The sequence below is a fragment of the Cervus canadensis genome, chromosome 25, assembly GCF_019320065.1.
Source record: "Cervus canadensis isolate Bull #8, Minnesota chromosome 25, ASM1932006v1, whole genome shotgun sequence".
Classification (NCBI taxonomy): domain Eukaryota; kingdom Metazoa; phylum Chordata; class Mammalia; order Artiodactyla; family Cervidae; genus Cervus; species Cervus canadensis.
Window position 1 is genome coordinate 48,729,622 of NC_057410.1, and position 70,903 is coordinate 48,800,524.

The 70,903-nt window shown below is 40.8% G+C and overlaps 3 protein-coding genes and 1 pseudogene across 10 annotated transcripts; 2 read left to right on the forward strand and 2 right to left on the reverse strand.

The window, feature by feature from the left end:
- Positions 1–3,802: 3,802 nt before the first annotated feature.
- Positions 3,803–40,652, forward strand: NAP1L1 (nucleosome assembly protein 1 like 1). 7 transcript variants are annotated; one of them, XM_043446367.1, is made up of 17 exons: positions 3,804–3,941; positions 5,310–5,348; positions 17,323–17,359; positions 21,365–21,450; positions 23,009–23,111; positions 30,387–30,528; positions 30,766–30,846; positions 31,533–31,661; positions 32,828–32,899; positions 33,694–33,833; positions 34,268–34,413; positions 34,508–34,527; positions 35,836–35,958; positions 36,709–36,738; positions 37,250–37,300; positions 38,308–38,379; positions 39,065–40,652. In XM_043446367.1, the coding sequence occupies exons 3-16, from the start codon at positions 17,343–17,345 to the stop codon at positions 38,341–38,343; spliced, it is 1,176 nt and encodes a 391-aa protein (XP_043302302.1). In that variant the 5' UTR covers positions 3,804–3,941; positions 5,310–5,348; positions 17,323–17,342; the 3' UTR covers positions 38,344–38,379; positions 39,065–40,652. The 7 variants fall into 7 exon arrangements, with proteins under 7 accessions (XP_043302303.1, XP_043302309.1, XP_043302307.1 ...); XM_043446370.1 differs by having other exon boundaries at positions 38,308–38,351; XM_043446368.1 differs by lacking the exon at positions 5,310–5,348 and having other exon boundaries at positions 3,803–3,941.
- On the reverse strand, positions 13,918–14,858 carry LOC122427195 (annotated as a pseudogene).
- An 11,602-nt stretch (positions 40,653–52,254) lies between the features above and the next one.
- Positions 52,255–55,162, reverse strand: LOC122427196 (actin, alpha skeletal muscle-like). The gene is made up of 3 exons (XM_043446478.1): positions 55,133–55,162; positions 54,845–54,849; positions 52,255–53,169 (listed from the first exon to the last, which is right to left on the reverse strand). Exons 1-3 carry the CDS (start codon positions 55,160–55,162, stop codon positions 52,875–52,877), a joined length of 330 nt encoding a protein of 109 aa, XP_043302413.1. The 3' UTR covers positions 52,255–52,874.
- A 1,223-nt stretch (positions 55,163–56,385) lies between these two features.
- PHLDA1 (pleckstrin homology like domain family A member 1) lies at positions 56,386–58,542 on the forward strand. Of its 2 annotated transcripts, none has more exons than XM_043446915.1 (2): positions 56,386–57,602; positions 58,024–58,542. In XM_043446915.1, the coding sequence occupies exon 1, from the start codon at positions 56,417–56,419 to the stop codon at positions 57,569–57,571; it is 1,155 nt and encodes a 384-aa protein (XP_043302850.1). In that variant the 5' UTR covers positions 56,386–56,416; the 3' UTR covers positions 57,572–57,602; positions 58,024–58,542. The 2 variants fall into 2 exon arrangements, with proteins under 2 accessions (XP_043302850.1, XP_043302849.1); XM_043446914.1 differs by having other exon boundaries at positions 56,391–57,597.
- The last annotated feature ends 12,361 nt before the right edge of the window (positions 58,543–70,903 follow it).

Here is a 70,903-nt window from a genome sequence, read left to right on the forward strand (position 1 = left end):
AAAGAGTCAAAGAACAACATAAGGTATCCTTGTGGTGAAGGAATTGTTCTGTATCTTGCCTGATGTGATACAGAAACTTACACATAACAACATTGTGTACAACTAAATACACACAAGTGGATTGAAGTAAAACTGGGGAAATCTGAATAAGATTGTGGATTGTTGCTACCATTGTGGTAAACTGGGTAAAGTTTACATGGATTATTTTATACAAGCGTGAGTTAATCTACAACTACTTCAATGGTTAAGACTCTGAGCTTCCAATGCAGGGGGCTGGGTTTGATCCCTGGTTGGGGAACTGAAAATCCCATATGTCACCTGGTGCAGCCAAAAAAAACTGCAAAATAAAGATAACCTCTTTTGGATGTAGAGGGGAGATTTAAGGCAACTTTTCCACAATTCCTCACTGAAAGTTTGGTTGATTTTATGTTGCAGTTATATAATTTGGAAAAAAAGAAAACCAACCAGATTCAAAATTAGGATACGGTACTAAAATGTGCAGTTTTTAAATGATAATTATGATTGGTGCCATTACATATTTTACATATTGATTGTGTGGAGAGAAAATAAACATTTGAGTGCTTAAATGCAATCACTGCTCTGGGGTGGGGGCTTACATATAGTTGCTATTTGATGCTGTCAAAGTGGCACATTTTATTGGAATTATTCATACACTTTTCAGATGGGGAAGCCTAAGGGTCAGAATGTATAAGTACTTTTGCGAGATCACAGTGTTAGGATGAAGCTAAGCCTGTCTTTCAAACCTTTGTACTGTCCTATGACTTAGGGACAGTTCCAGACACAAGCACATTTAAGACAGCATCTCTGTCACTGATTTGTCTGGTTGAGCTCTACAGTCTCTATATCCAATATTTAGAAATGTGGAATATTGTACTGTTCTGGTGTGGATTATTTCAGCTCAGGAAAATATGTTTTCAAATTTGTGACAAGATAGCTTTGATAAAATATTCAGCAATAAGATGGAGTTAGATATGATTCGACTTCAGGATAGTTCCTTCAACCTTTAAATAAAACAAAACCTCAGTAAGAAGTTTATAATGTTTACTTTTATGGAATGTTTACTATCCGTCAGGTGCCAGGTCAAGCAACTTACACGCTGTTTAACATTTCACAATAAAATAGGGATAAAATGGGCTATGTGACTTCAAAGTCACACCTCCAAACCACTGGGCTACAATGCTGTAAGCATCCATCAAATGAAAATAATGGGGAATGAAGAAAAAAGAAACTCTAATAAAAAGTTTTGCATGATCCAAGATCAGTGACCAGAACCACCATTTATTGTAAATAAATTACATGAGTTAACTACGTTGTGTGATTCCAGGGCCTAAGGGGATCAAAGCCACGTGAAAAGCTCAGTGGTTTATCAGATTTCAAAGAGTTGGATAAGACTGAGCGACTGAACTGAACTGATGCTCAGATCAGTCACCTTCTACCCCTTCATGTCTTTTTATTTTCTCCACAGCTCTTTCACTTACTAATACGTAAAATTATTTCATTACTTGTCTATCACTTGCCCCATCTCACCAGAACACAAGTTCAATAAAATTAAGAATCATGTCTTTCTTGTTCAGTGCTGTATTTCCAGTGTCTCAAATTGTTCCTGACAAATATTTGCTGAATGACTGCCTAAATGATTGCCCTTCTCTGGGCTTAAATGGTAGAGGTTTAGATTTACAAACTGTGGTTCAAAAGGTCACTTTAGCGATCTATTAACATTTCATTTCTTTTGACTGGCTAGGATAACTGAAAGAAAGGGGAGGGGGAAACTGGAGGAAGGAGCTGGAGAAAAGGGAAAGGAGAGAACATAAACTGGTAATGATAATCCTATGAATAGGGGGTGGGAGTTGAAGTGTCAGAAATTACGAGCCTTAGTTCAGTGGCTGAAATTGGTGGGGTTCCCAAAAGTGGGATGGAAGCCATCACAAAGGCTAACTTCATTTTGGTCTCAGATGGTCAAACCACAAAAGGTTATGGAAAGGAGGTACAAGTTATTTAGCTTTGATTAGACTGCATTGGGGCTTCCCTCGTGGCTCAGACAGTAAAGAATCTGTCTGCAATGCGGGAGACCTGGGTTCGATCCCTGGGTTGGGAAGATCCCCTGGCGAAGGGAATGGCTACCCACTCCAGTACTCATGGGATTGCAAAGAGTCGGACATGACTGAACAAATTTCACTTCAGACTGCATTGCTCTTGAGGTCGCCATAGAAATCAGTGCCAAGGGTACTGACATACTGCCCACTGGTCTACCTATCTTGTATATTGTAGATTCTTCTTGAGGAGTCATTACTGTTATTATAATCCTTATGAATTTTACATCACTGTCGAGTAGAATGTCAATGAAGACAGATGGTTGAGAAGCCAAAAGAATCACACGTGAAGAACCAAAATGAATGGATAAACCGAGGCATCTGTAGCATAGAGGGGGAAAGGCAACTAGTTTCAGTGAGGTTGGGAGCGCTGAGGAAAAACCCTGTATCCTCTAAAGTGGAATTGGGTTAGTTACAATAGATGACTCTAAGTAGCTCGAAGTTTCAAGGACAACAGAGAAGCGTTGTTAAAGTTTTTAATCTCAAGGACCTCTTTATATTCTTAAAAATTTAGGACTCCAAAGAAGTTTTATGTGCATTAAAGATAACTACATCATATTTGAAATTAAGAAATGAGTAGTTATTATTTCATTTTAAACAACAAACCGATTAAATGTTAACAGAGAATAAATTTTTATATGAAAAGTAACTACTTTCCAAAATGAAAAAATTGAGCAGAGTGGTTTTATGTTTTTGCAAATCTCTTTAACGTCTGGTTGAGCAGCAGATGACTGGATTCTAATATCTGCTTCTGTTTTCAGTGTTTCCATATCTCATGTCATGTAGCCTCTGGAAAACACTGTATAATTATGGCAGAATGAGTGTCAAAGCAAATAACATTTTAGAATTATGGAAATACTTTTGACTTCCCCGTTGAAAGAGTACTGGAACCCTCCGACCACACTTTAAGAACCACTGTCTTAAGAGTTAGTATTAGTTAGTCCAGCTTCAACTGAAAATAGCCATGAGGTTGGATTTACTTTTTCAAAATGAGGAAACAACACTGTCCTCATAAAGCGTCCAGAGCATACACGAACATGCCGTTTTCATCCCTCAAACATACGAAAGCAGACATGAGGGATCGCGAGTCAGGTAAAAGGATGGAGAAGCTGGAATGAAGAGCATCCCCGGAAGCCACGGGGACCCACTGAGTTAGCAGAAGCAAAACCGGCAAAAGACGCCGACCAGGCGGTTAGGAGGAAAGAACTGTTGTTCTCACGGTGAAAAATGGGCGGGGAGAGGAAACGGTTACCCGGGATGGGAGAGTTTGTAGGAATTAGGCCCCGACACGGTAGGGAACTAAGGAGCGCTCGCCGTCAGGATGCGGCTAGGCAGGACCCGGAGGTTGGCCTCCCGCCCTCATCCTTCCCGGTACTAGGCGGGGGTGCGGGGTGAGGGGGCGGGGGCCGAGGTGGGCCGTGAGCGAGGCTAGGGTCAGGGCCCTAGCCCGGAACGGAAGGGGCGGCGAGTTCCTCTCTAGCTAAGAGCGTAGAAAAGAGATGGCTGGAGGCGTCGTAGGGGGCGGAGGCGGGAACCCAAGTCTGGCGCTGCGAGTTTGGAGGTCGCCGGGGGAAAGGAGGAAGGTTCCGTTGCTAGGCGACCGGCCCTGGCCCCGCCTCCCAGTCGCGTCGCTAGGAGACGGGGAGGCCGGGGGGCGGGCGGCGGAGCGGGCCCTGCGTGCTGACGCTGATTGTATATGAGCGCGAGCGGCGGGCTCTCGGGTCTTTTTTAGCGCCATCTGCTCGCGGCGCCGCCTCCTGCTCCTCCCGCCGCCGCCCTGAGTCACTGCCTGCGCAGCTCGGGCCGCCCGGCTCCCCGCGCTCGCCACCGGTAACGGGCTGGGGCCCGACGGGGAAGGGAGGGACGTGGAGGTCCCGGGCGGCCCGCGTGAGCGGAGGGGTGAGGGGGCTGGGGACGGCGAGCTGGGCCTCCGGGGCCGTCCGCGGAGGCCGGAGCCCGAACCGCTGTGGGAGCCGCGACCCCGCCGGCGGAGAGGGCCCGCGGCTCGGCCGCCGCTCTCCGAGGGAGCCGACCGGGAGGCGCGTGGGGCGGAGGAGCGTCGGCGCGGCCCGGGAGGGTCCGCTCCGGGGCCCTCTGAGCCCCGCCGGCCTCTCTGCGCGGGCGAGGGCGCGGCCCTGGCGAAGCCCGGGCGCCCGGAGCGGGGAGGCGGCCGCGCCGCTGGGAGCCGGGAGGCGCCCGGGCCCGAGTCGGGGTCTGCAGCCCGCCGTCGCCGCGACGCCCACTCCCCGGAGGCCGCGGGGGGAGGGAAGGAGCCGCGGAGGCTGCGAATTCCGACGGGAGGGAGGGGCTGCGCGGGGACCAGGCCCCGGGGCGGGGAGGGGCGGGGAAGCGGTGAGGATCCGGGCTGCCCGCCCCCGGGAGGCGGCGACCCGGCAGGGAGGGGAACCCCCGCAGCTTCCCTCTGCACGTGGCCGCGGCCCGGGCGCAGACCCCCTTCTGGTAACCCTCCACTGAAAGTTGAGGAGGTGGTGGGATGCGAGGGTGAGCAGGGAGCCTATCAGTCCAGCTCTTGGGTTTCCAACTCTTCCCTGGTTCTCTTTGATCTTAATCTTTTTAGGTACCGCAAGAAAGCGTGAATGTTAGTTGATGGATGAAGGAGCGGGGCCTTCACTGCTAGAATTTTAAGAATTATCGCGTGTAAAGCACTTAGGTTAGCTGTTATTAACAAGAGATTCTTTTGTGTCCTCTCAACTACAAATTAGAATTAGGATGGGTATCTTCTTCAGGGTTTTGTAATTTGGGAAGCATTGATCGTAATTAGTCGACTCCTGAACAGTGGAGGTGAAGGATTTGGCCTTCAGTGTCTTTAATAAGTCGAAGGCTTCTATTGCTTTCTTACTAGTTCCTCTATTCACGTTCCCACTATAAGATACTTAACTAGCTGTTTGGTTTTTAACGTTATGGTGGAGGAGGTGTGGGGTGAAATGAGACGCACAATTAAACGTACCCTGCTGCCTCATCACTGCTTCATGCTTTGCCCTCAAAAGAAAAAAAAAAAAAAAGGCCGGGAAAGGAGGCGGGGAATGAAGGCCTGTAGGGGAGGGCTGGGTTTTTGGAGGAAGAAAGAGCCGGGCACGTGATGTCCACAAGGAGCCCCAATTTTATTCTCTTTGATTGTGGGTTCCGTAAGGACTGCATTTTAAAAGCTCACAACTTACACTGCTTATCTGATTTCAGGAGAGCTGAGCTGGAAAACGAAATCTGTCATTTTTGAAAGTAGGTGGCATCAAAAATACTTCAAATTAGTATTTTGGGTCCTGTTGTTAGCTTTAATAACTACTTCTATACTTATTTTCCTTAGGAGGTAATACACCTTACCTTTGATTGGATAAAGGAAAAGCCTTATATTTAAAATAACTTATTTAAAGCTGACAGGAGGTAAATGAGGTTTACGGTGACCTTTTGGGACTGATGTCTCAGGCTTATTTCGAAGTTGTCTGGGTTCAGATTAATGGCCCAGATCTAAAATGGGCCTTTTACTTTATAAGAAGATTCGCCCTTTCATACCAGTCTGAAAATTTTTATAAGTTTTATCTGTTGTAAAGTACCTGTTTTTGATCCTGGACCTATTGACAGGGAAAATTGTTAAATTGATACTAAATGTGACACGATTGTCCTTGTCATCTAGCGATTAAAAAAACAAAACCCCCCCCACACGTGTACCAGAACTAACTTAATCACAATACTATTGCTTGTTTTATTACTTACTCAACTTGCCCATATTGCCTTGAGATGACCGATTCTGAACTCTACCAGATGTATTCAGAACAAAATCCTTTTGTAGGAAAAGTGGCTAAAAAAGGTAGAATCTGTTTGACTTAAAGGTATGAAGATGTCAAAATTAAAAATTGCTTTGCTTACTTTGTTTTCTGCTTGATAATTTGAAGTATTAATGAAAGAGGCAATGAATCCGGATCAGTTTAGGAAATAATGATCAATCTATCCATATCCTCAAGTCTAATCAAATCTGTAATTGCTTATGTTCTTAGTTGGTGCTTTGAGGAAAATTTTAGCTCCTATTTGAACATATATCTTATTATCATGAGCCAAACAGGCAAATTGGTTATTTGATATAAATTGTTGAGTTGTTATGAGTGTTCTGAAGAAAAAGAGAGCTGGAAAGTGGGAGATAGAAGAGTGTCTATAACCTCTTTACCTGAAGAAATTTGTTAAAATTATGCTAATACTAAGTCCCATTTCATACTAATTCCATCTGAATAAGTTGAGCAGAGTAGGGGTTAGAACCTGAGCACTGCTGTTTTCACTCTTTTAAGTTACTTAGTACTTTAGCTGCAGACCAGTAGATCACATTGCTGGACTTGCCAAGTGGTCTCAACCCAAAGTTAGTTCTGGTTACCAACTCTGCTTTCTACTGCTACATAGTTTGATATATTTTTACTTGTTCAGAAGTTTTATACATTTTGATTTTTATTGGAAGAGGGGGTCATAATTTTGAAGAGTTTATTAATTACTTTGAAAATATTGTCTCAAGAGGGTACAGACGAGTACAACAAGCATAAAATAATAGGATTTCTTGCATGATTATTCAGGCAATGTTTTAAATTATTCTACATAAATATAACTCATTTAATGCTAGAGATAAGTAGTATCAACATTTAAATGAGGAAACTGAGGTACAGAGCATTTAAAGAACTTACTATCCAAGGTTATATAACTGAGAAATGATGATTTATAATATGGACTTTATATTTGTTTAAAGGAAGTTACCTTGACTTAATTGTTATACCATACAGTATATAGGGCTTTTCTCATAGCTTAGCTAGTAAAGAATCCGCCTGCAATGCAGGAGACCTTGGTTCAATTTCTGGGTCGGGAAGATACCTTGGAGAAGGGATAGGTTACCCACTCCAGTATTCTTGAGCATCCCTTGTGGCTCAGCTGGTAAAAAGTCCACCTGCAATGTGGGAGACCTGGGTTCGATCCCTGGGTTGGCAAAATCCCCTGAAGAAGGGAACGACTACGCACTCCAGTATTCTGGCCTGGAGAACTCCATGGACTGTGTATAGTCCATGGGGTCGCAAAGAGTTGGATACGACTGAGGAACTTTCACTTCACTGTACAGTTTATATCTGCTTAGAATTTAAAAGCTGTCTCTCTTGGGTTCCACTGGGCTTCAGAGGACAGTTAAAGCACTTAGAGTCATGAAGATGTCTTCCGATATATGTCTGATATGTGAATACATTGTTGTAGTTTTGTTAATGCTGAGTGCATTTTCACCAGATGATCAGTCCATGTATGTTTCTGTGCTGTTTGGTCAGATGGTACTATAGATAATGCAATTACTTGAACAGAAGATAGTGTTCTCAAATAGGAGTGTATTTGGCTTGGGACCCATATAAAAGTCAGTTCTAGATTGATTTGGTATCTCCGAAGTGAAAAAGTGAGCATAAAGAATGAGGTGTTCTAACTAGGAGGTTGTGTTGGAATCAAGTGCTGAGCCCCTGGCCCACCGAAATTGTTGGTCGAACAGCAGTGTCCAAAATACAGATTTGTTTAAAATGCGTTCAGCTTGAGATAGGAGGTCTCAGGTAAAGGGAACTTCTCTTTTGGGGGTTTTACTGGCTCACTTGAACCTTTCTGCTTTAAAACGTGTGTGTGTGTGTGTTGGGGGTTTTACTGGCTCACTTGAACCTTTCTGCTTTAAAACGTGTGTGTGTGTGTGTGTGTCCGTCCGTGCACACATGGTATCCCGCTAGGTTCCTCTGTCTGGAATTGTGTGTGTGTGTGTGTGTGTCCGTGCACACATGGTATCCCGCTAGGTTCCTCTGTCTGGAATTGTGTGTGTGTGTGTGTGTGTGTGTGTCCGTGCACACATGGTATCCCGCTAGGTTCCTCTGTCTGGAATTTTCCATGGTATCCCGCTAGGTTCCTCTGTCTGGAATTTTCCAAGGTATCCCGCTAGGTTCCTCTGTCTGGAATTTTCCAAGCAGGAATACTGGAGTGGGTTGCTATTTCCTCCTCGAAGGGATCTTCCCCACCCAGGGATTGAACCCAAGTCTCTTCTGTCTCCTCCGTTGGCAGGTGGATCGGTTACCACTGCGGGCTTCCCTGGTCGCTCAGACAGTAAAGAATCTACCTGCAATGCAGGAGACCTGGGTTTGATCCCTGGGTCGGGAAGATCCCCTGGAGAAGGGAAAGGCTACCCACTCCAGTACTTTAGACTGGAGAATTCCATGGACAGAAGCACGCTACAGTCCATGGGGTTGCAGAGTTGGACACAGCTGAACAACTAACATTTGTAGTAGTTTCCTTTTTGTTATCCTTTAAAACTTTTAAAACTTTACTTTAAATTTTTGATTGTGCTGCAAGGCTTGTGGGATCTTAGTTTTTCAACCAGAGGTGGAACCCAAGCCCTCACAGTGAAAGTGTAGTGTTCTAACCATTGGATTGCCAGAGAATACCCCAAATGTGTAGTTTTTAATGATTGGCTATGTAAAGGAATATATAGGTTATATAATCTGTGTAGTAGGTAATAGGGGAAGCACTTTGGCTTTTGGAATAGTGGACTTGGCATGGGTATTGGAAGTCAGGTTTTAATTCCTAGTTTTTTCATTTGTGTGTTGCTGAGCAAGTTGCTTACTATTTCATCTGCAAATAAGAGGAAAGCCTGTAATAGTCTTACAGAGTAAGCTCTGTAAATGTTATTTTTCTTTCCTTCTCTTTGGAAGTAAGAACAGAATCAAGTATACTGGAATGGTAGATCATTTGATTTCTGGACATATAGCTTTTACACAACCACAAAATAACCAGATAATGATCTGATTGAATCACTCATTTTCCTCTCTTTCTCCATTGGAAGATTTTCTTCATGTTCAGGTTTTCTGGTTAAGATTTGCCTTCAGTCTTGTTATGAACCGTGTCTTTACATTGAGATCTGTAACACTGAGTACTGGGTTGAACCTTTTATTGTAAACGTTAATCCTTAGGAATGTTTCTCCTTTAAATCTCTTTTTTCCGGTGTTAGTACAATGATACCACCTTTTGGTTAAGGATTGTATTTTATCTTGAAGCTCTTCGTATTCTTGTTACAGATGTGTTTTTTAGAAGTGGGTTGCAGTTGAATTTTCTTTAATCCGATAGTTCTAAAAGGGAACCTTTAGTTGATTTATGTAATCACTATGATTAGGTTTAATTTTAATTTGTGTGTGTGCTTTTTATTTGTCCAACCTGTCTTTCTTTTAGATTGATGTAAAAATAAGTATAGCTTCCCCAGTGGCTTAGTGGTAAAGAATCTGCTTGCAGTGCAGAAGTTTTCAGGTTCGATCCCTGAGTCAGGAACTCACTCCAGTATTCTTGCCTGGAAAATCCCATGGACAGGATCCTGGTGGGCTCCAGTCCATGGGATCACAAGAGTCGGACATGACTCACCGACTAGACAACAAAAATAAGTATTTTATTTGATGTTTCTTGTACTTTGGAAGTTATATGTTCTGTTTCTGAACTTTTGGGGTCACCCTAGAAATTACAGCGTGTTTATTTAAGAACAGTAGAGTAAGCCATTTCCTCCCCACTTATTCTCACTGCTGACTTAATATTATGGTAGCTTAAATTTGGCACATTACACAGTGGTACTATTTCTTTTAAAATATTTATTTTGATAGTATGCTAATATCGTTATTGCCTCTCATTTCTTCTTGTGTCTTTAGACCTTCTCTTTGGGATCACTTGACTTCTGCCTGAAGAATATACTTACAGAATTTATTAATGAGAGTGCTGGAGATATTTTTGCCTGAAAGTACCTGTTTTACCTGTTTCAGTTGGGTGTAACAGTCTAAGATCTTTAGTTATTTTCAGCACATTGAGCACACAGACCATTCCATCGTATTTTGGTGTCTGTTGAGAAAGCAACTGTCAGTCTTTTATGCATTTGACGTTAATCTGAGTCTTTTCTGAATGCTTTTGAGGTGACTTCTGTCTCTCGTCTTGCATTTTCACTTGTATCTAAGTGTGGGTTTTTTATTTTGCTGACTGGGATTTGTAGGACTTGTCATACATTAGTTCTGGAAAATAACTTGGCTACTTATATCTTCAAATATTCTGCCCATTCTCTCCTCTACTCCTAGAACTTCTATTAAATCTTTGTTAGACTTTTTGTATCCTAAAATGTCTTTTCCGTATTTTTTATCCTCTAGTCACTGCCATACTTTGGAAGATTTCTTCTAAGCTCACTTTCAAATCACTTTATTCTCTCTCCAGCTGTGTTTGGTTTACTGTTAAACCTGCCCATTTAATGTTATTTTTATTTCTGGAAATTCTGTTTAGTTCTTTGCCAGATTTGCTCTTTCCACCTTTAGTAAATGACTTTCTTATAGATACTGCTGCAGACATATATTTTCAAACTTAAAAAGCATGATTGTTTTTTCTATGTTTGTGGTCTTTTACGCAATATTTAAGTCTTTCATCGGATTGACTTCTGTTGTTCTCTGTTGCCCTTGTTCTTGAAGATTACTTTATGAATTATTTAAGGTCTAGAATGGTGCTTTTATTTACATTTGGTTATGCAGGTGCCTAGGAATGCTGATAATGACTTTAAGCTCATAGCTTGAAGTTTGGGGGACAAGGCTGATGAGGTAAATTGGGGCTTTATCCTGGAGAACTCTATTATCTCTGAGAATATAGCGTTTTGAGGTTTCTGCTTAATTTGGGAAGGTTGCTATAAAGATTCCCTACCTTGGTAAGTCCAGGGCTTTTGGTTTCTGCAGATCATATCTGAGGTTGGCAGGTTCCTTTTACTTATCCTTTTCCTTCCTGTTATGCCTTCAGTTTGGGGTTAGTAATTTCTTATTATCTTACTTTTTTTTTTTTTTTAACAAATATTTGATTCTGTACTTTTAATTAGTTTTCATTAGTAGAGTTGGTCTGCATAATCTAGCTTGTCACTTCTAGGAATGGAAAGTCTTCAGATCTCTTAGAAAGCAAATTCATGTCTGATAAGAAAATCTCACTGATTTTACTTAAAGTTGTTGACTTGCAGTTAAAAAAAAATCAGTGTAGATATTAAACTAAACTTGTGTTTTTTGATGTGATCTGATTGCCTGAGACCACCTGTATCAGAAGCTGGGTTTCTTATTTAGAATTTTTAATTTTTTTGCATCTACTCTCTCAGACGTGTTAGTTTTGAATCAGGGTGTGGGAATTGGTCCTTTATTTTTAGTTTTTTAAATTTATTTGTAATTTTAGATTATGGGAAAGTTGTAGAGATAATTCAGAGTTCCCATTTGCCCTTTACCCAATTTCCCCTAATGTTAATATCTTAGATTACCAGGGTGCGTTTACTGGTCAGTCTGTATATATATCAGAACTGAAAGAATCTGTTTTTAGCCATCATGCCAGCTAATTGCTTTGCAAAAAGATGGTTCAAAATGGGCAGAATGAAAGAAACTGTGTTTATTGAGTGTTAATTAGATATTAAACAGATCTTTTACATGAATTTGCTTCTTAATAAGAGAAATCAATGAAGGAGCCATTTTCTCCTGTTTTGAAGATGAAATAAGGCCAGAAGTTGTTTGCCTGAGCTAAATTCCTGCAAAGCTGGTGTTAACCCAAATGGTCTGACTACAAAATTAGGCTGTGTGTGTGTGTGTGTGTGTGCGCGCGCGCACGCTCAGTTGTGTCTGGCTCTTTGTGACCCTGTGGCAGTCTACAGCCAGGCTTTTCTGTCCATGGGATTCTCCAGGCAAGAATTCTGGAGTGGGTTGCCATCTCCTCCAGGAGATCCTATGACCCAGGGATCGAGCTCATGTCTTCTACATTGCAGACAGATTCTTTACCACTGAGCCATCAGAGAAGCATACTTTAAAAAATAGAAGTGTATATGACCAAGAAATCTATTATTTTAGCTGGAATGGGCAGGTTGGAGAAGGCATCTCTGAGGAAATGAATTGCCCTCCTGTTCTATCTTGAATCTCTGTAATCATCAAAACTATAAGATTTTGAATTCTAAATGTAATGGCAGCAAAGTGGACACAGAAGGTAACAATGTAGCAATTCTGTGAACATGTTAAAATGTTATAAAATTTTGAATTTAGAAGTTTTGGGTGTTTCTTTTTTGTTTCATACTTTTGATAATTGCTGGATTTAGTAGACTATATATATATTCAAGGGAGCAGATTCTAAACTGTTACTAAACAGTATCTGGATAGGAAAACCTAATAATGCAGTATGAAATGTAAGCTCTCATTTACTTGCAGTCTTTGCTCTCCCATAGACAACTGCTGTTAGGTTTCTGGTGTATTTTTCTAGAAAGGTCTTATTCATAAGAAAGTATGTATGTGTGTGAGAATGCATATTCACATATACTCAGGTTGGATTTTGCCATACATTCTTTACCCCTGCTTTGTTGCTTTTTCCATATCAGCTCAGATCTGCGTGGTTTTTTTTTTCCTTTTTAAAAGATTATTTTATTTTTGGCTCTGCTGGCCTCTGCTTGCTGTGCCGGCTTTTCTTGTGTGGGCTTCCCAGCGCCGTGGCTTTGGTTGTAGAGCATGGGCACTGTGGTGTGCGGGCTTCAGTAGCTGCAGCTCACGGGCTCAACAGCTGTGGCACTTGAGCTTAGTCGCTCCTCAGCTTGTGGGATCTTCCCGCATCAGGGCTCGAACCCGTGTCTCCTGAGTTGGCAGGTGGACTCCTCACCACTGAGCCTCAAGGGAGGTCTTGGCTGCTGCTGCTTCTGTGTGTGTGTGTTTTTTTAATTGCAAAGCATTCCATTGTATGCACATTCCACACTAAGTTTAATTTTGCTAAGTAATTGTAGCTGCCATTTATGTGTGTCTCTCTGTATGTTTTTTTATCATTCAAGGAAAGAAAATCGTTTATATAAACAATAGCCATATCTGAGAATGCATATTCACCATACTTTTCCCTGCATTAAAAGAAAACCCTTGCAGATCTGATAGATCTGAAGCCCACTTGTGTTTGATTCATTATTTTTGAATAGCATATTCGTAGTTTTTTGCTATGTGTTTTGTTAATGCTGACTTAACTAACCAGCATCACTAGAGAAATACATCAGTGCTGTTAGAGATTATTTACAGTAAATAGAAAATATTTAAAATTAGAGTAGGCTACAGTAGGAAGAATTATTTCCTTTATAATTGTCTAAAGGGTTGATGTTGTATTAGTAATAATGCTCCAAAGAGTAGCATTTGACTGCTAAAATCAGTAACTCAGTTTTTTAAAGTAAAAAGCGTATTAAGCATATTGATACGAGGAATCAAATCTTGTCACTTTTTGTGAGTGAAAGACTAAGGTTTTGGGACTTCCCTGGTGGTCCAGTGGTTTAGAACCCACTTTGCAATACAAGGGATGTGGGTTTGATCCCTGGTTGTGGAACTAAGACGCCGCATGCGGCGGAGCGCAGACGCCTGTGGGCCTCGGCTGCCGAGCCTGCGCTCTGGAGGCCCTGCCACAGCCGGGGGTCCCCGCGCGCCGCATGGCCAGCAAAGGTCTGCACGCCTCGACTGAGACCCGGTGCAGCCAGATTAATAAATAAAACGCTTTTTAAAAGATTAAGGTTTTAATTCTCCAGACATTAAAAACTGATTCCAATGTGGGAGTCTAAGCCTTTTTTTTTGTTTTGTTCCTCATTAAACTTTTATAATGGGTCTCAAATTCTGTGACAGATTTTTGGTCATTTCCATTAAAAAGTACTGACTTTAAAAGCTAATAACGTAAAACTGCCACACACAAAACTAATGGTTCACAAAACACTCTTCTGAAGGTTTTGCTATGCAGTTACCATTAACCAGACTTTTACTGTAAAAACTTAAATGGCCAGTTGAGACAAACACCACTGACTAAGACTGGGGTGGCACGTATTGGGGGTAATACTCATGTAGCCTTGAGCTTTCTGGGCAGACTTGGTGACCTTGCCAGCTCCAGGTGCCTTCTCTGTCCACTGCTTTGATAATACCGACAGCAACTGCTTGTCTCCTGTCACGAACAGCAAAACAGCCAAGAGTCAGATAGATAGTCCAAGAAACTCTTAACACACGTGGCCTTGCCAGGAATCATATCAATGATGGCAGCATCACCAGATTTCAAGAATTCGGGGCCACCTTCTAGCTTTTTCCCAGAACGCCCAGTCTTCAGCACGCTTGCAGTAGAGCTGTGGCACAGTCCAGCCCTGATTTTGGCCTGGATGGTTCAAGATTGTCACCTGAGCTGTGAAGCCAGCTGCTTCCATTGGTGGGTAATTTTTGCTGTCACCAGCCACATTGTCACGAAGAACATCTTTGACAGACATGTTCTTGAAGGTCACATTGTCCCCAAGAGGGCCATTACTCAAAGCATCATGGTGCATTTCAAAAGACTTAAGTTGTTTGCTTGACTGGAGCAAGGTGACCACATTGCCAGGTTTGAGAACACCAGTCTGTTTGACCCACAGGGACAGTGCCAGTACCACCAATTTTGTAGACATCTTGGAAGAGCAAAGACAAGGGCTTATCAGTTGGGCAAGTTGGTGGCAGGGTGCAGTCTAGAGCTTCAGGCAGTGTGGTTCAATGGGCATTGCCATCTTTATGGGTGACTTGGCATCCCTTGAACCAAGGCATGGTAGCACTTGATTCCAGCAATGTTGTCACCATGACAACCAGAAATTGGCACAGATGCTTCTGTGTTGGGAATGTAGCCAGGTTTTTTTAATGGAGGTGCTGACGACTTTGGCGGTTATCTCTTCTGGGTGTAGGGTGGCACAGTGCAGTCCATTTTGTTACCTCCAGTGTAACGAAGGTTCCACACCCAGAGAGGAAGCCAGGAGGGCCTGCTCGTGGTCTGCCCTTTCTTGGAAAGACCAGCTTCAAATTCACCAGCACAGGCACCGGAGCGTGCCTGTAGTTGTTCTGATGAACTCTCTGTGCTGGGGGGCTTTCTTGGTGGCTCAGTGATAAAGAATATGCTTGCCAGTCGGGGAGCTGTGGGTCTGATTCCTGGGTTGGAAAGATCCCCTGGAGGAAATGGCCACCTACTCCAGTCTTCTTGCTTGGGCAATCCCATGAAAAGCAAAATCCCATGAACAGAGGAGCCCGGTGGGCTGTAGTCTATGGCGTCGCAAGAGAGTCTGACACAGCTTAGTGGCTAATCAACCACTGTGTCCTGGGGCGTCAGATATGGTCACAGAGTACTTGCTGATCTTAAATGGACACAGGGAGATAATCATTGATTATAATCACTCAGTGTTGAGCGTTCAGTTTGTCCTAGACCCGGGCGTACTTGAAAGAGTCCTTTCCCATGTTGGCAGCCTCCTTTCTGAACTTTTCAGTGGTTCCCTGGTGAATCCCATGAGGTTTGTAGATCAGGTGGCCAGTAGTGGTAGACTTCTCTGCATCTCCATGTCCGGTGACAGCAGTGTTGACTTGGGTTGTCTTCCCCATTTTTGCTCAGGCTTAGTGGTGGTCTTTACCACACCTGTGTCCTGGTGGCAAACCTGCTGTGAAAAAACCAAGTTTATTAAAGAAGTAAATCTGCATTACCCATGGTTTTTCTGGATGAATGTAACACATTTTGTCCTGAGGTTTGTTTTTTTCAAAGCAGTCTTCTCTGAGTTAACCTAATCCTATAGTGTGAACGAATCTAGGATATGCTCTGGCCAGTCCTAACTGCTTAGTCGCTCAGTCGTGTCCCACTCTTCGGACCCCGTGGATGGTAGCCCACCAGGCTCCTCTGTCCATGGGGATTCTCTAGGCAGGAACACTGGAGTGGGTTGCTATGCCCTCCCCCAGGGATCTTCCCAATCCAGGGGTCAAACGCAGGTCTCCCACGTTGCAGGTGGATTATCTGATGTCTGAGCCATCAGGGAAGCCCTAATAACCAAGAACTTTATGGACAATGCTGACATACTCAGGGTAGGCTGGAAGCATGGTAGTCTTCAGTGGTGTGACATTAAGTACATTTGAAGGGATGGAGAATGTTTACTTGGCGGATCTGGACCAGAGCTTTATAGCCCGTTATTGAATAGTTTAAAGGGCTGACATTTAATAACAGGAATTATTAAACTTAGGGGGAAAAAACATCTCCGGGGAATCATGAGTGCAGTATGTGGCAGATTTTGGCTTTTAACATGAATTTGATAAAAATTAATACAGTTAAAAAATCGAGTGGGTTTGAGAGAAGTAAAGCATTTTGTTCGTGAAAGAAAGAAAGTAAAAGTGAAGTTGTTCAGTCATGTTGGACTCTTTGCAACCCCATGGACGGCAGTCCACTGGGCTCCTCCGTCCATGGAAGTTTTCAGGCAAGAATACTGGATTGGGTTGCCATTGCCTTCTCCAGGAGATCTTCCCGACCCAGGGATTGAAGGCTGGGTCTCCCGCATTGCAGGCAGACGCCTTATCGTCTGAGCCACCAGGGAAGTCCGTTTGTCCGTACAAAGACGCAAATGCTTATAGCAGCTCTATTGGGAATACCCCCCACAAAGAAAACCCAAATGTCCATCAACAGCTGAAAACTTAAACATAACAACAGAATGTATGTTTTTAATGGAATACCACTATACAATAAGAAGTAATGAACTATGTGGTAAGTACTACAACATAGATAATCTCATTCTGGATGAAAGAAGCCAGACCAGGGGGGAAAGTACATACTCTATGATGCCATTTGTATAAAATTCCAGAAAATACAAGCTATAGTGACGGAAGGCCGAGCAACACTTGCTTGGGATGGGAGGCAGGAAGGGGAGGAGGGAGGTATTCTATCAAGGCAGGGATATATTCCTTACCTTGACTTTGGTGGTTTCATGGATATCTATATCTATATCATCAAACTCTTCAGAGTACTGTGGGGTACTAAGCAGCCCCAACGTTGGCCGATCGTGGTTAAAGGAGTTTGAATAAAGACTCTGTATTACTCTTTTCCTGTGATTCTAGCATACCTCAGATTCTTTTAGCCAACAGTGCTATTGTAAAAATCCTTGCCCAAAGAGATTCTGAACGCCAAGTAGTACCTTGTTTTAAGTAGCATCCTCTGAAGAATCACTTCAGTGACTTGTGTCAGTGTTCCAACCTCCCTGCCCCTGTTTTTTTAAACACTTACTTTTTTAATGGGAGTGTGTATATATATATATGTATTAAATAGCTTTAGCATGGTATCAAGTTAAAGAGTTTTGGTTTCAGAGGTTTTTATTGGTTTTAAATGAATTGTATTTTTTTTTTAACATTGATATTTCTCTCCATAGATATTTGGCATTTGTGCAACATGGCAGACATCGACAAGTAAGTGACAGAAAGTTGGTTCTTTTTTCAGAGATTTGGCTTCATTCTGTACTGTGTGATTTAATTAACAGCAGTACTAATTATGTATTATGAAAATGTATGGTAATGACTAATGCTTAGTACCTACTATTTTAAAAGTTGGGTACAGTGTATTCAAGACAATCACTGTCATAAATATAGTAAACCATTTGTCAGTGTTTATTCTTAGGAAAGTGCTGAGCACAATAATGAGTCATAAATATTTGGAGAATTTGTTTTTTACCATTTCTCAAAGGTTTTACTACTAGCATTGTAAAGTATTATATATAAAGATAAGTTTATAAAACTTAATGTGTAGAGTTGAAAGAACAGCAGGACACTAGTGTACAAGTTTTTAAAAATTGCAGCGTTCCTCTTAGATGCCCTGTGTGACCCTTCTCAATTGCATCCTCCTTTTCTCTCCACATGTGTCAGTACTATCCTGGCTTTGTCTAGTTCACTTCTATGTTTTTCTGTAGAGTTTTAGCACCTACAAATTCTTAATCAGTATTTACTTTTGAAACACTAAATAGCAGTCACAGACTTAGCTGTGTAAAGAAAAAATGCAATATAACTGAGGAGTCAAAAGTAGGAAAATAAAAAGTAGAAAGACTGCCTTCAGCTTTTCTGAGTCTTTACAAAGGCTTATTTTGAAGAAGTCACTGGGCAAGGTCATACATCCTGGAAACATAGGTGTGTTGATGTCAGCGTCTGGCAGGCTTCTAGTGTGGATGGACGTCTTGCGGAAGTATGTTCAGGGAGAATGGGATGAGCTGCACTGTTTGTTACTGTTTGTAATTCCATGGGAGTCTGCCAACTCAAAGGAATAGGTAAAACAACCTTTCAGGATGAAGGGGTTATAATGCGATCACCCGCAGCTGTTGTAGGCAGCAGAGCATGGAGGTGGGAGGGCGGAAGCTTCATTACAAGGGCAGCACGTGAAGCGCTGCTAAGAATCTGGCCAGTCCCCTGTGCACACTGTCCTCATCACGAAGGAGCGTGGCGGCGTGGGTGTCAGTGACGGCCTCCCGAGTCACACTGCCCCGTGTGGGTTGCTTGACCTTGGCTTCACAGTTGTCGTCGTGGATTTATTTTGTCTTCCTGGGGTTTCTTTTTCTCCTCTCTGGAGTCTGCTATATCCCATGTTTTCTTTTTTTGTACTTTTGGTCTAGCACCTTCTTAGGAGAGTACAAGGAAGTGGATTGTTTTGAGATGGCATGCCTGAAAACAACTGTTAGCCCTTCTGCTGGATAGTCTGGACAGAGCATTCTGATTTGGGAGTCACTTCCCTTTAGGATTTTGACGGCATTCCTCCATCGTCGGCTTGCTTCTCTTGTTGAATTTCAAAGTTGTCACAGTTCTTACTCACTTGTATGTGACACTTAAAAAACCAGACATATATATCTATTTCTGGAAGCTACTCAGGCTTCAGAGTTCAGATATTTTACATTGTTAGGTTTCTGTGTTTATCTCTTGTGTTAGGCATACAGTGGTGGACCCTTTCAGTCTTGCAATGGGATATCTGTCAGTTCTGGGGAATATTCTTGACTGACTTTGTTGAATGCCGCCTTCCTGTTTTCTATTTCTAGAGCTTCTGTTATGTGTTGGATTGCTGCTTTTTGCTCTAGTTTCTGTCTTTGTCTCTTTGCTCTTTTTGAGCAAAGCAGAAGAAACTATCTTTTAACTCTTGTTGAGTTTCTAAATTTCTATTATTTTAATTTTCAAACATTCCTTTACTCTCTGTTCCTGTTTTTATAGCATCTTGTTCCTATTTCATTGATTATATCTTTTCTCTGGATATTCATTCCCTTGTGTTGTCTGTTTGGTCTTAAATTTTTCTTTCCTCTGTTTTGGTCTCAGTATAGGAGGCTTTCCTGGATAGGAAGTAATACTTGTTTGCTCATTAAGACTTGGGTGAGGGGAATGCATAGTTGAAGGATGTTTTTTTTTTTTTTTAAAGTTAGAGAGTTTGAGTGTTGGGGAGGGAAGGACTTAGCAATTTAGTATTAATCAATTTAATACCCATCAGGGTGGGTATTTGTTGTGAGAATCCCTGGTGTTAGAATGGTGCTTTATTCCTGGGCTGGTCACACGTGCCAATAAAGAGTGTTTGGGGGGCTAACCTGGGAGAGGGCAGCTGGGGAGGAAAGTCTGTATCCAGCATTCTAGTATGCTTCTCTCTGTGGTCCTCTCCTCTGAGCTCGTCTGAGCTCTCAGTCCCCTTCTGCTAGAGAGAGAGATCATCCTAAGATTTAACTGTTTGTCAGCTTTTGCTTATCCTCCCTATTTTACCCACCTTCACCACCAAGCCCTAGTTCTAGTTGTATCTTTTTAAAGACCCTTTAGGCTGGTTCTCAGCTCTACCACTACAGACTTAGATTTCAGTTCTCAGTGAATTTGTTGGCTCTTATTTCCCTGTCCTTCAGTATTTGTTTAAAAACTTCTTTATCATAATCTTAGTGGAGATTTTAGAAGGATTAAGATCAGATGAATATGTGCAATCTGCCATCTACCTTCATTTTGTTTTAATGAAAAAAGAAAGAAATTGGTTGTGATAGCTTGATTCTGCCCTACCCCCTCCCCCTCCATCATTTACTGTTGGGTGCCTGTGAGCTCTTAGCAGGGTAGGAGGAAGAGAGGGGATCCTTGTTCTTCAAAGCAGGAGTCAGCAGACTCTGTGAAGGATCTGACCATAAATATTTTAGGCATTTTGGGCCGTGTGGTCTGTGTTGCAGCTGTTACAGTACCACCAGGGAAGTTCTGCTGTGTGAAAGAAACCATAGACAGTAAAGAAATCAGTGTGGCTGCGTTCCAGTAAAACTTTATTTAAAGAATAGAAATGGGCTGGATTTGGCCATGTGACAGTTTGTGGACTCTTGTTTGAAAGCTTTAAAGTTTAGATGTTCAATAAGTGATTGAATGAGGTGACACCTGGGGGAAGAGCTGTTCCATATTATCTTCAGTTAGTGACCTTAGCTCTAAATATGCTTAATTTTATAATAAAAGATACTCCCAAAATAATCTGTGTTGCTTCTGATGGGAAGGCTGCTTTTTTCACCCTTAGTTGACAGAAACAAATTTGTGTAGAATACAGTTGACCTTTTCTGTAGTTGTCACTGTATGAAAATTAGGTCGTATTTATTCCTAGATGAAAATTAATTTTTCAAATGCCTTTTTAAGACATGAAAGCAACTAATTTTCTAAACCAAATACTAAAATGTAGAATTACCTAAGGAATTGTATGATGATCTTTATATTGACTTAAATATCCTTATTTTAATACTGATTGTAATGTCATGTTCAAAAACTAGATTTTTAAGATGAAATTGGAAGGATATTGTTACTTTCTCCTAGCTTTACTCTGAGCATGAAGTAGAGTCAGGTCTTCCCCTTAACTTTTACTGTTCTTCTCCATCTCCACTATGAAGTAAAGAAAAAGGAAAGTTCAAAAGACAGATACAGGCTTATGTGGTTGTTCTACAGCTAAGAGAGATTCAGGATCCTTATGTTTTTCCAGACTCCTTTATTCTTAGCTGGAGACTTCCAATCTCCGGGATGCCTTGTGGTCCTACATGGCTTTGGTTATATAGCCACATCTAGCTGGAATACATAGACTTGTTAGACTGATGTATTACCATCTCATATAAAATCAAGACTGCTGTTACTAGGAAGAGTGAAATCAGTAGATACTGAGTTGGAAGCACATACTTTCTGACGTTATATCTCTGAATCACAACCCATCAAACCACATTTTTAGCTTAAAGTATAAAGTTTATATTTGAAAAGCTTTTAAATGAAATTTTAAGTACTTCCCATTTGTACTTATTTACATATGAAGTTTGAAAACTGAATTACCTTTTACATTTCCTGTTTCATGTTTTTGAAAGAGGCATATTAACCTAGAAAATGAATTGAAGTTTTCTGTAATTTTTTTTTTTTTGGGTAATTGGTACATTTGAACCTTGGTGTGATACTATAATATTGTAGCAAAGAACAGGCTGAACTTGATCAAGATTTGGATGATGTTGAAGAAGTAGAAGAAGAAGAGACTGGTGAAGAAACAAAAATCAAAGGTATTATTTTAAATTACTTCAGGAGCCAGTGATTGCTGGCTCACCTCTTCTAGAGCACAGTAATAAACACAGTAAAAAAAAATTCTCTTTTTGAATACCTGTCCACTTTCCTGACTAGCCATACCCACAGCAGCAGTTTTGCGTGTGAATGTGTGTTTGGGAGGGGGCGGGGGGAGGGAGGGAGAGATAGAAAGGAAGAGGGGGATGGAGGCGGAGTAAGAGAGGAAGGTGTGGATCTAGTGACCCGGCAGTGGTCCCTGCGCGTGCCCTCTGCTGCTGGTTTGACATTATGTCTTGTCAAACAGCTGCCTATGAGTTCTGTCTGAACTTAGAAGTGTCGTAGGTAGTGGTAGCGGAGAAGGCAATGGCAAGCCACTCCAGTACTCCCGACTAGAAAATCCCGTGAACAGAGTAGCCTGGTGGGCTGCAGTCCATGGGGTTGCGAAGAGTCGGACACGACTGAAGCGTGTGGTAGGAGTTGTCGGTAGTGGTGCTTCTAAACAACATTAGCTAGACTTGAAAATGTTTAACATGTAGAGAATATGTGGTATGTATGTCTGCCTTTTTTTAATCCATTCTAACCAACCAATAAAAGAACATTTATTAACTGTAGGCAAAAATCACTCAACATTTTCTTTAGCAAATTATTTTTAAAAGGGGTAATAATGGTTAGTGGGGAAGTATACTACTTTAGGGTATAAAGGGGCCAAGAATATCAAGGTACCAGATGACTTGACTTCCATTTTTAGGCCAGAATGAGGTTTATTATGAAAAGACTACTGAACTAATGATACAGGACTGTATCTTCATGGCCAGTATTGGTACTTGTAAAAGCATGTTGGTTATCACAGGTATACATCATCCAATAATCAAATTACTATTAGAAGTAAATTGATCTTTAAAGACATAAACTGGGAAAATTAATGCAATTTTTTGGTAAAGTCTGTATTGACAGAGCAGATAAGATAGCAGAATAGTTTGTTTTGCATAAATCTAGATTATTTTTGCATGGAGTATAATTTTTAGAGGCCATTAATAACCAACTTCTGTTTGGCTTTAGTTAACAGCCTTTGACTGTCTCAACTGTTAACTTTGTTCAGATGTACATAAACACATTGCACAGGCTCAAAGAATCATTCAGGTCATTCATTTGACCATCTTTCTCCCAGGCTTGAAAGTGTCGCTGTTTTTGTAGTTTTCTTATGTGTTGTCTGACTTCAAAGGGTTATCAAGGATCACAGATAGGCATCTGGATGAATCTTTGAACTTTTCAAAACACAAGGTGGGTAAAACACACAGGAGAAAGAGAAAGGATAGTGTTCATAATAGTTGTGGCAGTGGCCTTGAGAAGTGGTGTCCCTTAGACATCTTTAGGAACCTGAACTTTTTCTGTACACTAGGTTTTCCTAGAGTGAATTTTCCTTAGCTTGCTATTCGTCTCTACTCATACCAGTGATTTATGGGCTAGTCAGGAAAGCTTCGTAATTGGATTGCCCTATTAATATAGCGTAATACATTTTCATAAAATCCTTTCGCTGCCCTTTTGTTTTTTTTAAAGCGCGTCAGCTGACTGTTCAGATGATGCAAAATCCTCAGATTCTTGCAGCCCTTCAAGAAAGACTTGATGGTCTGGTAGAAACACCAACAGGATACATTGAAAGGTACACGTTCTTCTTTTTCATAGTCTGTCTTTCTATAATCAGCATTGCAGGTGAATATTTTTAAGGTCATCTGGGACTTAATGTATGTCACAGTGGAAAACTAATGTTCATTATAGGATTATTGGGAGTTTAAAATTTTGCTAAGTACCAATTTAGAGTTGGTCTTTTAAAGTTTATTTTGGTTCGTCTCCATAGGAAGTATATGAATCTTAAATCATCCCTGAGATTTGCTTAAGATAAGATTTGTTAGAAATGCAGAGAATTAGAAGAAATACAGACTTCTTATTTTTTTCATTGGTAATAAAAGTTATTAGTAATAACCCAAATATCTTATTCTGCTTCTGATATTTTTTTACACAACTTTGATTTTAAGATCTACCCACATTGCTGTCTATATGTGTCTCTAGTCAGTAGTTTCTGTGTTCCTGGTTCTCTGTGATGTATGTCCACCATGCTTCACTGTATGCTTTTTCTTTGACGGCCATCTGGATTGTCTCCAAGCTCCATCAACACAAATTCCATGGTGATGGTCATCCTTGTGCATGTCCTCTTAAGGTGTTGTGTGAGAGTTTCTTCGGAGTATGTACTTCCCAGTGGGATTGATAGTTATGGGGTATGCAAGCCTTCAGTACTCCAGGATATATGAAGGTTGATTTATCCTTGTGTCCTTGCCAACAGTTGGCATCATTCAGCCTTATAGTTTTTGTCTTTACCAGCCTAAGAGATGGAGGCTCTTCTTGTTTTATTTGTATTTTCTGATTTTTAATGAATTGAGTTTCTTTGCATATAATTGGGAGTGAGCCTTTTAGGTTGCTCATTTGTACCCTTTGGCCCATTCACTTTTGGAGGTTTACTGTCTTGTTTTGTAGGAGTTCTTATGTGTTCTAGATTTTAATTGTTTTTCAGTTTTAGACTTTGAAACTAATTTTTTGTGTCATTTCTATTAATTTTGTCCATGGTGTCCACCATTAAATCCTTAATTTTTATGTTCATTAAATTTTTAACCTATGTCTTGTTCTTTTGAGGATGTCTTTCCTTGCTCCTTCTATGTTTCCTATTGATTAGTTTTATCTTTTACCTTTAGACCTTGAATCCTTCTGCAGATCAGCTTTCTGTTAGTTTTTATAACAGTTCCCTCCATGGTTCCTCCTTTCCTCGTGTGTTTCTGTTACCTCCTTTATTAGGTATCCGATTCTCGTAAACACCTCTGTCTCTCAGCAGCACTCTTCTTGTTTCTTTGCCTGTTCTTTTGTCATCGTCCCACTTAATGTCTGTGGCTTCAGAGTATGTCTTCATATCTGATAGTGAGTTGCTTTCTCCTACCGTTTCCCACCCATCATGGAACACACTCTTAGGACTGATCTTACCATCTGTAGCCCCTTACCCCATGTATGGTTGAGGGTGAGTTTATTAGGATTTTCTTAAAAAACAGAACCTCCAAAATAAGGCAACTAAAATTTTGATAGAAATTCCACTGTCTTTTTGGTATTAAATTGTCTCATCCTTGTCCTCGTATTTATTCAGATCATATTCTGTATTTTATTACAAAGTATTCTTAGATAATTTCTCTGTATTGTTACTGTGACTATTATTTTACTTTTTACTGTATTTCCTGTCTGACTTTTTTTGACTCTTGATTTTGTTGTTCGTTGTATGTGTGTGTGTACTGTACTTGGTTGCTGAGTCGGGTCCGGATCTTTCATGACCCCATGTACTGTAGCCCCTCGGGCTGGTCTGTCCATGGGGTTTCCCAAGCAAGAATTCTGGAGTGGGTGGCCATTTCCTTTCCAACTGTTCATGGTAAAGGAGTGCTGTTGATTAGTATTAAAGTTGATTTTGTGTCCAGAAACCTTGCTATTCTTGTTGTATAGTAATTTGTTCTTTTATTTTTCCCATAGCCCCAAAGTCTCATCTGCAAACAATGGCAGTCTTAATTCTCATCTTCCACATTATATCACACCCCATGGTAATTTTTCTTTCTTAATAACATTGGCCAGGACTTTCTTTTTTTTTTTTTTTTCCAGGACTTTCAATATTGTGTTAAGTATTAGCATCAAAAATGAGCATTCTAATCTTTACCAGAATTGAATATATAATCTCTTCACTAATTTGGTGTCTATTGGTGATTTTTTTAACGGTCTTTTTGTCCTTTATAAATTGTGATGATCTTTTGACTTTTTCTTTGAATTTACTAATTATATATTAAATATATAGTTTTGGAAATATGAGTTGGGTAGTTACTTAGGGTAGGTAGTTACTTACAGGGAGTTACCTTATTCACTAGTGAAGAGAGCTTATGTGCGCTGGTAAACTAATGTCTTCAATTTCTCTTTTGTCAATCGTGGAGTTTTATATTCTAAAAATACGCATTTTATCTAGGTATCAAATTTATTAGTATATAGTTCATATTTTAAAAAAATCTAATTGTCTCTTTCATATTCTGTATTTTGTATCTTCATTAGTTTTGCCGGTTGTCTCAATGTTTTTAAGAACAGTCTTTGATTTTCCATTTTCATACATTTTTGTTATTGCTGCTTTTTTCCCTCTTGCCTTTAACATTATTTCCTTATTTGGGTTTGCTCTATTCCTCTTTCCAGTTTCTTGATTGCATGTTTAGTTCATTTAATTTAAAAAACCTTTAACAGCTATAAAGCTTTATAAATGTTATGGGTATGTTAAGTGTGAAGATCTATATGCCAAAGTCAATAGCTTAGGCATATTAGTTGTACTGCTCAGATTCTCTTTATTTCTGCTTATTGATTAATTGCTTTATCAGTTTCTGGGATGGATGTGTAAAAAATCTTCATTCACTTAATTTATCTTATAGTAAAATGGCTTGTAATCTAGTAGCTTTATTTACCCTTATTGATCTCTTAAATTCACAAATAATGTACTTCCTGTAGGCGTCTGTTTTTTTTTTTCCTTCTAGGCAATAGTAAATTTTACCAATTTTTAATTCACCCATACCTTATGTGACATCTCCTTGATTTCTTTTTTTGCTTCCTCAAAATTATTTTTAATGAATATGAGTGTCTGTGGCATATTTGTTAAAGCCTCATAGGCAATTTTTATTTTACCTTCATATCTGAAATTTTACTTGGTCTTCATATCTGAAAATTTTAGGTTCAAAGTCTTAAATATCTTAAAGATTGACTTCATTTTTTTTTCTTCTATATTGTATATTCTTGTGTTTCCTTTGAAGCCTGATGTCACTTTGATTACTTTTCCTTTATAGGTTATTTGATTTTTTCATTAACACCTTTAGAATTTAGTTTTGTCTTTGATAGTTACATGTCTCAGTAACATGTCTAGTGCTTCGAGTAAGGATTTTCATATTTCTTTAACTCTGAGAAATTCGTTATACTCATTTCTTCAAATAATCCACCTCCCTCCTCTTTTTCGGTGGCTGTTAACATTTATCATCCATGTCTCCATATCTTATAGCTTTTCTGTCTTTACCACTGCCTGTCTGAGAGCTTTTAAATCTTACGGATTTTTTTTTCCTTCAGTTGAACTTCTCATTTATCCTATTTGTTGGTTGTTTTAGTTACTGGATTTCTAATACTTAGTATTCACACCTTGTTTTAGAGTTCTTGGTCTTGTTTCATAGTATCTACCCTCCTTCATCACTTTAAATATATTTACATTCTTGTTTAAATCCTTAGTCTGTCTAATAATGCTTCAGATGCTAAATATTTCATTCTTTCGTAGTACTCTGGAACTGCCTAGTTATTCTGACCTTATTTCTCTGGCTCACTGGGCGATATCAGTTACGCCTGTGAGTATCGAGGGAGGGATGGCGGTTAGACTTTGGTTTTGACAGTCTCATGGGGTTTAGAGAGAGAGGGAGCAGGATGAGCCTGAGGAGCGCTCCAGTCACCTCAGACTCCTGGGGTTTAGAGAGAGAGAGGAGAGGATGAGCCTGAGGTGAGCTCTAGTCACCTCAGACTCCTGGGGTTTAGAGAGAGAGGACAGGATGAGCCTGAGGAGAGCTCTAGTCACCTCAGACTCCTGGGGTTTAGAGAGAGAGAGGACAGGATGAGCCTGAGGAGAGCTCTAGTCACCTCAGACTCCTGGGGTTTAGAGAGAGAGAGGACAGGATGAGCCTGAGGAGAGCTCTAGTCACCTCAGACTCCTGGGGTTTAGAGAGAGAGAGGACAGGATGAGCCTGAGGAGAGCTCTAGTCACCTCAGACTCCTGGGGTTTAGAGAGAAAGGACAGGATGAGCCTGAGGAGAGCTCTAGTCACCTCAGACTCCTGGGGTTTAGAGAGAGAGAGGACAGGATGAGCCTGAGGAGAGCTCTAGTCACCTCAGACTCCTGGGGTTTAGAGAGAAAGGACAGGATGAGCCTGAGGAGAGCTCTAGTCACCTCAGACTCCTGGGGGTTAGAGAGAGAGAGGACAGGATGAGCCTGAGGAGAGCTCTAGTCACCTCAGACTCCTGGGGTTTAGAGAGAGAGAGGACAGGATGAGCCTGAGGAGAGCTCTAGTCACCTCAGACTCCTGGGGTTTAGAGAGAAAGGACAGGATGAGCCTGAGGAGAGCTCTAGTCACCTCAGACTCCTGGGGTTTAGAGAGAGAGAGGACAGGATGAGCCTGAGGAGAGCTCTAGTCACCTCAGACTCCTGGGGTTTAGAGAGAAAGGACAGGATGAGCCTGAGGAGAGCTCTAGTCACCTCAGGCTCTGGGCTGACAATTCCAGACAGTTTTCTTGGGAGGAAGCAGTCTACTTTGGTTGTAATCATTGTTCCTGGATTGGAGTGGGGGGAAGAGTGAGTGCTTAGGGCTCTGAGCTAGTCCAGCTTTCGTCGGCTCTTTATGTTATCCTAAGAACTGGGCTCTGTGAAGGGTGAAGCGTGAAGGGTACAGGCAATGAGCATTGAAGGCAGATGTAGAACTTAAAAGCTTTGCTGCACAAAAGCTTTCTTCCAACTTGTCCTCACTGCTACCTACTCTGGTTATCATCACCACCCATCCCTGCCTTCAAAGTTGCAGCCCACTCACCCTGTCTGTCAGTTAAAGGCAGCCCTCGGTCTTACTCAGAATTTGCTCATGGTGTGTGTGTCTGTGTGTGTGTGTGTGTGTGTGTGTGTGACTCAGAATTTGCTCGTGTGTGTGTGTGTGTGTGTGTGTGTGTGTGTTCTCGGTGTTCTCGGTCTTACTCAGAATTTGCTCATGGTGTGTGTGTGTGTGTTACTCAGAATTTGCTCGTGTGTGTGTGTGTGTGTTCTCGGTGTTCTCGGTCTTACTCAGAATTTGCTCATGGTGTGTGTGTGTGTGTGTGTGTGTGTGTGTTCGGTCTTACTCAGAATTTGCTCATGGTGCGTGTGTGTGTGTGTTTGTCAGAGAGATACAGAACCTATGGCACCTTCTTGGCTCCATAAAGTTTCTAGGGTTGATTTTTTTTTTTTTTTTCTTGACATGTGGAGTTGAGGGTAAAGCTAGGTGACCAAGTTCTTAGACTACCTTGACAGAACATTTTACTTTCAATTGTAAGAAATAAAACTTGATACTTCAGGTTTTTGTTTTTTATTTGTTTTTACCTACCTTAAGTGGCTAGATAAGAGAATTAATTTGATTACAACAATATTGTGCTGTGATAGTTTCAAGTTGACAGCCAAGGGACTCGGCCATACATATACATGTATCCATTCTCTCCCAAATTCTCCTCTCATCCAGGCTCCACGTAACACTGAACAGAGTTCCCTGTGATACACAGTAGATCCTTGTTGGCAATCCGTTTTAAATCTAGCTATGTGTACGTGTCAATCCCAGATTTGCTAACTGTCCTTTCCCCTCATACTTTCCTTCCTCCCTGACAACCATAAGTTCATTCTCTGTGAGTCTGTTCTGTAAATAAGTTCATTTGTATCATTTCTTTTTAGATTCCACTAGAAGGGATGTCACACAATATTTCTCCTTCTGTCTGACTTATTTACCCAGTATTTCAATCTCTAGGTCCATTCGTTACGGCAGGAAATTCTAACCTGGATTTTGGATGTGTTGTACAAACTGCCTGAGTGAATGTTTTTTGGGTGTTAGAGGCATTCATAAGTTTAGTAATTTTTTTGAGGGGCTCATAAACTTAGGTGTGTATATTCTTTAAAAAAAAAAAATCTATGTCCCGTAGTGGATCATATGAGTTATACTTCAGGAAAGCGGTTATTTTAAAAATCCCCCTCCCCTCTTCATAAAACACCGTGTACTTATTTAATGTAATTTCAAATTCCAAATTAAATACTGAGACTAGAAAAAAAATCATGCTGTAGGATATCGTTCTTTTTCCAGAAAGAGATATGGTCCCCTCCTTTCCCCTAATAATAATAGACACAGGTGAGATATGCAGTTGACCCTAGAATAAGGAGCTATAATCAGTGTATAACTTTATACATAGTGTATAACAGGATATAAAGAGTTGCCCTTTGTATCTGATTCCTCCATCTTCACGGATTCAACCAGCCGTACACTGTGTAGTACTGTAGTATTTACTATTGAAAAATGTCTGCATATAAGTGATTCAAACCTGTGTTCAGGGGTCAACTGTACATATTTTATTTGTGTTTATTCACTTATTTTGGCATGCCTTGTGGGATCATAGATCCCGACCAGGGATCGAACCTGTGTCCCCTGCAGTGGAAGCTCTGAGTCCTAATCACTGGACTGCCAGTGATTAGGCCAGTTGTACATATTTTAAAAAATAATTCAGGTTATCAGGATAGTCAGTTGATGACTTTTTAACTGTATGAGATAGACTGTGTTTTACACCTGAAATACCAGCACTGATGAGCTCAGTGCTAAGGTTTGATTACAATGAAAGATTTAGGATTTGTGACACAATTTACATTTTCTTACCGGTTTACTCTACCTCATTAAATTTGTTCTTCTGAAATGCTTAATGGTCATGAGGTCTGTATTTGAATGTACCTTTTGCTTCAAATAGGAAACCTGTCACTCACTAAAGGCTTCCCAGGTGGCTTAGTGGTAAAGAATCTGCCTGCCCATTCAGGAGACCTGGGTTCAATCCCTGAGCTGGGAAGATCCCCAGAGAAGGAAATGACAACCCATTCCAGTATTTTTGCCAGGAGAGGCCGTCCCATGGGCAGAGGAGCCTGGCAGGCTGCAGTCCATGGGGTCTCAAAGAATCGGACATGAATGAGCCTGCATGTTGCTAACTATGAGCGTCATTCACTAACTTTTATGCTTCAGTTTCAATATGACAAAAGTGACTTGTGTTTTACTATGATGCTGTATAACAGATGTTTTCTAACCTTTCAGCTTGCCTAGGGTAGTTAAAAGACGAGTGAATGCCCTTAAAAACCTTCAAGTTAAATGTGCACAGATAGAAGCCAAATTCTATGAGGAAGTTCATGATCTTGAAAGAAAGTATGCTGTTCTTTATCAGCCTCTGTTTGATAAGGTAATGCTTTCTAATACTTTATTTATCTAAAATTCAAGAAGATAATAAAGCTTTGGAAATAAAAACAAACTTGTTAGACCTCTCAGCAAAATGGTTATTAAAGATATTTGGGAAGACTATCAGTAATAACAGTTTAGCTTGTGGTTTGAAGTCATTAAATCTATGAGTGTTAATGAGAAACAGTTTTTAGCTTGGATGCCAGAGTTTTTACGCAAATTTTTTTTTTAATCATTTCAGCGATTTGAGATCATTAATGCCATTTATGAACCTACAGAAGAAGAATGTGAATGGAAACCAGATGAGGAAGATGAAATTTCGGTTGGTATTATCTTTAGTATGTTTTTATACTTTGGGAATTTTTTTTTATTGTGAGATGGATATGAGTGCAGATGAGCCGCTGTTAGCCTGGCACTGTCTATACCAAATTTACTTTTTCCTTGTATTTTTATAGTAATTAAAGTTTATAGATTTATATAAACTTTTACTTTGAACTTCCTGATGACATACAAAAGGATTGTTTCCATTTTTCGAGTGAGGTGGAGGCTTCTAAGTGGCCTGCCCACCTTTATAGATGGCAGAGCTGTGACACAGATCTGGTGCCCTGTTACGTGATCTCATTTCTCCAGTGTTCATGTTTTAACCTTGATTAAGAGAATATATTTTAATTAAGAACACCAGTGAGTGAGGCAGTAAACAAGGTTTATGTTTCTTTTGCTTTTTCTCTTTACTGTGCTTAAGTCTTTTCTTTCCATGAAGCTGAAATTGTTTTCTCTACAGCTCACGGTCCTAATAGCTTTCTTTTGGGAGGGATATGGTATGGTAAGTATTTGTAGAAGTAAAGATTTGCTGTGGGTAACAGCAGTGTATACACAATTAGACTAGAATTTCTTTGGCTGAATGTTAGAATTAGTCAGTTGAAGGTTTGTTGGGTCCTGAATGTAAAACATTTTATCAAGATGTCTAATCTAGATATCCAGCACTCATTAATGCTGTCTTTTATTAAGGAGGAGCTAAAAGAAAAGGCCAAGATTGAAGATGAGAAAAAGGATGAAGAAAAAGAAGATCCCAAGGGAATTCCTGAGTTTTGGTTGACTGTTTTTAAGAATGTTGACTTGCTCAGTGATATGGTTCAGGTAATTTTATTCATAAAACACCAGTTTACCTCAGTGAGTAAACTTGTGAAATGTAAATGACTGTGATGACTGGTCTCTGTATTGTTGACTTTTATAGAATGATTGCCTTTGAGGGGAAAAGAGTGCTCCAAGGCTTATGGGAATCTTAGTTCCCCGATGAGGGATCAAACCTGGGCCCTTGACGTTGGAAGCACAGAAACCTAACCGTTGGACTGCAAGGGATTTCCCAAATATGGCTTTCTTTTGAAAGAGCTGTTATTGGTAGAAGGGGAATTGCAGCTTTGATTAATGTAATCAAATAGATTACAATTCATTTCCAAAAATTAAATAATGAAACGGTTTCTTAGATAATTGCTCATTTCACTGTAATTCTCACATAGCCCTGTGCCTTTTGGTTTTAGATGGCAGAGTATGGAGGTTATGGTGGGTTGTTCTGATTGTCTCACCAGAGAGACCTTTTTCAGCCTGAAACTATTCCAAGGAATATTTGCATTGTCAAAGAACACTGTAAACATACGTGTGTGTGTGCATGCCCAGTTATATTTAAGTCTTTGGGACCCCATAAACTGTAGCCCACCAGGTTCCTCTGTCCATGGAATTTTCCAGGCAAGAATACTGGAGCGGGTTACCTTTCCCAGCTCCAGGAAATTCTTCCCGATCCAGGGCTTGAACCTTAGTCTTCCTGTGTCTCCTGCATTGACAGGCAGATTCTTTACTTACCTATTTTAATAATTGTCCTTTTCTCTGGGAAACCAATATAGATGTCACCTTAGGGAAACTTTGCCTCTCCTAATCTGAATCATTTCTTGGGCCACTTTCATCTGCATTATTACTTGTTACCTTATATTGTGATTGTTGGAAGTTAATGTCAAGAAAAAGAAACTATCTCAAAACAATGACAGCTTATTGCATTTCTGTTTTTTACTAAGGTAGTAAAGGAACAAGAAGCAACTGGAAATGGTAGCAGTTATGATCAGGAAACATTTTTGAACTAGCTTCAGTATAAGGCATAACCTGGAGAGTAAATCTTAAGGTTCATAATTATACATAAAACATCAATAAAATGTCTGTCGGTTAAATGTATATCGTCCAGTAGAAGAACACTAGTCTTAAAATGCCATTTAGATACTCGTTTTGATTTTTTTTTTTTTTTTTTTAATTTAAAGGAACATGATGAACCTATTCTGAAGCACTTGAAAGATATTAAAGTGAAGTTCTCAGATGCTGGTCAACCTATGGTAAAAGAATCTTGAAATATTTCCAGTTTTGTAGCATTAGATGTTTACAAAGTAAATCAATGGAACTTTATAAAGAAAGGTGACGTTCAACAATTAAACAAGGGAGTGAGAAGAAATTGAAACTGATATTTGGTACTTTGAATTGTTAGTCAGAATTAAAGTTCTCATGGTGATAGTTGTGATGCTGTATTTATTCCTTTTCCTCCCTCTGATTGTAAAAATCGTCCCATTTTTGATACTGAATTAAAATGTTTTAAAAATAACAGCAAAGTAACATGAATAAGAAAATGCTTATTCTGTATTGAAAAACATGTTGGAAAGTAAATAGAACAGAAGGTATTAGAGGGTCCTTACTTCTTCATTACAGAAGAGCAGCCAACTGCTTTTCCCTGAAACCATCAGATTATGGAAAGCATGGGCAAAGGTTCTGTGGGCTCAGGATCTTACATTACACATGCTAAGGTTGGGCCTTTTCTCTGTCAGTCTAGGACTGGAAGTCCTCTGGGGAGATGGGGAGATGGAGGGAAGAAGGGAGAGATTGTTCAGCTGTACCTAACCTATTTCATAAACACGTTACTAAACGGTGTAAGCTGAACCAAGTTTTGCTCAGTTTATTTGGTGCCATATTTTGCTTTTAAGGTAATTTGGGATTTACATGACTTTTTCCTGGAATAGGACTTTGTCACTTAAAATTTTATGTTTATAAAAGTCATAGATTAAGCTTTATTTACTAAAGCATTGAAATTTTATCATGTAAAAATTTAATATAATTTTTTTTGTTTTTTTTTTTAAAGAGTTTTGTCTTAGAATTTCACTTTGAACCCAATGAATATTTCACAAATGAAGTGTTGACAAAGACATATAGGATGAGGTCAGAACCAGATGATGCTGATCCCTTTTCTTTTGACGGACCAGAAATTATGGGTTGTACAGGGTGAGTTTCATTTTACTACTTTAATAGAATGCTACATCTATTTTTGTTTTACTTATGATTTGTGATATTTATTATTTTCTAGTGTGTCTGCTTGGTACACACATACATACATAGTTTATCTCCAAATATTTCAATAAAATTTTTCTGAGAAGGGCTTACCAATTTTTGCAGGATTCTCCATGGACCATAATATTTTTCCAAAGGAGTACACATTTAAATGTATTATACTGTGAGTTTGTGGTAATTATAAACATATTTGTTGCAAAAATTTGTTTATAAATAAAAATTTCTCTCTATACTGCTACAGAAAGAAGCACAAATTTTCCCTCTAAAATTGGAAAATAAAACATTTACTTAAAAAAATGTCAACTTTCCAGCAGTTGAAAGTAAATGTGTTAATTGTGATAGACATTCTTTTGCCTTTGTTTTGGAAGGTGCCAGATAGATTGGAAAAAAGGGAAGAATGTCACTTTGAAAACGATTAAGAAGAAGCAGAAACACAAGGGGCGTGGGACAGTTCGCACTGTGACCAAGACAGTCTCTAATGACTCTTTCTTTAACTTTTTTGCCCCTCCTGAAGGTAAATAGTGCTTTACTTTGAGTATTTATGGTTGTTTTATTATAAGCTCTGTGTAACTTTTTACTCATTTGAATTTCTTTTCTCAATTTTGCAGTTCCTGAGAGTGGAGATCTGGTAAGCTGAATTGTTTATTTGTTGAATTGTTCACTATGTATAAAATTAAAGGACTGTATATAAAAAATTAAAAGACTGGTTCTCAAATGTGAGGAGTGGGAAAGTGGCTGCTAGTATTTTGTACTGAGGCTTGCAGTGCAGAGAAGAGGACCTTTACACATCTGAAAAATTGCTCCATTGAAAATGCTGTCCTATCAAAAAAAAAAAAAAATGCTTTTGCTGCTTCCACTGAGAAATGGTGGGAGGCTAAAGATTTTCTTTTCTTTTGAGACTTGGAAATACTGACATGAGGGATTCAAGTTTTCAAACTATTAAGTTTTCTTCCTTATTGAAAATGGAGTTTAAGTCATTTATACTGTTTACAAAACACTAACCACATTCTGCTTAGATTTCTTTCTGTGGTTATTATTCCAGTAGAAATTTGGTTTTATATATGTGATCATATAGCTGAAATGTGCTTGGCATACAGCCTGGAATGAGGAATAGCCTTAAAGAAATCTATACATGGAGTGTAGGCTAGACATGTTTTGAATTTGGCCTAAGTCTATTACCAAGTATTGATGGTAACAAAAAACAGTCTTGAGTAGTTATGGATAGAACATCTCTGTCTGGGATTAGAATTTTTCCTTGAAAGTCTTCTCCCCTAACCCTTTGGTGTTTTGTTGTTGTTACTAGAGTGGATTGTGTTAATGGATCAAAAATAAACATTCAGGATTTCACAGAATATTTACTCATTGTTTAGTATCACAGAATTGGAACTTTAGTTTTATGGAATAATTTTAAATTTGAATGTCAGCAGCATTTCTATGCTGTACTTTGCCGTTAAGTAGTAATCTGAGATTGACTTAGTCTTTATCAAGTAGGACTTGGTGACATTTGGCACTACCCAGCTGCTTGGATAAGTCTCTTTCAGAAAGTATGAAGTGATCCTCTCTGGTCTATATTATGTGCCATATACATAATTTTATTTATAAGAGCCTAAGTTCGTTACTATTATTCCATTCGGTGTTTTCAATAATATCTTTAAAAGAAAATTGAGGTCATATAGCAAAGTTGCTATTGTAACTTTTAAACTAGAGGAAACTAAGCAATGATCAGTAGGTACACTGACCTCCTAACATTTTCTTTTTATTAAAAACCTGTAAACCTGAGGCACATGTAGATGACTATTTGATCATGCACACATGAGCTAGTTTTAAGTGTTTAAAGTGAAGTTGAGCGTTTCTATGAATGATTTAAACCGAGCAGTCCCACATATTTGAGATTTAGTAAGTTCATACATTTTGTGCGTCTGTTTTTCTTTAAAAGGATGATGATTCCGAAGCCATCCTCGCTGCAGACTTTGAAATTGGTCACTTTTTACGTGAGCGTATAATCCCAAGATCAGTGTTATACTTCACTGGAGAAGCTATTGAAGATGATGACGATGATGTGAGTGAATCTGAATCCTGCAGTGAAATCCTTTGGTGCGGGTGTGGTAGTCAGAACTGGTGAGAGGTTTAATGAATAGATGGAGCTGTTAAAAAGCAAGACAGAATAATTCAAAATTAGGCTGATTACTTACATCCTTTTTGGTAACTTTTTTGAATTGTTTTAAACAGATTCTGTTAGAATCTTTGTGCTTGGTTTATTGTAGCTTTTATTTTCCTACTATTAGGAAGGCTACTTTGCAATAGTAAAACTTCAGTATGTTGGGTTAGTCTTGTAATTCCATTACATGTTTTTGACCAAACAAATCATAACCTTGGACATTTTTGAATTCTGATATAAAAATCTTTATTAGAAAGCATAGAATTTTTATTCATAGAAATACAAAGGAACAATTTAAGGTAAAAATAGGATGTTCTCCAATATTTTGGACATCTTTCTTGTTAAGTGGCAATCATTCAAATAGGCTTTAGGTCCTTTTTTTTTACATACTGAAATATTTACAGTCATAGTTACCTGATCATACTTTACCCATGATTATCCTGTGTTCTTTATTTTTAAGTTGTCAAGTTTAGATCATAGCACTGAGCTGGGTGATTCATGTAGCTATTGTCCTTGTTTTAATCAGTTGCCAAACGAAGTATTTTTTCCTTTTTTTAGACATTAGTGGATACAGTGGTGGATATTAAGTAAATGCTACTTTCAGATGTTTGTTAGCTTCATTCAAACGTCATCTTTTTTTCCCTTTTTTAGTATGATGAAGAAGGTGAAGAAGCGGATGAGGTAATGTTTACCAAATGAGCAAATAATTCTCAGTTTAACACATTGAGAAGCAAATTGAGTGACTTATGTATTCAATTGGTATATTCATTATTCCATGATATGGGATAAAAACGTTTTTTGGAAAAACGTGGTTTTAGAATTCTACATCCAAGCAATGTATGTATGAGGTTTCAATAAATAAACTGCAAAACTCAGAACACTTTTTTTATTTCAAATAATTCTGTTCTGCTGCAGGGTTATCAGCTCTTTGAAGAAGTCAAAAGCTGCAGTAAACTTTTTCAACGTTGGCTGCAGTAAATCTTTTCAATAAAACCTGTCTGGATGTCTCAAGTTGTGTTGGGAAATTTTTCATATTAGAAGCTTTCAAATTAAATTGCATTGTCACCAAACTCTGTAATCATGAAAAGTCTGTTGACTTATAGAGTAACTTGTACTAAATTCTCCCTACATTATGAGCCATTTCTTCCTACTGTGTACCTACTTCATGGATGCATTTTGAACTTTAATATAGGAAGGGGAAGAAGAAGGAGATGAGGAAAATGATCCAGACTATGACCCAAAGGTGAGCAAAATTAGTGCTGTTTTCTGTTCAATTTAAGGCAGGTTGAATATGAGTTGATGTTTCTGAATATAAAGTTCCTTTTTGCCCATTAAAGTCTTTAATAAATCTCTCCTCACTGGCATATCAACAGTACGAGTAATTTCAATACCTTTCTGAAGAAACTTTATTTTTGGTTCTGACCTTAACGTTTTTCATAGTTTCAGCCTGAATAGCCCTAGGATTCTATTTTAATGGTGCCTTATGCTATAAATATATATAATGCAAAAAAAAAAAAATGGTGCCTTATCTTGGGGCATTTTTAAGCATTCAGAATTACTTAGCTGGTGTTTAGGATGTTTTCTCTCCAAAGGAAAGCTTATTAACAGTTTTTAAATAATCTGAATGCAGGAGTGCACAGAAACAGGGGCGCAATACTATTAGGTTCTCCCGGTCACCTCTTTTCTCCACATCCGAGTCCTAGTAGGAGGTTGTCATCTCAGGGTTAGTAAAGGACTTTATCTCCTACAAAATGCTTGGTTTGTTAACAGGATTCACTAGAAACTTCCACTTTCTCTTTAATGCATTTATTCATTGGCTTATGCTATAAAATACCCAGAAGACGCTTTAACCTAGTCATCAGGTAAGAGAGGGTAGTTAAAAAATCAAATATTCTGACATGTCTGAATTGGTCTTAACAGCTAAATATGAATGAAATTAGTATTTTTGAAAGGCAAAAACAATTGGTGATATGACTTAGAATTTGTTTGACTGTTTTAAGATTATACTTTAATGTGTTTCACTTTATGGAGTTCATTCTACACTGTAAAATTCGGACTTTGTTTCAGCATTTTCGTGACTCTGTAATATTTGAATGAATAATTTGCTATCATTACTGTATCATTTTTTTTTAATTTGGCAAAAATTTTGACGGAACAGTGAGATAATGTGATAATTAAAATAATTATTATTGAAAAATTACCTGAAGCAGATAGAAAAAGATAGATTGACTTGTTGTTTTCCTTTAACAGAAGGATCAAAACCCAGCAGAGTGCAAGCAGCAGTGAAGCAGGATGTATGTGGCCTTGAGGATAACCTGCACTGTAATAGCCTAAACACAACTCTTATTTACTTACAGCCTTATGTTTTTGTATTTTCTTGGTAGACTCAGAAGTTTTTTTTAAAGGAAAGGAACTGATATTTTAAAGACCAAATTTGTTCTACTTAACATTTTAACTAGTTTTTCTGCCAGCTGCATCGAATGCACAGAATCTCTCACGCATGTTCGTCCGTTGCTATATAGTTTGGTTCTTCTTGGAGTATTTTTATCGTGTAACTGTTAGATTAAAGCTATGAAAATGAACAGAACTGTGAAATGAACTAGATTTTTTTGTCTTGCTAAGTTTTTTTCCTGAAGAACCAAAGTATTTTTTCAGCTGGTTGAATGGGTTTAAGTTTGCTTGCAAGAGCTGTGCCTTTCATTACTTTGTTACAGAAATACAATGACTTACATTAAGACAATTCATCATTTAAAAAGCAAAACTTGTCAAGTAAAGTATATGGTTAAGAATTTCCAGTAAGACTACACCTGATAATTTAGATTAACAGGTTTTTGTATGTCAGGTGACATTAGTTACTATAAGAAAAGCTTATTAACTAATAGTGTGGTTGTTGGTTATCATAGGGAGGTGAATAAAACCTAGTATTTTCAGAAGTTATGCCTCATTATTTTTAATTGTACTTCTAAAATTTAACCTCCATTAACTAAGCATCTTTTCTTTGTGGTAGGATCTACCTTCTGCTTTCCTGGAAAGGATGAATTTACATCATTTGACAAGCCTATTTCAAGTTTTTTGTTTGTTTGTTTGTTTGCTCATTTTTGTTTTTGCAGCCTAAAATAAAAATGTCATATAATTTTAGTTCTCGAAAGATAATGTCTTAATTTTGTACTAATTCAGGTAGAAGCAGAGGCCTAGCTTTAATTATGTACCCAGTTTACCATATTACTGAAGAAAAGGGTGCCAAATTTGGAAGAGGTACTGCTATATCTACTAATAAGAAAGTATTTTTAAAAAAGATAAATTCTTAAAAGATTTAATGGTTCTCATAGAAAGAGTAAAAGGTTAAATTCATTTCCTTTGGTCGTAACTAGACTGAGGGCCCCGAGCCTTACAGTCAGTTCCAGTTCTTACTGCTTAAAGTGTGTCACTACTTACCCTTGCCTTTTGTCTGACTCTGTATTAAAATGGGTAGTACTGTTGACTCAACTACCTCACAGACGTGTTAAGGCATATTAAGTTAAAAATTTTATGAAATGTTTCTCGGTTGCATTAAAAACTCAAAACTTTGGACCTGTTGTACCATAAGTATGTGATAGTCAACATCTTAATTATACCAAGGCTTGATATGAATAGTTAAACTGGTAAACCAAGTATAAGTACCTTTATTCTGGATCCAGTTGGGCAACATTTGTAGATCTTTGTGTGGCTCCTATTTTAACAAAAGTAGGTAATGAGCAGCTGTTTCAAGGGGTCCTAGGATTTTTTCCAGCTATTTTAATTGTGACTATATTGTAGTAAATACTACAGATGTCATGGAACTAAAGTGGAAATAAGACCATTGTTAGAGGCGGAAAATGCCATTAAATTAGGGACTGTAGAGCCACATTTAAAATACCTCAGGCTAAATACTGTTACTTTTGGGGATGAATATTAAAGGTTTGACAGAGTGGACTAATTGGGTTATAATTATAGGAAAGCCTAGAATTCCTGGTTTTAATAAAATTACATTGGGCTCATTTTTAGAGGTGATAGAGCTTCTGTTTTAAAAATTTAGTATTAAGGTCTCAGAATATAAACACATTTTGTTATTTGTATAGTACTGTCCATTCCTCCTGAGATTTTAAGTACCTACTGGAAATCCTTAACCAGTTGCAGTAGTTCATAAAAAATGCCATGAAAACACCTTCTGTTTTTCCTCTTCATTTTCAAAATGATTTTGCTTGTTTTAATTAGACATTCTGCAGTGATTTTTTTTTTTGTACCCATAGCTCATTTGAACACAGCTTCTTCTGAACTAAAAAATTTTAATCTGAAGATAGAATCCCATTTTTAATGAACTTAAAAGTAGCAGCAAAACTCTTCCTTTAGGAAATAGCAGTTGCCAAAGTGAAGAGATAGATAACTATTTCTTGTTATATTGGGGGAATATGGTCTGCAGAGGAATTTTTTTTTTAAATAAAGTTGGAGTTTCAAGGGATATCAGTGTTCATCAATGCCATCTCTCCAGTTTCAAGATGGTTCTATTCCATTTTAGAAATTTGACATATGTAATTTGAAATCCTTAATAAAATTTGCATTTAATTTTATAAAATGTACTGGTGATATTTTGGGTCGTTTTTGAAAAAGAATGAGTATATATACTTTTTTTTAAGAAGAAGAGTGAAGATATTTTAGGCTATTCTGTGCTTAGGTCATGATGGCCTGTAAAATATGTAATTTTAAGAGCAGCCTCCCAAGCCCTGCTAAGTGGAGTTTGTTTGGAAGATTGGAAAGGAAAGAATTTCATGTTCTGCAGATTATGCTTTCAGTTACTACAGATGTTCTTGAGGCCCTTCGGATTCTGTCTTTACATTTTCAATTTCTACTTTTCTTTAGTCCAGGCTGTGACTACCAAAAAGTTCTCTCATTTCTTTCTAGAAATGGTAAAATCCCATACGAATACCTCCAAAATAATACACTTAAGATTTTTTTCTATTTTTATGGTTACTCAAATATGGTAGTAAGCAGAGAACAACAGTTCCATAAATGGATTAGGTTTTCGTTTAACATGGCTCTCTGAAAGCAACCTAGTTCACTGAAGCGGTATTAGTATTTATGTGACATAAAAATGTCTTAATTGGCTTACATAGCAGTACTTTAAAAAATGGGATTCTACCTCTTATTTCTTTTTAACACATTTAATAGCAACACATAAACCTTAAAAGGACACATTAGACTTGAAGAAATATTTTCATTCTGTGAACAGGTTAATGGTATTCATTGGTAGATGATGAGGTCTTTAAGATAACTGAATTAACTGTTTATATTACTGCTGCTTGTAAAAACCATATGACTTTGTGGGTTATCTGAGTTGTAGGCCATTCCCATCACTGAATAATAAAACTTTTGAATTGTTTGTGAAACCTCATCATACCATGCAGAAATACTAAAACTATTTACTATTCAGATATTCTTTGAATGCTTGGTTTTAGGGCTTGGTTTAGAATTTGAGTCCTATTTTTAATGAGTTAGTCTTATAAAAATTTTAGCCTTTATATTTTTGACTAAGTCAAGCCAAATGTTTTAAATGTACAGAATTAATGGATAGTATAGAACAAGCATACATTCTTTATAGGAACCTTAGGAAAAAGAAATCACATGCTAATGTAGTTTTTAATCTTCTGCACTGTATATATAATTGTGAACTGGATTTTTGTTTTGAAAATACATGTTTATAATTTAGGTAGTTTGCTGCTTAAAGCACTAAGTCTCTAATAGCTGAAAAGTAAATGTAAATGAAAATGGTGAAATTAACATAGATATATATATAGTGGTGATTTTGTATACTAGTTTAAAAGTCCAGATGCTAAAAATTTAACTTGGAGGAAAAGCCAAGTTCTTGGACTAATTAAGGATTGCTTACTGACTTCAGAGAAATGGGAACATCTTTGTTGGGATGTGGAATTACTTTTAAGGATAAATGTTTATTAGGAAAGTTGATGTATTCAGTTAATTATATTTTCAAAAATACAATATAAGCTGTATCTTTTGTTCAATTTGACATTATACTGTACTTTGTTTTTCAGCTTTTTAAAAAATTGAGGTATTGACTAATTTTCTCAAGTGTGGAATAAATAAGAAATGAAGCCTAACAACTTAGCAACAATAAATTGCCAGCAGGAAATAAGTTGGTAATCATATTGCTTAATTTTCACATTGAAAAGTGATAGTTTATAGCTTTTGTAGAGCTTCATTATTTTGAAACTCAGCACCTCTAGCCTCCCACCTGCCTGGCCTGAGCAGGTGCTATAGCCTCGAGCGCTGCTTTCCCTGCGGTTGGCGGGGCTGCTTTCCCTGCGGTTGAGGCCGCCGCCTCTGCCTCGCGCCCTGTGAACTGCCTGCTGCTCAGCGGTCGCAGCCAGCCGTGGGCTGCAGTCCGGGCCTCAGGAGGTGAGCTCGCGGGAGGCCCGCTGCTGCATCTGTTCGCTTCTGCCACCCTGGCTCCTCAGAAAGGCGGTTTTAAATTTAGAAACAAGTAACTGCGTATAAGGGCTGAAAAACGCCAGTGCCAGAAGCGGACAGGTCTCATATATCAAGAATTAGTGGTGGTAATACTCAAAGTGTTTTTTATTCATGAACTTCAGGTAGTTGTGGTTTAGAAACTTTGATGGAGTGGTCCTGTCTGCTAAAACACTCAAATCTTGTGCTTTTAGCTGGGAGCACATATCTGTGTAGCAAGGGATGGAGGAGGGTAGAGCGGCTGAAGGTGAGCAGGGACCGGGAAGGTCCTGAAGGAGGGCTGTCCTCAGCGCCTGCCAGGCAGCACGGGAGCGGGAGGCTTATGGGGACCGAGCCATGGGTGGCTCCAGGCGGTGACGCCGCCGAGGACGGCTTTAAGACATGCTGTGACCGGGCCAACTGTGAAGAACATTGGGGCTGGTTAGAGGCTAGGACTAAAGTTAGCGCAGTGTGTCAAAGTAAGGGGAAGACAGGCTCAAGGCTATCTGCAATGCATCTGCTTAAATTGCCAGGTTGCTTTTTGTGGGGGAGCCTTTATCAATATTGCAACTTTTAACTCTAAAATTAGAATCTTTAAAAGAATTCCTGCATATTCTTTGACACAAAATCACCATTTATTGACTTTCGACATGGTTCTAAATTTATGTATATATCTTTTTCCTAAGCTATTTGGCAATGTTGTAGACATTGTGCACCTTTATCTCTAAACTGTGTTTTCAGTAGGATGAAATTCACAGTACAATTAATCAAAATCAGAAAGTTTTACAACATACAATTCATTTTGACGCTTAAATCATCTCAGGTTAGATCAGTGGTATCCTTTGACAGCTGGTCCCTGTGTGCTTTCTGGGTGTCCCATCATTTGCACACTTGCATACTTGATAGCTCAAAAAGATTTTCTGCACTTCAATCTCAAAACTCATCGCTAAGTCATGTGTGACCCCATGGACTGTGGCCCGCCAGACTTCTCTGTCCAAGGGGTTCTCCAGGCAAGGTTGGGTTGCCGTTTCCACTGCCCAGGGGATCTTCCTTGATCAGGGATTGGAACCCATGTATGTCTCCCGCATCACGTGCATTGCAAGCAAATTCTTTACCACTCAGCCACCAGGGAAGTCCTTTCTGGGTTTATCATGGACTTTCTGGTCCCACCTCTGAAACTGGCTGTTTTCCCCAAGGACTCCTGGTTCCCTTCATTGGGAACTATACTTGGAAACCAAGTCTAGATGGTGAGTTTGCTTGTTCCTGGGATGTTCTTTTTTCTAGGTCCTTTCAGGTGACAGTCTGAGGAAATATAGTAAAACCTTAGCACACACTGAAACCTCAAAGTTAATCCAACATATTAGGATTTTATTCTAGCCTTACTCTAGTAATTAAAATTGTAATTACCTTCGAACAGGTAGGGTTGGTAATAGCTGATCCAGCTGGGAATTATAGGTGAGGTTGCTCCATAGGAATAAGAAACCATGAATAAAAGTGGCTCAGACTAGACTAAAAACCTTGCAGCCCTAAACAAGTACTGTAATCATCCATTTTTAATGAGTATGGGAATAAAGAAACAGTTGATACATTGGGTAGTAGAATGGTTAAATAGTTTGGAGTTCATTTACCGCTTGTTCTTTCAGCTTCATTGTTTTGATGCATTGTGGGCACTGAGAACACATTTATTGAAGTAGTGCAAAAGTACATAGAACCTGATAGACATGTTTTAACACATCATGACACAATAAACGTGTCTCCTAAACATAAGAAAACCTAGAATTTGGTTTGGATCATCTTGGGTAATTGATTCTGACAGTTTCAAAATTAGGTTTGTTTTTTTTTTCTGTTTTGATGTTTGGTTGGTTCTAAAGGCAGAATGGCTCTTGGCTAAGAGGTGGCCCTCCTTGGTGTACAAAAGAACCCTGAGACTAAGACTGGATAATAAATATAAATCTGTGTCCCCATTTTGAGGGGTTTTTGTTATATAAAGGTAAAAATAGAAAAAAATAATTTGTTACCCTTACGTAAAGTCAGTTTTTAAAGTTAATATTTTTTAAATGCTGATTTATTTCCCTTTGTTAAATCCAGAAATCATATAGAGTAAAATTAAATGAAGTTTTGTTGATACCTCTTGCTCCAAAACTTCCAAGCTGTTGTGACTCAGCCCATCCGACTCCATCCCTAACATTTATTTCCCTTGATTCCTGGACGTGGTGGGTGGACAATGAGACGTGTCTGTTTTCAGTCCAGATGTGGTTTTAAACTTGGATCAGGCTTGTTGTCTTTGCTATTCAGTTGGTTTGGTGAGTAGACCCAGAATCTTTAGAACAGCTTGAGTGTCAGCAACCCGTCCTGTGTAACTTGTATTTGTGTTCTGTTTCAGTTATGCCTGGCTGTCTTTTCTTTCACTTCCTTCTACTGAGTCTTGTGTGTGTTTATCTCATTAGCTCAACAGTCTCTTTTTTCATTGAATTAACATGTACTTTATTTGGTTTCTTAGTTCTTACCTGGTTTTGACAGTTCAAGAACTACTGTAGGAATGCTTGTTTACTACTGGATTCCCTAACTTCTGATCTGGGGCCAGGAAGATGATAGGTGTACAGAAATTTTTTGTGCAACAAATGCATCAAACAACTAGGGTTTATCTGGTCGCCTACCAGTTTACCACCCATAATACTGAATGGGGCCATGTAGTAGATGAAGTGATTGATTCTCAGTTCAGTCACTTCAGTCAGCCAAGATGCTCTAAGATCCTTTGTAGTTGTCACGTTTCTGCCTACTGACTACATACTGACTTGTTTTGAGAAAACCAGTAAAACCACAAAACTAGGCTGTGTATATTCTGTCATCTCAGTGGGAGTGTGGAGAGTTGAATCAATGGTGGTTGCAGTTACCTAGTACTATAATACGTAACAGAACCACTCTTCAAATGTAGAGCATCAGGATTTCTTTTTGCTGACTGCGCTTGAGTAGTTCATTTTCACTCTACAGAGCATCAGGGGGCAGCTTGGAAGGCTGGGGACTAGACTCAGGTGGTCAGTGCTGGATGGGACCTCATCTGGGATGTGGCCAGAACCCTTCCTGGACTCCGTAGCATGATGGCTGGGTTTTAAGAATTAGGCAGTTTTATCCTTTCCAAGGCCTACCCTGGGAAGTCATCTCTTCAGTACTCTTGGTTACAGTCAAACCTACCGAAGTTTAATGGAAGAGGTCTCAACATCTTGCTGGAGAAATGATAAAATTTGGGGAAGGTGAGAGGAACTGGAATCTTGTAGTGACCATAATTTGTCTTTAGAAAATACAGTTGGCTATAATAGTATTGATAAAAGCTGCAAAGGTTTCCCAAATGTGTTAAAACATGAAGAAAGGTTAAATTATATATTGTATGCCTATTTATGGAGAAAGAACATTTTACTTTATCATACTGGACTCAATTTGAATTTATCTGGACAATCAAGATTAGTAAGGTCAGACATGGTAGCTCAGGCAGTAAAGAATCCCCCCTGCAATGTGGGAGATCTGGGTTCCAACCCTGTGTTGGGAAGATCCCCTGGAGGAGGGCATAGCTACCCACTTGTATTCTTGCCTGGAGAATCCCCATGGACAGAGGTTCCTGGCAGGCTACAGTCCATGGGGTTGCAAAGATTACCAGATGTAGACATAATTAGGTCATTCTGGATCATGATCATGTCAAGCTTGATTGGTAAAAGAACCTTAAATGCTAGGTATAAATGACCATAAAGTTCAGTCACCAAGTCCTGTCCGACTCCTTGTGACTCCATGAACTGCGGCACGCCAGGCTTCCCTGTCCTTAAAATTTTTAGCATAATTTCTGTTGTCATTTCAAAAGTCCACTTTTTAAAAAAATTATTTTATTTATTTTAATTAGAGGCTAGTTACAATATTGTATTGGGTTTTTGAAAGCATCCATTTGCCACTAATAACTAACAAAAAGTTAGACATCATTTCTCTGTTGTTGATGTTCAGTTGCTAAGTCATGTCTGACTCTGTGACCCCATGGACTGCAGCATGCCAGGCTTCCCTGTCCTTCACCAACCCCCGGAGTTTGCTCATATTTATGTCCACTGAGTCAGTGATGCCATCTCACCATACCGTCAGTTCAGTTCAGTCGCTCAGTCGTGTCCGACTCTTTGCGACCCCATGGCTTGCAGCACACCAGGCCTCTGTCCATCACCAACTCCCGGAATCTAATCAAACCCATGTCCATTGTGTCGGTGATACCATCCGACCATCTCATCCTCTGCCGTACCTTTTTCCAGCCTTCAGTCTTTCACAGCATCAGGGTCTTTGCCAGTGAGTGAGTTCTTTGCATCAGGTGGCCCTTCAGCATCAGTCCTACCAATGAATATTCAGGACTGATTTCCTTTAGGATGGACTGGTTGAATCTCCTTGCAGATCCGTATGCAACCACAACATAAAGTATACATTTCTCTTCAAAGGATGGGTGTGATCTATAGTTAGACGTTCAGAAGGAAGTTTCATTGCTGTACTGTTTGTTTTTCAGACTAGGTAAGACTTTGCATTGTAAATCTTCATCAGCATCTTTTTTTAAAAAAAACCCAAATGTGTATTCAGATAATTAAGATAAGAGGAATAAGGTTTTATTTAATACTAACACTTGTTTGAGGATGGTAATTCCCTCTCCGTATGTAGGATAAAAGTTAAACAACAGGGTTGCACAGTTGATCTGTATTGGAGTCTGTTTGATGTCAGTTTTTTTAGCCTTTATCTGTGTTCTCACCTGTGTGAGTTTCATCCTCTGCTTTGCTGTGCTTGACACTTGGCTTCCATCTTTACAGTTGGCTTTCTTGTCTGAAATCGCTGCTGCCACTCTGACCCATGATGTGCAGATTTTGGACAGCAGGGAGCGCTAAAGGAGGCAGAATCCACCTGGCATCCAGCTGTCCTAAGGGATGAGTGATCAGTGCTTCCAGCATGGGGGGTGGGGTGGTGGGGATCTGGTTAATGCTGTAGACCCTGGGTATCTAAAGCCAAAGTGAAATTTGTGAGAATGAAGGCTGGGATCACAGCCACATCAGCTGTGCATGCTGAAGACCTTCAGGTGTAGAAAAGGATTAGGGATATGCTGGAAAACAGGAAACAAGCAGCTGCATTTTGGAAGCAAGTAAACCAGTTCCAGAAAGGTAACTTAGGAGCACAGCCTGAGGATGACTTCTGACTGGAGTCTTATCCATCATCCAGGGCTTTTCTTTTCACTTTATCCTAGCAGTGTTTTTCCTAGAACCCCTGCTTGCATAAGAGAGATTGAGACAATGACTTAAGCAAAAAGGTAAATAGAATCTCATTAGAAAGAAGAACTAATAAATGTTTTAGTTTCTGACCTGTTAAAGGATGCTGAGGAGTCACGAGTTGTGTGGCGATTTTGCTGTTGCCTCAGAGATGAGGGTTTGCTTTTCCTGATAGGCTTAGTGGCAGTGTGTAAGCTTGCCATAAAAAGTTCTATCTTTTGGTTAAAAAAAAGTGTTTTTTAATCTTTCTGAGCCTGGCCATGCACAGAGTTCTCTCTTGCTCTTGGTTTTCTGTTGGTTGCCCTGTCATCTTTGAGCCATCCTCCATCTTCCTATCCTTGGTCTTTAAAACCCAAGTTCTGGGGAGGGAGGCGGGAAAGGGGGATCAGGATGGGAAACACATGTAAATCCATGGCTGACTCATGTCAATGTATGGCAAAAACCACTACAGTATTGTAAAGTAATTAGCCTCCAACTAATAAAAATAAATGAAAACAACCCTCCCCCCCAAGTTCCTCTTCTGAAGTAACTGCATTTTATCGCATCACCAAAGCAACTTATGTCATTTTTTCCCTTCATCCTTAGATTTTTGGAGTTACTATACTCACTGTTTATACCTTTCTTCCTCTACCACCTAAAAAAAGCCTTTGCTCATTTACTGATTTACTCATTTTTTGGCAGGTACCAGTAATGATCAAACAAACATCTGTTGTCAGACTATGTGCTATGTTGGAAAAGAGGGAGTTCCCTGTGTAATTTAGCCCCTTCAGAGAGGTTTGCAGACTGGCTATCCATGAACTATTTGAGTTGTAAACAACAGAAGCATTTACCCAGTTTGGGTAGAATTGGACTTAGAACATTAGGTGTTTAAGGCTCTTACTGGAAGTGAAGTCGCTCAGTCGTGTCCGACTCTTTGCGACCTCATGGACTGTAGCCTACCAGGATCCTCAGTCCATGGGATTTTCCAGGCAAGACCACTGGAGTGGGTTGCCATAGGCTAATCTGCCAGCACAATTGCTTCCACTGTCTGCTGCTGGAATGCCTGGTGCTTCCTACAGCCCCTCTGTCAGAATTCAGAGCATCATCATCATCTTGTGTACTCATGTAGGCAATGCAGAGCTGAACGTCTGCTCTGTTTCATTCACCTTATATTTCCATTTATCACTTGAAAGGTATTATTACTCTAGTAAGTGTCTTTAATGAGTACCAGATTCTCCTGGACTCAGGTGCTGACTGTCTTCAGTAAAATGTCTTTAGCCTGTGTACCGTGTTTTGAATGTTAGTGTATTTCCAGCCAGAACTAAGTCTCAGCTTGAGCGCTGTCAGTTAGCACTTAACCAGCAGTCTCCACGAAGATCACTGTGCTCCTAGGTACAATGATGATAGTACTAACCGTAAATATTAACTACTTGGCAGACTGGAAGTAGTGCAGTATGATTAGGAAGGAATTAACTCAGCCTAAAGAAAGCTAAGAGGTGGGATATTCATTGGAAAAATGAAATGTTACTAAGAAGAGCAAGACAGCACAAGTAGACATGTGACAAGCTGAGCAGAAGGAATTGTAAATGCAGGCAGGGCTTTAAAGCCCCGGGGAAAGCTTCCCATGCTAGAGCGAGGCGTTCGGGTCTTTCTTACATGAGTAGCAGATGGAGTTGTTTCCTATTCTGTGAACAAATATTAGCAGTGCAGTATATTAGGATTCAAATGGTTGGATTCAAGTGGTATTACAAGAGCATAAGTGAGAAATGAGAACCTAAAAATTAGGTTATTGGCAGAATAGAAAAGACAGAGCTGATTGATAATGCTGTCTGTGAACTGGTTACAATAACTTGTGAATTACTGTTGACTAGTGTAACTTGCTCTAAGCTGTGTTAAACAAATTGGACACTAGGAGGCACAGTTCATCAATTTACGGCAAAACGGGAGGGAACTAGAGGGCCACATCTGTGAAAACCGGATAGCTCTGTATACAGTCTTAAGAGTTGTTTGTTAAGCTTTTCAACTTGCCATTTCTATACAGTATTTTTTTACTGAGTAGAGTGTTCTAAAATGAAGAGATGAATGGTTAAGAAATCTAAAATGCAGTCTGAATGTGGGCCTTTATACACTGATGAAGATGACCTGACTTGTACTTTCATGATTTACTTGGCTTTTGCTTTTAACTGTTTCTTAAAAGATAATTTGAACTCTATCCACATCTTCACTAATGACATTTTTCATGAGTTTGTTTATATTTCAAATTAGGAAGTCTATAGATTAAAAGCTTTACAATCCGGTAATCAAGTAAACACTAAAACTAAGTTCTGTTACATGTCTTTAAGCCAGTATTGATTAGTGAACTTTTAAGCAAATATCTGACAGCCAACTAAGAGACTGCTACCAATTCTGTTCCATTACTGTTTTTTTTGTTTTAAATTATTCTTACGAGCAAACAATGGGCTTCCCTGGTGGCTCAGATGGTAAGGAATCCATCTGCAATGCGGGAGGCCTGGGTTCGATCTCTGGGTTAGGAAGATCTACTGGAGAAGGGAACGGCTACCCGCTCCAGTATTCTTGCCTGGGGAATTCCATGGACAGAGGAGCCTGGTGGGCTACAGTCCATGGAGTCACAAAGAGTCGGACATGACTAAGCGACTTAAAAAAAAAAAGCAAGCAATAGTATGATACATAAATACCTCTCAATATTAAGTTGCATGTTGCTCGGTAAAAGGTTTGTAGGACCTATTTTAGATAGCATTTGTAGATTATAAAAAAACCCACAGTGTTAGTCACTCTGTTGTGTTCGACTCTCTGTGACCTCATGGACTCTAGCTCACCGGCTCCTCTCCATGAAATTCTCCAGGGACTTCTCCTGGTGGTCCAGTGCTTAAACCTCTGTTTACACTGCAGGGGGTGTAGGTTCCATCCCTGTTTGGGGAATGAAGATCCTGCATGCCACACTGTGCAGCCAAAAAATAACAAAAATTATTTACAGAAAAAGTTCAGAGAGGCTTACCATGTATAATAGTAAATCTATTTTTTTTTTTTTTTTTTGTAAATCTATTTTTTAAACTAATACCAAATACATGTATTAGTATGGCAGGTTTTAGAAGTTCCTTTCATAAAGTTTTCTTACAGTTTGACAACTTTAAATAGGATGCATTATGAAAATCTGTCAAGTATTTGAAGACATTGATATTCTTTTTATGACAGATATGGGCTTTTGTGTCAACTTAAAATTTCTACATGTGTTGAATTGCTGTGTCAAGAAATGTGTTAGGTGATCAGGATACATCAGAACAATGATCTTTGCCCTCTTGAGGAGCTTACGTTGTCTAGGAATGGGAACAAAAATAAGCAGTAGGCATTATAAATTATTCATTATGTTAGGAGGTAATACTGATACATGCTATGAGGAAAACTAGGAAATTCGTGGTTGCAGTTTTAGAGTGATTATGAAAGTCTTCATTGAAATGACATTTGAGCAAAGATGAAGAAAGTGATTGGGATGACTTAGAGATTATAATATAGATGATAAGACAAGGGTAGAATCAGGGAGGCAAGTTAGGAGGCCATGGTGGTAGTTCAGAGGAGAGGTGATCAGGGTGGTAATGAAGCAGAGAGAGATGAACAATATAGATGTAAATTGAAGGCATAACTGATGGGATTTCTTGACTGAACTTGTGGTTTGAGTACGGGAAAGGAGTCAAAGGTTCATGCAAGGCAGGCATGCTTCTAAACACTTGCCGTCCTGGGGTAAGAGTGCAATGGAGACACCAGTGATTTAAGATATTTAAAGTTCATTGAAAACATGTCCCATGTTACCATTTTGCCAAATACACCTTCGTAAGTATATGTAGAAGGCCAGGTTTGAATTTTAGATCGTTAAAAGTCCTGTGCCAGAACCTTCCTTACAAGCAACCTGGTCCTCTGCCTGTGCCCCCCCTTCCTTCTCCTCCCATCCCTGCCTCTGATTTGAATGGCAGGGGGGCCTCATGCACATTTGTGCAAACACCTTAGCCTGCATGCTCGAAATCTGTCCACTTCCCTCACACACCAGTGCACACAACAGTGATGGAAATCGCCGAGGTCATTTCGACAGGGTGCTTGGAATCCTGAGTACCTGGAGCGTGGTCTAGTGTGAATATGAGTTCCAGATAGATGTGCAGTATTGGTTCTCCAAAGCTCCAGGCTTCTCACTTTGTTTTAAGGGCAGCACCACTCCATGGGTTTTGGCTTGAGCAGCTGTACAGATAGAATTGCTGTGTACCGAGAAGGGATTGTAGGTAGGTGGAACAGGTCAGGGGGAGGAGATATGCACATATTTGAGGTCTCTGTTAGACACCCAATAGTAGAGGGAAAAAGGAAAAATTCAATTTACAGTAACCGTGGCCTGGAATATATAAAAACTGAAGGGGATTTTTCACTGCAGGTATACTAACAAGCGAAGTCTCTTTTTTGTGTGTGTGTGTGTGTTTAAGGTGTGCACTTTATTGAACTGGTCTCAAGTCAGTGTACAGGAGAGCCCTGGCTGCCTCCGCACCTCAACCCGCTCCCAGGGGGACCAAAAGCCTTCATACATCTCAAGTTGGGGGACAAAAAAAGGGGGCCACGATGGCTGACCATTCAAAATAAAACAAACAAAAAGAACAAGTATTAAGGCGAAGATTAAAAACAAAATTTTTTTTGGAGTACATAATTTACACAAAAGCGATGCTATTACCTCCCCTGTGTGGACTGGGCGAGGACTGGCCCCCTCTCCTTAGGGAGAAGTGGGGTGGCTTTTGGGAAGGCAAAGGACTTCCTGTAACAATGCATCTCACAATATTTGGAATGACTATTTAAAAAAAAGAAAAACAATGTACAATCAAAGTCCTCGGCCACATTGTAGAACTTTGGGGATGCTCGATCCAACCGACTGCTGTCACCTTCACCGTTCCAGTTTTTAAATCCTGAGTCAAGCGCCAAAAAAAAAAAATCAAAAAAGACAAAAAAAAAAAAAAAACAAATAAAGCCATGCCAATCTCATCTCGTTTTCTGCGCAAGTTAGGTTTTGTCAAGAGAAAGGGTGTGACGCAGCCAACAGTCCGCCTAGAAGCACTTGCGGTGGACGTTGGAGGGGCCAGACTCATCGTACTCCTGCTTGCTGATCCACATCTGCTGGAAGGTGGACAGCGAGGCCAGGATGGAGCCGCCAATCCACACGGAGTACTTGCGCTCAGGGGGCGCGATGATCTTGATCTTCATCGTGCTGGGTGCCAGGGCAGTGATCTCTTTCTGCATCCTGTCCGCGATGCCAGGGTACATGGTGGTCCCGCCACAAGCGAAGTCTCTTAAAAAACCACAAACTTTAAATGACTCCAGACCCTTACTGAACTGATTCTGTCTAGGAATTATGATTAATATACAAGCCTATGGACAATCAAGCCAATTGTATATAAGCCTATGGACTCCATCCTATCCAGCACACTATCTTACTTATTTTTTTAGCAAAAGCTCTAGGAACTCTGCTTTCTATGACCAATAATCCCCTCAGACTTTTCCCTCTAACTAACTACTCACCAGTAGTCTTCACCAGTATGTGTTCCCTTGCCCAGGGTGTTGCCTTTTTTTTTTTTTGGTTAACTTTGGCGATATTTTTTGTTTTATTCTTTGGTAACAAGCAGTTGGATATAATCTGGGAGTCTTGGGCACACAGATGTTATTGAGAATAAGACTGGATGAGATCAACATGAGAATGGGTGTAGAACCACATGCTGAGCTTCGGGGCAGTCATAGTAAAAGACCGGGAAGAGGAGGAAACTATGGAGGAGACAGATCATGTGACGAGGGAGGGAGAGAGAAAGCTGAGTGATGTCCCTGAAGCCAGTGAAGAGCTGTATTCTAGGGCAGAAGGCGACCGGCTCTGTCAGATGCTGCTGATAGAACACTTGATGCAGTTGACTGTAATATCCGTTGTGACTTGGCCGTTTCAGACGTCTTTACCAGAGCAATGACTGACTTAGCTTTCTAAACTTCAGTAATTTTTAAGTGGCATTTGTAGGTTTTCATTATCTACACCTGAAGTTGTGAGGGAGGGGAAGGGGGACAATTATTTCCTGTTATTCATTTTCTGTGAAATAAGTTGTCTTTAAAAATGGTAATATGTCCATTTTTATGAGTTGGTGATGACTGGTGAAACTGAGTGAAGTTAATCAAGATTTCTGTATTATGTTACTGAGATTTCCAATTATCAGTTGCACTGTGTGGTTGGAAAGCTTCCCAAGTGGCACAGCAGTGAAGAACATGCCTGCCAATGCAAGAGACACAGGTTCAATCCCCTGCAGGAGGAAATGGCAACCCACTCCAGAATTCTTGCCTGGAGAATCCCATAGACAGAGGAGCCTGGTCCATGGGGTTGCAACGACTGCAGCCACGACTGAGCACACTCGCACGGGGTTGGAGAAGGCAAACTACTTCCAAAGTGTTCACTAAGTTATCAAATAGCCAACTGGAAATTCTGAGTTTTAAAGTCTCCAGTGCTTTTGAAAATTATGCTGTTTGGTTAGACATTTTAAAGTAATTGAGATAGAATGCATTTGCTGCATCCCTGGTGGCTCAGATGGTAAAGCGTCTGTCTGCGATGCAGGAGACCCGGGTTCGATCCCTGGGTCGGGAAGATCCCCTGGAGAAGGAGATGGCAACCCACTCCAGTACTCCTGCCTGGAAAATCCCATGGATGGAGGAGCCTGGTAGGCTACAGTCCATGGGGTCACAAAGAGTCGGACACGACTGAGCAACTTCACTTTTTTTTTTTTTTTAAATAAACTGCAGGTTAGATAACACCAAAACATTAAGTTTCTCTTAAGAAAATGGCTTGGGTTGCCAGAATATGTCTTACTTTTAGCCAGTCAATTTTGTATTATATAATTTTTCCATATGAAATGTCTTTCCCCACTACACCTGCCTCAGAGACTCGAATCACACATTTAAAGGAAGCATCCTTTCTAAAGGAGCTGAAGAATGGCATTCTGTTAAAAAGAGGAACAGCTGGCCATGTGGAAATTCGTTGGAATGCTCACTTGTCCTACAAAGGCAGGGGAAAAACTGAGATATCAGGTGTAGTGTTTGTCATTGTTATACAGAATTGTTTTAATGTAACCTTACTAGAGATCTTTACATGATTTTAATCGCCTTTCTCCTTCCAAGACTGCTCATCTGTCAACCATGTGAAGGCCCTGAGAACATCTAAGTGCAGTTCAGTGGGTCTCAAGACTCTGCTGGAATTGTTTTCTGTGCTGAAACATTGTTCCTTTCATCAAGATTCAGGACCCTCCCGTGATTAAAAGTTATCCTTTGTTCTCGATTACCTCGGGATGAACCTCGAATTTCTTAAGCATGACACAGAAAGAGTTTGACTCTTGCAGGGTTCTCCAAGCTCATCTGTCACTTCTTCCCCCTTGAATTCTTTGTTCCAGCCAGATGACAGACACTGCAGATGAACTCAGCTCTCCTTTCTTCCTTCTTGAACACAAGTAGCAGCCTTTCCTGTTACCCTGGCCAACTCTGATTTGTCCACCCCTCATTTCTTTCTTTTGTGTAATTCTTCATATTTTTCAGGGTGGGTACATAGTTGGGATTCTCTAATACATTTCCGTAAGAGGTTTGGTTTCGGTTTATGCTCTTTAACCTGCTTTGTTTCCCAGAATTTCTATAGAAATTGCTTAAATGGAGTAGGAGGGAGCTAGGGGCGAGCACAGAATGACCTTCCCCGGGGTTACAGATAAATGAGATTAGGAGAGATATGACCTGTTGGGCGTTCGCAGAGACGGGTCCGCGGAGGCCAACCTGCCGTTTGGAGGTTAAAGTGCGGGATCTCAGAACCGGATGTTACCCCAATTTGCAGTTACTGTTGGGAGATACTGCAGGCTGTACGGATGGGTCTAGAGGGAGCCCAAGGGCGTGTGTCACGTAAGATGAGTGCCTGCGCTCCAGGCTCGAAAAAAGGAAGGCGAGATGTCATGGAATTTCCAGTGGGGCCCCCTTCCTCTTATCCACTCCAAAAGGGACAGACGGTTGCTCTCTAAGACAATCGTGCTCTCTAAGAAGAGCTGGGTAGTGGCCATGAGCGAACGTGAGCGTAAAGACACCGTGTCCTGTCGCCCTCTGTGCGCTAAGATGTCTACGTGGGGTCTGGGGGAGGCACGGGTCGCGGGACTCCGCGGCTTGCGAACCTCAGCCCCAGTTCCTCGCTGGCCCAGGCCTGGACCGGGCTCTGCGAGGTTTCGGAGCCCAGCGCGAACCCCCAGGGCTAGTTCCGGAGAGCAGAGGGTCCGCCTGGCGTGCCCGGCAGTCTGGCAGCTGCGCCCACTTGGGCAGTCCCATGCCCACCCGAGGCTGTTCGCGGAGAGCCCCGCCGGGCGGAGAGGCGCGACGGCTGGGGATGGCCTCTCGGCGCCCTCTGCGTGTCGGCATTCTCCGCCCGGCAGTCGGGGGGCCCTCGGCCGCGGTCCCAGGCGGAGGAGACGCGTTTCCGGGGCTCGCGTCCCGGCCGCCAGCCTGGGGAAGGAGCGCGGAAGCGAGTGGGCGGCGGGAGGCGGAGCGAGGGCCGCGGGGGGCGTGGACGCGGCCGGCTTTGGAAAGGCCCCAAGTGAATGAGGCGCGCGCCGGCGGCAGAGCGCCTCTCGGAGCTGGGCTTTCCCCCGCAGCGCGGGCGCCAGGAGCCGCCTTTTCCGCTGGGTGTCACTCGGGGGTGGGGGGTATGGCCCATTCAAAAGCGCCGCGAGGGGGCCCGGCCAGTGCCCTTCAGTGAGCGCTCGCAAGAGGACGGCAGAGGCCCGGCGGCTCGCAGCTCCGGGACCTTGAGGCGCATCAGGACGCGGCTGCCCTGCTGCCCGGACCCCGAGCCGCCGCCGCCGCCGCCGCCGCTCTGCTTTCTGCGCGTTAGCCTCCTCTGCGCGCTCCGGCCCGGAGGCCGCGGGAGCCGTTGGGGCGAGGACGGCGCGCGGCTGCTGCTGCTGCCCCCGACCCGGGCGGCTGGAAGTGGAGAGGCCGAGCCGAGCGGCGGCGCCCCCTATGCCGGGAGGATGTTGGAGAGCAGCGGCTGCAAGGCGCTGAAGGAGGGGGTGTTGGAGAAGCGCAGCGACGGGCTGCTGCAGCTCTGGAAGAAAAAGTGCTGCATCCTCACCGAGGAGGGGCTGCTGCTCATCCCGCCCAAACAGCTGCAACACCACCAGCAGCAGCAGCAACAGCCCGGGCAGGGGTCGGTCGAGCCGTCCCAACCCGGAGGCCCCGCCGTGGCCGGCCTCGAGCCGCCGGTCAAGCTCAAGGAATTGCACTTTTCCAACATGAAGACCGTGGACTGCGTGGAGCGCAAGGGCAAGTACATGTACTTCACGGTGGTGATGGCTGAGGGCAAGGAGATCGACTTTCGGTGCCCGCAGGACCAGGGCTGGAACGCGGAGATCACGTTGCAGATGGTGCAGTACAAGAATCGCCAGGCCATCCTGGCGGTCAAGTCCACGCGGCAGAAGCAACAGCACTTGGTCCAGCAACAGCCTCCGCAGCCGCAGCCGCTTCAGCCCCAAAGCCAAGCCCAGCCGCAGCCTCCGTCCCAAGTCCAGCCGCAGCCCCAGCCCAAACCCCAGCCGAAGCCGCAGCCGCAGCCGCTTCATCCATACCCGCATTCGCACCCGCACCCGCACCCGCACCCGCACCCGCACGCGCACCCACTGCCGCACCCGCACCCACCGCCGCTCTCGCAGGCGCACGGCCACCGGCTCCTCCGCAGCACCTCCAACTCGGCCTGAAGAGGGCAGCACCCGGCCCGGACGCGGTAAGGTCGGCGCGGGTCCGGGGAGCGGGTCTGGGGGTGTCAGGAGCAGGAAGCCTGCCCACGGCTTCGGCTCTTGGGTGGGAAAGGGAGAAGTGAACCTAGGTTCCCGGGAGGTGGAGAGAAGGGCCCAGGCTGCAGCCCGCAGAGGCCGGCTGGGAGGGCAGGCTGAGAGATGCGCGCTGGACAGGAAGGGGCCCGCAGCGCCGCCCGCCCCGCCGGCCCGCCCGTGTCCGGGGTGCTCGGCCCCGGCCCCGGCCGCGCCGCCGGCCGTCTCCTGGCGCTCTCGGCGCCGCTGGACTGTCTGGGCGCTCGAGGGAGAGACTCCCGTGTTCGTCTGAGCTCCTTTGTCCGCGGGACAGGCGCCAAGACAGCTGGGTCTGGTAGGAGTCCGAGCTTCTCACTTCCGTTCGTGTCATTTCTTTCCAGGTTTTGGGGACTTGAGGAAGCGGGACGAGCACCTTTCTATTGTCTTCACTGGATCGAGAACAAGTCTCCCCGCCGCGCACCAAATCAAGTAGTTTGAACAGAACCCGACTGATAACTCGTGATTCCACTTATTTTCTGCATACTCTTCTTCACAATGCAGGAAAGATTTTGAGTCCAGAAGGCTTTATTTATGAACCTTGGAGAGGATCTTCCAGTATGATGGACCTTCTAGGAGGGATGATGTACTGTAATTTTATTTTAATGTATTTTGACTCATTATTTATTAGTTTGTTTTTTTTTAATGCTTGTTCTGAGACATTTCTGAATGTAGGCCATTTTCCAGAAAAGAAACTTTATTTTCGAAAACCTATCCTTAGTAAGTTGTAGTCTTGGGAAAGAAGAAAGAAAAAAGGCGGTACAGAGGAACACAAGAATTTATTCATTATTCCTAGGGCATTTTCAGAAGGTCTGACACTTCATTGTTACACCAGGTGGTTGAAATTAAACTCTGTGATATTATGTGGGGTTTTCGTTCTGTTTTTTTTTTTTTTTTAATTAGTTTTTTCCTCCTTAGATGTGTATTTTGTGTAGAACTTTTAAAGAAGTTAAATGTTCAGAATGGTGTAATTATAAAAATCTAATTGCTTTTCTAAAAGGAAATCAGTAGTAATGGTATCTAATTCAAAATATTTAATACATAACCCAGTTGATGGCAAGATGACTGTATCCTGAATATACAGGAGAACTTGGTCTGCTGTAGGAAAAGCCTTGCTTAGATTGTCTTTGTGTGGAGATTTAATAATGAGTTTTCTATGATTTCAGAGTATGAATGCATTAGATGTTTCATTTCAAAAAACGGGTAGTGGGGGTAAAGACTTATTCCAGTTGTTTGAGAGAACATTTGTGCTCTTATCCACAGTAGAAGTTACCCTTCTTCAAAAGCTTGGCACACTTGATGTGAACCGCATTTCCTGGCCTTTCTTCTACTTTGTTCTAGAAGCATATTCTAGAATCTCATAGTTTAAAATACAATTTCTAAATGTTTCAAAGGACTGGGAGTCATAGCTTTTTGTTTTCATTCTGAGAATGTTGACCAGAGACACCAACTGTTTTGCTCTTTATCGCTCAGTGAGAAATCCAAGGGTTATATGTTTTGTTGTTAGGTTAACTAAACTCAGACATTGAAAAAGGAAGGACTGGATAAACACTGGATTTGCAGTAAGAAAACAACCTAGTCTTGTTTTAGCAGCAACTTTCAGGAGTCCGGGGGTTGGGACGGTTGGGGGAAGAGGATGTGCTTTTAAAGGTAGAACAAACCCTCTTCTGTGTGAAATGAAAAGGATGGTCAAAATCCACAAGTGCAGATGCTACTTCAGTTTAAAAAAGAGCCATAGATGCTACCAAATCTTCTTGGGGCTGAAAATCACTTCCTATCTTTCATGGGTTTACTAACAGCTCTGTTTTCCATTTTCGTTTTCACAGCGTCTTGATCAGGATTTTTCCAGCTTCTAAATTGGAATGGTCAGCGTTAGGCCACTGCTAAGTTCTATAGTCAGGAAGTGAAAATAGAATTTCATGCTAGAGGCACCTTTATTCTCCCTCCATCTAAAAAGGAGTTTGAAGGTCAAATTGCTTCTCAGTGTGATATTTAAATGATGAAAATTTGAGATCCAAAGAAGTGGTGAAAAATAAAATTCAACCAAGGGGCAAGCAGAACTTATGTGGGCTCCCACTTCAAGGCGAAGTTGCAGTTTCAGGGGGGGAAAAAAAAAAATATATATATATATATATGATGGGCAGCTCAGAGAGCAGATCTCAAAGAGTTCTTAAGTAAAGTTTGGTTTGATTTCTTTGAAACTACTGCTGTGCTTTTTAATAATACCCCCATTGTACTCTCATTTTAATAAATGCGGATCATATGACCCCATTAAACCACAGCTTTTTTCTCAGATGAAAGGATTTTTTTTTTCAAATTCTTGTGCTATAAAAAAATTTAAATCTATAGCAAATACTTATAAAATTAAGATTCAGGTAGGCTTTTAAAAGTACCTACATGTTGTTAGCTTACAAAAGGACGCCCAGGCTCCCTCCTCGCTGCTGGAAGTTTTTCTTTTTCACAATGGCTCTGGCTCATAATGTAGCCATCAGAATCATGGTTCCTTGTCTTATCTTTCCATAGCCCTCAGGCCTTGCTCTGCTATGATTGAGTTGACTCTCCTAGTGACTCTCTAGTCTGAATCCTTCTTAGTAACTGTGAAAGCTCAGAAGTGAGAAGGGAGAGTATAATAGGGTGGTTTTTATTATATAACTAAGACTTATTATGGCTTAATTATTCCAGAACAACAAGGAAACAAACAAGTGTACTTAACAACACACAACAACACAAAATAATAGGTGCAAATTATTGAATGTGTTGGTGGCTTCGTATTACCTCTATGAAAACAATACAAACCACCTAGGGTATTCTGGATACCCTAGGATCTTCCCAGGTGGCGCAGTGGTAAAGAGTCTGCCTGCCAATGCAGGCGATGCAAGAGTCACTGGGTCTGGAAGATCCCCTGGAGGAGGGCATGGCAACCCACTCCAGTATTCTTGCCTGGGGAATCCATGGACAGAGGGGCCTGGTGGGCTTTAGTCTAGGGGCTCACAAAGAGGGGCTGAGCACACACATCTGAGAGGGTTTTCTGAGGCCTGGCAAATCACCTTCATGGAGGAAGATAAAGATACTTCTTTCGACCCAAGAAATGGAAGGAAAGGATAGGTCCAATAGAAAACCTACCTCTTAGATAAACATAAAATGTCAGAAGTTGGGAAATTAAAAGGAATGTTCCTTTTGGAAACAACTTCTTGTCTTTGAACTTGTGTTGGCACGAAGCCTCTTACTTGGTGAGCTCAGTAATATTTGTTGGGACAAATGAATGAAAGAAGGAAAGGCTATCTTACTTCCCAGAACCCAGGAGACAGCTGCTCTGGCCTCACAGAGTGCTTCCTTTGGTTGCTTCGTGCCATTGCCTGAGGACGACTCATGCTGGGACAGGCCATGCATCATGACATTCCTTGGACATACTTTCTTAGTGGAGAGCCACGCAGATCTGCGTATGCCCGGAGTGCTGAGGTCAGAGAGAAAGTGGATATAAAGGGCCCTTTCAAAATGAACATTTCCCTCATAGAGGAAGGGGGGTTCTCTCATCATGTTAGAAATCAAACCAACTTCATAATTTGGTTTCACATGTTTTTTTCATAGAAGCGAAAGTAAAAAGCAAGTCGCTCGGTTGTGTCCGACTCTGCGACACCATGGACTGGAGCCCACTAGGGTTCCTCTGTCCTTGGAATTCTCCAGCCAAGGATATTGGAGTGAGTTGCCATTTCCTTCTCCAAAACAAAAGCAAAATGAAGCCCAACTTGTTGCTGAGAAGAGTTCCTCTTGGGACTTCCCTGGTGGCCCAGTGGTTGAGACTGAGCTTCCAGTGCAAGGGGCAGAGGTTCAATCCCTGGTCAGGGAACTAACATCCCACATGTCCCGATATGCGGCCAAAAAAGTATTTAAAAAAAAAAAAAAAGAGTTCCTTTTAACATCTAAACACTGTTAGGAAGTCTGGCTTAAGCTGAGAGGCCTGTTTTAACTCTCTTTTGCCAAACACTATTAAAAATTTCTCATTTAAAGCTGACACTATATGAGTTTGTTGCCAGTGTATGAGTTCAAACACATCACTAATTTTCTGTCCCCCGGAAAAGTGAATTGGTTTTAATTGGGCTCCAAGTGTTTACACCACCGTGTTCAGTGGCAGGTTTACAAGAGAGATCTAAGACCTGAATGAAACTGGGGCAATCTTGCAGAAAATACAGTTTCATAGGTTGAGGATGGTCCCGAGAGCCTCTTTTCCTTTTTTTTTTAAATAAATGTCAGATTAACTGGCTTTGTTTTACCAATAAAATGCCTCAGTAGAATAAATTTAACTTTGGAAATTATAGAACTCAATATTGAATCCATCAATGATTTTTTAAAGAGAAATGCATTATTTACCTAAAGCCACTTAGGTGTATTCATTGTAGAATTGCGTTGGTTGGGTTTTATTTTTCTAAATTCTCGACAATTTAAAGGGTGAATTTTGATCTGCAGTGCCGAACGGCCAACCTGGACTTACTTAAGATTGGATGACAAAGTGATGTGACTTTGTTGACAGGGTATCTGCCAAATGGAGCATAGCGTCCAACAGGGTTTCTTGGAAAGGGCATTATTCTGCGATGCGGGAGGCAAGTGGGCTCTGGACCGTTAGAAACAGCTACATAAAAACTCCTACCTGTTTTGAAGCTGGCCTCCCAGTGGTCAGCTAGGTGGGTGGTGGGGAAGCAGATTTTTAACAACAGGTTGTCCTTCCCTGTCATTGTATTTATTTTGAGAAGAAAGATAAATAATTGTCTGTTACCTTCCCCTATCAGCCTTCTGGTTAAAGTTTCAGAGTATGCAAGCATCACCATGAACCAAATGCTTTACAAACTATCACATTTGTGAACTTAATGAAATGGTCATAATTTGTGTAAATATGTCTTTTAAGTGATGTTGGAGAGTTGTGATTCATGGTTCATATTTTCAAAATGCATTCCATTTCAAATAAAGTATCTATAGAGGTGATTGACCTGTGGACTTTTTGAAGGCCTTGTTCACCTGTCACATACACTGTGTGTTCTTGTGAGAAGAAGAATGTTCTAAAGGGCTTGGCCACTGTAAAGGACATGATGATTTGGGGAAGAAAAATACCTTTTAAAAAAACACTGTTATTGATTTATTTGACTGTGCCGGATCTTAGTTGTGGCGCGCTAGATCTTTAGTTGTGCCCTGCAAAATCTTAGTTGCAGCTCACGGATCGAGCACCAGGCCCCTTGCACTGGGGATGTGGAGGCTTAGCCACTGGACCACCAGGGAAGTCCCTGAAAAAGACCGTGTTTTGAGGTTGGCTGGGCATTTTGAATATAGGATGTAGATGTTCACTCAGATTGTTTGGTGAGATAATTTTTGCCTTTGGAGTGCTAATGGGTATGAGTTGCAATGTTCCTATAGTGCCTGGAAGATAAGTAATGGTCCTTAGTGAGGTAGCTTGGCGGCCATTTCTTCTAGAGTCCCAAGGGACCTCCTAGGTCCCTTGCCAAGGTGAAGCTTTGACTCTAAGAGAATTGTCTCTCAAAGTGGTATCTACAAAACTTGCTGTTTTGTATTGAGACCAGAAAAGAGACTCAGTTCTTTAAAAGAAAATAGCATAACTTGGCCCATAGTCTCCATTGGCATCCAAAAGGCTTTAAATCTTAAAAGACTTTAAAATACAAAATTTGAAGGCATTCTTTCTATCTCTTAGCATAGACTTACACTGAGAGCTTTCTTACTCTACTGTTCTTGTTTTGTTTTTTTTCTGTTGTTCTCCTCAGTTGTGCAGAGGTTTTCTTGCCCTTTGGAAAGTCTGAAGTCTTCCACCAGATCATCAGTAGATGATCTGTGTTAATCATTCCACCTGTGGATGTACTTTTGATGTACATGTGCGAGGAGGCGAGCTCCACGTCCTACTTCCCCACCGTCTTGATTTCTCCTCTGTTTCGTCTTGTATTTAAAGAAAAAATCTGTCATTGTGAGGAATATAGGGGGTACAACATGAAATAAATGGATGAAGTAGGTGGCCAAGCAGGGTTGGTAAGAGCCAGGATTTGTGAGTACATAGGTTCAAGTCCCAGTTCTACCACTTTTAGGTCATGTAGATCTTGAGTTACTTAAACTCTTGGAAACTCAATTTCCTTCTCTGTAAAGTGGAGTTAATAAAGGTCCCCACCCTCTAGTTATTGAGAAGATTTATTATAAGTTAGTACACATAATAGTGCTTAGAACAGTACCTGGCATGGCTATGAAAGGAAGCTCCCTGTGTTTTAGGGCAGATAAGCAGGTTTGGGGATCATTTATAACAACGTGAATATATAATAGATGGTGTTTTAAAGCTATGAACTATATATTCTGAGACCTCAGCACTTCTTTTAAATGGTAAGAACAGTTTGATGGCAACATCCTTGTTTTCAACTCTGAAAAAAGAAAAAAAGAAGCCATTATATAAAGTACTATGATTGTCATTTGCTTATCACTTTCCAGTCTTGGTTTACATGCTTACGTCTGTTAAGTGAGTGACGATGACACAGTCGTAACACTCATCTGTGTGTCTGGAGAGGATGCTGCGGTGCTCCCCTCGGATCCCGCCTGAGGACAGAGAGCACTCGGTTCCCAGACACAGGACTGTTGGCGGCCCTCCGTCTGCCCAGTCCTGGTTCCCTTGGTCCTTCTCAGGTGAGGTTCCCAAGGACAGCCCGCTGCTCCGGACCTCCTGTGGACAAACATCGGCGTCTCAGAACCTGTTTCCCAAGGTAATCTTGTTTATAACTCTGTGTGTGTGTGTGTGTGTGTGTGTGTGAATATATATACATTTCTACCACCACGTTTCTGTAGAAAGACTGCTGGTGTTGGAAGTGGGTCTGTAGCATAATAATTAACCTTATACTTTTAGTTGCTCACAGCCTGCAGAGAATTTTCTCCCCCAGGAGGCATTTGACAGTGGAGATGTTATTGGCTTTCACAACTGGTGGTCGAGGTCAGATGTGCTGCTGGATATCCAACAGTGCCCAGGACAGTCCTCCACAGCAAAAAACTATCCAGCCCCAAATGTCAGTAGTGCCAAGGTTGAAAAACCCTGCTTTAAGTCAAAAAGGCTTGATCTTATTAGCTGAATTCCCTTGGGCAAGTGACTTAATTTAACCTCAGTTTTCATGTGTAAAATGCACACAGTGATTGTACCTGTCTCATGGGCTTCCCTCGTAGCTCAGCTGGTGAAGAATCCACCTGCAATGTAGGAGACCTGGGTTTGATCCCTGGGTTGGGAAGATCCCCTGGAGAAGGGAATGGCTACCTACTCTAGTGTTCTGGCCTGGAGAATTCCATGGACCGTATAGTCCTTGGGTCATAAAGAGCTGGGCGCAGCTGAGCGACTTTCACTTTCACTTCACATGGAGTTGTGAACCCAGATTAGGCAGCTCACATAAATAAGCTCTCACTCTTCCTGTCGCAGCATAGGCTTTCAATACATGGGAGCTATCAGTATTCTTATTTAAAGTGTTAATTTTAAAATAATTAATGAATTAATTTGGCTGCACCAAGTCTTAGTTGTGGCCTGCAGGATCTTCCATCTTTGTTGCGACATGAGGGACATTTAGTTGTGGCTTATAGAATCACAGTTGGGATCTCATTGCCAGCCCAGGGACCAAACCTGGGCCACCTGCTTCTGGAGCTTGGAGTCCTGGCCGCTGGACCATCAGGGAAGTCCCTTAAACTGGTAATGTTAATGACAGCATAAGATGCCATTGGGTTGGTATATGATGTCATTCATTTGTTGTCATTTGGTGAGTTTCACCTTTATGCTGTTGTCAACACCCCTGCAGTGAAGACCTTCATGCGGACATCACATTGAAAACAGCCTGGGCTCGAGTCCTCATTCTGACTCTAGTCCTTTGACCTCAGTATGTGCCCATGTGCTCCGTTGCTCTGCCTGGGGCATCCGCCCGAAGCCCTGGATGATTAGCTAGATGCTGGAAATGAAAACTTGAAAAAATAGCATGGTTATATGGTATAGTCTCAAACCCCGCCAAAGTCATTTCTAACAGAGTGAGCAAACACGCCCCACAGTCCTTTTTAAGGCCTAATGACATGTGCTTCCGAAGCAACTGATAAATGAGTATTCAACTCTTGCACAGAATGAAACAGGAAATGACTCCTGAGAAGTTTCAAAGTTTTCATTATGTCACTATCCTTCATCGACTCTCTCCTGAAGTGGATAGTTCATTCAGTTCAGTTATTTTGCCAGCATTTTGAACCTTGCTGTAACAGATTCTACTGGGTGGTGCGGCTTACTTTGTCAGGGCTGACTCATCGCCACAGAAGAGCAGACTGGCTTTGTGAGTCATCACAGTCAAAGAGGCCAAACTTAGAACAGTTTTAGTTTCTGGTTTTTAGCTGTTGGAGAGATGTTCATTTTTACAAGGCTTGGTTGCAGTGTTTTAAGCACATACCTGCCTTTAACGATTCCTCCAAATAATTCCCAGTATTTTTACATTTGTATGTGTGTACATCTGAGTGAAGTGAAAGTCGCTTGGTCGTGTCCAACTCTTTGCGACCTCATGGACTGTACAGTCCATGGAATTCTCCAGGCCAGAGTACTGGAGTGGGTAGCTGTTCCCTTCTCGAGGGGATCTTCCCAACTCAGGGATTGAACCCAGGTCTCCCACATTGCAGGAAGATTCTTTACCAGCTGAGCCACCAGGAAAGCCCAATATGTATATATATGCGTGTATATGTACACATACCCTTTTCTTGTTGGTAACCTCATGTCCTATGAAGGTGGGATGGTCAATTTTTTGTTGCAGAACTTGACATCTGAAGGATTTGACCCTGCACTTAGCAGGCTTCCTTGGAGTTTTGAGGGTTAGCCCAACCATGTCTGAACCCCTGTTATAGAGGGGTGGTGTGCAGTGGTGCTGTATCCCCTTTATGATTTCCTGTTGCTGTGTTTCAACACCATCACTGGAGGGAATGCCTCTGGTCTCCGTGGGAGAGTGATTCAGTAGTTACTGTTGTAAGTTTCTGATGGCAAGGAAGACTCTTAAGGTGGATAACTGAATGAGCTGTGTTTGCAGGTGTGAGTGAATCTAATTCTTGCCACAATGCACTGGCTCAGTATAGAACAATTGTAATTGTTCCCAAAGGTTCTAATTAAAACCCCTGATGCCTGTAAAAAGTGCCAGGTAGCTGCCACAAGACCCAAGCGTGGCTTCTTAGCAGTGGGGGGACCTGGTCTGTATTTGCTTTCCACACAATGGAAGGCAACAATACTTTTCCTTTGCTTGTATAAATAATGACTTGAGATCAGAGCTGAAAATAGAGTTTTAGGAATTTAGATAATGTCTCATTCATCTCTTCTCTTTCTGCAGAGGAAAAGAGGGTCCCTGATCTGCCGCCGCTGGTCACATGGTCAGTTAAAGTAAAAAACAGGACTAGAACTCAAATCCAGCTCCCTTGATTCTTAATTAACGCTCTTTCCACTGTGACATTACTTTGTAAGGCTTGGAAGATAACTTATATAAATTCAAGGTGTTGTCATTCTTGCAAATAATCACTTGAAATATTCAGACATCACATCCTTTCCCCCTGAAAATGTAAAATTTTACTTAAATTATATGAACTGTCTTAAGGGCTTTATAGATATTGAAAATAAATTGTTTAATTCTACTGTTTTAAAAAGTGATCTGTGACTTAGTCCTTCCAAATAAAATCCACATGGGTTAACAGGAACCTTAAGCAAGAAGAAAATTCACAAAAGAAAGCAGATGTATATTCTGCAATGGACATTTTAAAAATACAGTTGTAGGATTATATTCTTTCTTCAAAAATTTATTGAAAATCACTTATTTAGGAACTGGGTTAAGAAGCTGCTTGGAGTTCATTTTATCATCTGGCTCCTAAAATATTCATGGAATATTTCTGGTGTCAATAGTCTTCCCCCACCCCCATACCCTTCCCCAGATCTTTAAGTCATCTCTGGAGTTGCAAAGTTGATTTGAGTGTTTAGACAGTTATTTACTTGAGGAAATAGCTAACTGACTTTTCTAGCCTCTCTGTGTAGGTGTCAGGAGAAATATCCCCTAGAAAAGATTGGTGAAGGGTAGTAGATTCATAGGCACCCACGAAATGCTAATAGGTGGGGTGGTGAAACTTGTTACTGCACTTACAGGGAACTATGTGAATGTAATCATAATAACAGTTTATGACCCACCTAGGACACAAAATTCCCCAAACTAGACAAATTGGAGAAGATTTCAGAGTTTGTAACTTTTAATGAGATGAAAGGGGAGAAAAAAGGAGAGGGATCCCTAAGTGGACGTTCTCCAGCACCCAGTAAACAGGTTTTTAATTCACAACTGTGCGTGCGCCCCAGGTGATACCATGACTTCCTCTTACATGAAATGACCTTTCACCGGGCTTCATTCATAGCACTTGGCTCCCTCCTGGAGTCACAGCATTTGTCACAAGGCAGCGGGTTGCCTGCTTGTTCTTATGCAAGTGATGACTGGGAGGGCGTGATAGGGGGTGATGCTGACAGCCCCTCTTGGACAGCAGATTGTCAGCATTCCTGACCCGGGCACTCCAAGAGCCTGGGAAAACACTTTGATTTCAATGTGGCTTTAAAAAACAATATCCAGTTGAACAAAATGACTGTGTCGGATAGGTCCACAGAGCAGCTTTTGTGGAATTAGCCAACTCTTGATGCCCCTAAACAAATTCCTAATGATGGTGGTGTCATAAAAAGGGCACTCTATTTATGTGTCTTTAACTTGACACAGAAAAGCAAAACTCTACTCAGCCATAAAAAGAATGAAATTCTGCCGCTTGTGAAATGTGGGTGGCCCTAGAGGATATTACGCTTAGTGAAGTAAGCCAGACAGAGAGAAGAACACTATGTTATCATTTATGTGTGGAACCTAAACTTAAAAGAAAGGAATGTATATAACAAAGAGAAATAGACTCACAGATATACAGAGTGAACTAGTTGCCTGTAGGGAGAGGAAAGGGTGGAGGTTCAAGATAAGGGTAAGGTTTTAAGCTGTATTAGTACAAACTTCTGTGTATAAAATAATTAAGCAATAAGGGTATACAGTATAGAACAGGGAAATATAGTGATTATTTTAATAACTAAATGGATTATAATCTATAAAACTATTGAATCAGTGTGTTGTATACCTCAAACTGATACAATGTTATGAATCAGTTATACTTAAAAAAAGGAGAAAATCGAAACTCTTCAAAGTTACTGCATAGAAATTGACATATAGAATAGGGGTTAGAGACAAACAGTGTTTGTGATTTTGATACAAAGAAAGAATCAGGTCTGAAATGGAGAGTGTGAGTTGGGGAATGTGAAATGGGGAGTGGTCAGAGTGGGCAAGAGGATTCTGCCTTCCTAATGGGCAAGGCTGGGCTATCCAGGCAGGCAGGCCTGGGCAGGGAAGAGATCTTGCAAGAAAATGGAACGTGTTCTTCTGAAAAATGTCTTTAATTCTTGCTTTCCCCAAGTACCAATGAAAGTTTCCCTTTTTCTCCGGATGTAAAGTTCCTATGGACCTTGAAGATTTTGGTTGGTTTTTCACAAGTAATTAAGAGCATTACTTTTTTAAAAAGGGGGGAATGAAGAATTAAGCTTTCTTCTCTCTTTTGAAGACTTTGTTTCTCCTGTGAGTCTCTAAAAAAGGAAATTAGCACAGAATAAAGTGGAACTTCTGTGGGTTTTCTGTAGGCTCAACTCTCTTAAGCATTTTTCTGTAATTTTAGTTTGAAAAGCTAGCATTCATTATTCTATTTCCTCCTGGATCCTAGCTCTCCAATAAGGAGTGTAGGGTATAAAGAAATCCTACCTCTCCCTCAGGAATGATATTAGCAATTAATTTAGGCAAGGTACATAAAGTGCTTAGCCTCGTGCCAAGTCCATAGTAACTGCCCCATAGGGGATGGCTCCAACACTAACAGTGAGGCAGAGGCGTGATGGGGTGTGCAAGACAGTGTTTGGCTCCAGAGGCTGGGCTTCACAAGCTTACATTTTTTGTTATTTTTTTTTAAATAATGTTTTATTAATAATACACTTTAACAAAACTGATTGCTAATTCAAATATAAATAAAACAATATATACTTTAAAATGAGAATTAAGAAATATACCTATGTAAAAATCAGAACTATTTCTTCAGATTTTGTCAGTTATTAATAAGCCTGATTCTACTCAGCAGATCTAACTGAAAAAAAAAAAAAACTTAAAATTACTTTTTCTATAAGTAGAAGATGCTTTAAAAGATATTATGTGCATGCACAGTGGCAAGCCTATAGGGATGCAAGCAAGAGTAAATTGTAAGTCTTCAATTTGTAAGTCTTCAAGTCTACATTTGAAGAAAGGGAGAAGATGAGACATAATCCTATCGGTGGTATAGTACTAATCATAAGTACTTCATAAAATATTAGTAATATTTCTGTTCAGTTCAGTCTGTAGGTCACGTCCAACCCCATGGACTGCAGCATGCCAGGCTTCCCTGTCCATCACCAACTCCCAGAGCTCACTCAAATTCATGTCCATCAAGTCGGTGATACCATCCAACCATCTCATCCTCTGTCATCCCCTTCTCCTGCCCTCAATCTTTCCCAGCATCAGGGTCTTTTCAAATGAGTCATTTCTTTGCATCAGGTGGCCAAAGTATTGGAGCTGCAGCTTCAGCGTCAGTCCTTCCAATGAATATTCAGGACTGATTTTCTTTAGAATTGACTGGTTGGATCTCCTTGCAGTCCAAGGGACTCTCAAGAGTCTTCTCCAACAACACAGTTCAAAAGCATCAATTCTTCAGCACTCAGCTTTATTTATGGTCTAGCTCTCACATCCATACATGACTACTGGAAAAACCATAGCTTTGACTAGATGGACCTTTGTCGGCAAAGTAATGTCTCCACTTTTTAATATGCTGTCTAGGTTTGTCATAGCTTTTCTTCCAAGGAGCAAGCATCTTTTTATTTCACGGCTGCAGTCACCATCTGCAGTGATTTTGGAGCTCAAGAAAATAAAGTCTGTCATGGTTTCCATTGTTTCCTCATCTATTTTTCATGAAGTGATGGTTTCCATTGTTTCACCATCTGTTTGCCATGAAGTGATGGGACCAGATGCCATAATCTTAGTGTCTTGAATGTTGAGTTTTAAGCCGGCTTTTTCACTCTCCTCTTTCACTTTCATCAAGAGGCTCTTCGATTTCTGCCATAAGGGTGGTGTCATC

Bases quoted from the DNA above. Each gene is read 5' to 3' on its own strand.
- LOC122427196 (XM_043446478.1), bottom strand. From the start codon at position 55,162: ATGCTTAAGAAATTCGAGGTTCATCCCGAG.
- PHLDA1 (XM_043446915.1), top strand. From the start codon at position 56,417: ATGAGGCGCGCGCCGGCGGCAGAGCGCCTCTCGGAGCTGGGCTTTCCC.
- NAP1L1 (XM_043446368.1), top strand. The intron at 30,847-31,532 runs GTTGGTATTATC...TCTTTTATTAAG, and splicing joins ATGAGGAAGATGAAATTTCG to GAGGAGCTAAAAGAAAAGGC. The intron at 32,900-33,693 runs GTAAAAGAATCT...TTTTTTTTAAAG, and splicing joins CAGATGCTGGTCAACCTATG to AGTTTTGTCTTAGAATTTCA.